The sequence below is a fragment of the Electrophorus electricus genome, chromosome 1, assembly GCF_013358815.1.
Source record: "Electrophorus electricus isolate fEleEle1 chromosome 1, fEleEle1.pri, whole genome shotgun sequence".
NCBI lineage: Eukaryota > Metazoa > Chordata > Actinopteri > Gymnotiformes > Gymnotidae > Electrophorus > Electrophorus electricus.
Window position 1 is genome coordinate 25416553 of NC_049535.1, and position 71918 is coordinate 25488470.

The following is a 71918-nucleotide window of genomic DNA, read 5'->3' on the forward strand; positions in this document are numbered from 1 at the left end:
CATTATTGTGACTCAAAACAAAATACTATAGAAACCTTGAAGTTTTTCAGGTTCAAATGTAGAATGCCCCTCTTTTGGCCAAATCCCAATCTGGGCCCCATTGAGAAAGCTTTTCCCAAGAAAAGAGTAAAGACCAAAATCCCCCCTGACAAGTAGGAGTTAGGAATGGCCTCACAGAGACCAGTGAAGAGGTGCAGTGGCTCATGATATATATACGTGTTGCAGAATTGAGGCAGTAATCAATAACAAAGGATTTGCTCCCAAGTAATTTAGGATTGTGTTCATTCATGCAATTTATAAAACAAGCTGCAAGTCCTATTTGTTTCACATAATACAGATCTAAATATACTAACATTCTGCACATAGCCTCTTATGATGGTTTTCTGTGCTGTTTTTGTATTCACTGTTTAAAGCACCTTTTCATGGCTACTCCACCAGTATATTCAATGCAATATTCACTGCAGTCTTTCTGTAACTGTGCCATCCTGAGTGAGGGTGAAGTGAAGTCTTCCATAAATTAGTGCACAATGTGAATTTCCACTCTGTTAGGTAATTGTGCAGGCTGTGGACATATGGATCATTGTCTTGGTGCTCTAGTTATTCTGGGACATAGAGGCACTTCTTCTCTTTCTCTCTCTCTCTCTCTCTCTCTCTCTCTCTCTCTCTCTCTCTCTATTTTTTTAGTGTGGATGAGGAGGATATACAGCTCTACATAGTTAAGCATATTGTGTTTAAATTCTCTGGATGTAGTTGTAATGTGTATCAGCCAAAGGCTACAGAAACTTACAGAAAGGTTGAACCCCCCCCCCCCACCCCACCCCTCAACACCACCACCAGCAACACCACTTTCTCCCCCATCCAGAAACAAATACAATACTTATTCATCACCTCATATCCCTTCTGAATAACTCTGTTGTCATTAGTCAGACTGGACTAGGAACAAGTTCTGAAGCAGTATCAGTGTTCCTTGTGTTTTTACATGCAGTCCAACATTCAGAAATATGGAGGCCTATAGTATCACAACAGAACAGCAAATGTGAAGCAGACTAAAGAAGAGAACATTGTCATATGAAGAGACAGTACACTGAATAAACACCACAGCCTTATCAGAAATGAAACCATCAAATGGTGAATTTGTGGGAATAATCACACATTAAGGGATAATACATTAACATCAAGCCAAAGCACAAATGACTACAAATTATTTCATTATACAAATTGAAACATTTTCTAAAATGCTGCATTTGAGGTCACTCAAAACAGAAATGCTCAAGGCCACTAGCAGCAGATGTTTTCAGCACAGAGAAATGTGAAGGTCTCCTCTACACTGGCTTCTATAATTACTACTGTTCAACTCAGCAAATCAAAAGAGAGCAAGAACAAATAACAGTGTAAGTGTAGGCAGTCACTACATAAGAGACATCATATACCTCAAAAACATTTAAATACTTTTATGCTGGCTTTGTCATTAAACATATAAATGTAAATAATGTTCATCTGATTTCATAACCCAAAATACATATAAGTGTAAATAATGCTCAATTTTCAATTCCAGTCATGTTTACAGATTTGGGTGTTACTGTTTTAAATTTAGAGCTCTCATTCTCCTATTCCGTGTCCACCTGTATCCTGGAATAGTTATTCTTTCCTGTTAGGTTATGAAGCAAGATCCTCATTTTAGAAATGACAGAATGCTTTTGTTTACATGTTTGCACATAATTCAAGACATAACATTAAAGGGTAATGGATGGGTGAAATTAGTGCCATTCTCTTTTAACAAATTCAGCCTAACCACAGAGTGAGTTGCAAACATGTTGATCTAGGAAATGAATTAATGAATGTTTATTTATTTGCCTTGGCAATTTCAGGCTCAGGGTCTAGAATAGTTTGGTGTGTGTGTGTGTGTGTGTGGAGGCCATGTTCAGAAGGTGCTGATCTAGTCTCCAAGATCTATGACAGGAACAGTAGAAGCTGGAGTAAGCTGAGACAGACACGGGCCTTGCAGCCATAACAGATGTAATGAAGAAGAGATCGAGATGACAATGGTGCAAATGCCTGTAAGGTGATACACCCCTATTTGTTGTAATCCCTACTGTTCCTTTAAAAAAGTCTTAAGCACGACCTCCCCACCACACACATACACACACACTCACAAACACAAACAACATAGCAGTCTCAAAATAAGATGACAGTCACCCAGGGTTTTGTTACAGTTCACCTTCATGGAGCCATAAAACATGCAAGGTAGACATTAACAAGAAGCTGCGTCCAAAAGGAAACACTGAACACAATGGAAGTGAATGCAAGTGAGATCTCTGTAGAACTCAGAGAATTAATAAATATGTTTAAAAAGTGGGAAGATGTGATCTGTTTGATTAGCTCAACATATAAAGGGATGGTTTTGTAGATGACAGGTATTCCAGATGATGTCACAAGCTCGTAGTCAGCATATTCTGATTTGTGCTTGTCCATATCAACAAATGTATTCTAAATTTCATCAGTATCATACATGCTACAGTGAACATGAAAAAAAAATGGTACTCATCATAAGTCACCATGTATGACTACAGTGCTATGAATTATTACACAACTAAGAGTCATCGCTGCTATAAATACAGCCTGCATGTGGGGGAAACCCTGCCTGCCATGCTTTGATTTTGCACTTCAAATTCCACTGCTAAATATGATGAGACAGTGAGGACAGTGCAGTAGAAAGCATTTCCACATTCCTCTTGGTATTAGACTCACTGTCTCTCTGTTCTGTGTGCAAAGACAGGAGTGAACTTTGACAATGAAGGATCAAAGGACTGAGGCATTACTGCAGCTCTAATGCAGGGTACCATATGGTGAAGGACACTAAATGAGCATGTTCTCTCACACAGTGCTGGGGCTACTTAACTGCAGTATGCTAATGCTAATTATACAGGGACAGAGTGTGACATGTAAGTAGGTTATGTATGATTTTATTTATGATTATGTATGATTTTATGTATGATTCATTTATTGATGTACTGATGTGTTGATTGATTGACTGACTGAATGAATGACTGACTGACTCACTGACTGACTGACTGACTGACAGACAGACAGACAGACAGACAGACAGACAGACAGATAGATAGATAGATAGATAGATAGATAGATAGATAGATAGATAGATAGATAGATAGATAGATAGATAGATAGATAGATAGATAGATAGATAGATAGATAGATAGATAGATAGATAGATTGGTCACCAATCAATATTGAAAGAGCTACACTTGTGATAATCCCACCCTGTAAAACCATATTCTAAATGTCCTCCCTTCCAACCAGTCATCCCCCAGTCAGCTTGTGTCTGGCTGGGGATCAAACCTCCCCTACTCCCCAAATCCCCTACAAAGCCCCGCACTGTCACTCTCTCAACATCATTTGGTAGGGGGAGGGGCGGGTAGCTGGCAAAGATTTAAAAAAAATTTAATGTCACATTGTGTATAGTATTGTCAAGAATGCCTTTCAACTTTCCACAATCTTTTACAGATGGAGCCATCATTTTTAAAACACCGATATTGCAACAAAGAAAATGTAGATCAAATCTAAATCCAGAGGAGCAGTTTAGAGGGGGTCTTACAAACTAATTTGGGGGTTCACTAAAATGGGCTAGTTTTCTGTTAAAACCTCTATAAAACAACAATAATAACAAATTGTAGATTTGTAGATAATAGTAGAGGTGATCATAGAAATGCCACTGTAATTAAAGCCTATATATAATTTGTTACATTATTTACTAAATTAACCCTAATCTTAGCAAATCCTAATATTTAATAAGAGGTTCCATACGGGCTTAGCACACTGATTCATACAAAGTAATGAAAACATTCACAAAACACAAGTATAGAATTCAGACACACTAAACTGTGGAGGGGCGTAACCACTGTCACTGCACGCGTCTCAAGACTGATCGAAACCAACAGCTGAGGACGCGCGTGTTGAACTAAAAGGGGAAAGCAGGAGAGTAACAACAAACCGTTACTTTTTAACAGTCTCGTCGACACCGTAGCTACGATATAAGTGGTGTTACAGGACAGTGCCACAAGAGATATAACTGACGTAGTCCTGTTGCTAATGTGAAAGACATAGATGTTTAGTAAGCGTCTCTTCTCGTCAATAGAACAATAGGCAGAACTGAGTATCCTACGGCGTCTTTGGAAACGTTGTGCCCCAGTCAACGAGTGTTTATCCAGAAAAAGGAAGGAAATGAGATTTCTTTGCTGTTTGTTTAAATCCATGAAAGTCAGATAACACGGAGCACCTTTTTATCATACACGGATAATGCAGTCTGTCGGGGATTGCTGAGGCATATCAGACTCAACTAGCGGTCTTTGCTGTGCGCCACAGTTCCAGTGATCCAAACGGATTAAATAACCGATTTTCCTCGTATTTGGGATTCGGATCTTTCATTTATTAATATCCCTATTGATTTATGTCAAGTGAATGCATCACTGAACAAAGGATTTTGGAAAAACATCGACTACAACACTGTTCTGCCACCACGAATAGGAATCTCACTGGACTCCTGAGCTGTACGCTAGAAAACGGTAAATCTCGTTAGAGGTTCGAAGAAAAATATAAACCTCGAATACTTAGTATAATTTAGTAGTAGCTCATATTGTTCAAGCTGCCTGCTGCGACGTGTAGCTAGAGATCCCAGTCGCCAAACTCATCAGAAGAAATCATCCGAAATGTGACATTTTCACATCTACCCTCAAAAACGTGTGAGACGTGAATACCGCAGTCGTTTGCATTTATTCATCAAGGTATGCTCATTTTCATGTATATTAGTTTGTCATGCTGATTTTATTGTAAACATTTATTTTTCTTTGACACAATCCGGAAAATTACGGTTTATTGTATTGAATAATCACACTGAATTATGTTCCTTGTTAACCTATTTGTTAGTAGAATATAATCTAGCTAACAGAAAGGTCTTGTAGTTTCCATAAAAGCCAATTACCAAATGTAAAATGTCGGACTGCTGAGATCTTTGGGATAAATTACATTTAAAGCATATCCAGGCAAAACGTGCAAGCAACGTGCATACATTTACCTTTATTAGTCGACAATATACATATATCGAATACAGTTATCCAGATGAATCGTGACTGGGTATAGTGGCCACTTTAATAACCCCTAAACGGAGAACATCACACCCCCCAAAGGAAGACATACAGGGAACGGGGATATGACACTACAACACCCAAAATTAAAACCATAACCTATCTAGCTATCTAACAGAACTGACCAATTTGATCTAGAAATCTGTAATATATAATTGGTGTTTTACTCACCAAACTTGTCACCTACTTGTAATATTTAAGTCGCCTATGGCGACTTAGTGTACAGAAGGCATGAAATTCATCATGCATCTTTCTTTGAAAGGAAAGGATGTGCTGACCATTCAGAACTGGACTTTTTTTCCCTTTTAGGTGTTTTCACCGTTACAAAAATCATATCTGACTAACACGGACTTTCTGCGTTTAACCGGTAGGTTAGGTACGAAGCGATCTGTTATACCAGCAAAATGCAGTGTTTGCTTTGGCATGCTAACTATAGGACCCAGCGGCACGCTAAAATAAATGAAAAGCAAGTACCAGTTCACTCCTGAAAGAGGACAAATAGGTTTCGGTTCAGGCGTTCCGCTGGACGAAGGGCAAGGACCTGAAAATCCAGGTTGTCCAGTCTAAAACCGTTTAGCCACCCTATGACAATTTTTATTGAATTTTATTTGTGATTTTAAATGTAGGATTATGCTATTAAATATGTACTAAAAGCCTCTCAGGCCGTGGAAACTGAGAACAGGTTTACGGCATTTATCTGACGCTTTTATCCAACGCGAGTTACAATTATGACTGTACAATTTTAGCAATTGAGAGTTAAGGGCCTTGTTCAGGGGCTCAACAGTGGCAACTTGGCAGTACATGCCAAGATATTGGCATGTACCAAACCTGTACTATATTAAGGTATAGTACCACATTGACTATTACAATCCAATGCATAATCAGTTGTCAAGACTCCATGTTAATACAATTGCCCATGCTGAATAAATCATTTGTCAATGAACTATTTAGCCATTTTTTGTGGTAACTTAACTGAAGTTTATTTTTGTAGCAATTTTATAGAAAAACATAATTCCAGGTAAATCTATGGTAAAAACACATATTTTTGGTTAAGATAGAGCTACATTAATTTTATCATATTGGTGTGTTCAGACATTACAAAAAGAAGAAGAGAGAAATAACATGTATGAATATGAATCTCAATTAATCCTAATTCATAACAGGCATGTACATTTTCCATCCCTGAGCTCCCTAGTTTCGCCTCTCTGACATCATTACTGGATTTAGGTGGATTTTATCAGTGTAGTTTAGATGTTAAACAGTAATGCAAGTGGTTTATGAATAATTCCATGAAACTGGAGCACAATAATATATACTATTTGGGATCATTTTGAAGACCTTCCTCTGCTAAGCATAATATAAATCATTCAGGCTGCTAATTGCCAAGTTGGTTAGCATATAATCGCAGTTTGAGTCCAGTCACATGTTAATGAATTCTAGACGCAAAGATTTCATGAGAGAGAATAGCTGCACTACCAAACCACAGTATAACGGCTTCATGGGGGCCATTATTTGTCCAGCTCAGTCTCACTGTCTCTGCGCCCCATTTCTTGGCAAAGCTGGGGAGAAAGATAGTAAGTGGCAGTCTTATATATTTGTAAAATAAATGTGTCTTACTGTGAGGATGGACAAAGTTGGTTAAAAAAAGTACATGACTGAATAACTCTGTTGTTTGGTAGATCATAATGCCTTTCTTGATAATTTTTTTCCCCCAGAATGCTAGTTTCGCTTGTTTCTATATACCACCCTTCATACAGATTTCTGCAACACAGCAGAATATAACAAGGTGGTACAATTTGCAATGTGCAGTGTAGTGTAGCATATTTACTGGCATTGCAAGTTTATAAAATAACAGGCAGACGTTGGGTTAGCCATTTATTATGCCTTTTCACCATGACCTTCTAGAGAAATCAAGAGGGTGATCAGACATATTGCATTAAAAATTTTATGAGAGATGATAAAGAATTTTATTAGCCTATACAAATTTACCTGTACTATCACGTAAAGAGACCTTGTTTATTATAGTGAAAAACAGTTTGTTTTTACAAGAAATTTATTTAAATTTATTTTATGAATTAATTAACTGAGTTTTATAATTAATGTAACTGAGTTTAGCATAGAAGCATACACATACTGTTCAGTATGCAGATGATTTTGCCTGTAGCAATAGTTTGTATAACATAATAGCACTTATGCATAATGTTACATAATATACAACTTAAAGGAACTGTAACGCTTTCTTGCTTACATAATTTACGCTATAAAATAGGCCATCATAGCCTTTGTAAGATGACTGTGCAGGGTGGAAAAAGAGACAAGTGTAAATAAGGCTTCCCCAGAGAATGGAGGAGGTGAGAGACCTCTCTGGCCAACTTTAACCCTCACTGGCTTAAAGGAGCATGTCTCTGCTCTAGCCATGCAGGAAAACTGGCAAGAACTGGATCCTTTGGCTGTTAGATAAGAGAGATTGACAGAAGGAGGGGAGAAACAAGTGAGAAACAGTGAGGTAGTGGGGGTGGAAATGGAGCGGAAGGTGCATGTGTGATTGGGCAAGGACTGACTTGGGAGAGAGCAGAGTGGGAGAAGCACATCTTTCACAAGCACATGTTTAATGTGGCAGGATGACGAGTGTTCCAGCAAGGCAAGGAGAAATACAGATAGAAAACGGGACGAAAGAATTCATACTAAAAAGGAATGCTGAAATAATAGAGGGGGTGAGAGAAGTTGGAAAATAATCTTGCACCGTCACCCCTCATCAAGCAAAATGGAGCCTTCCTCTTATTACTCTGGTAGATATCATGTTTCCAAAATCACCAATTTTCCAAAATCCAAAAACCCACACTAATGAGACTCTACTGCAGTCCTTTCTTCCACTTTGAGTGAAAGCATTTAAGAGGTAAATGAATAAGAGTGGCAGGCAGTGAAGGAGAGGTAGGGCTTATTGATCTCCTGCAGTGCTTCTGAGTGTATTTAATTTGGCATGGCACAGTTTAAGCTTGCATGATAGTTCTTTTGCATCATTTCTTTGTGCTCAGAAGCCCCAATTTAAGAGGGAAAGGGGGTATGGGAGAGATCTGTTGATGTACACAACATGAGCAAGCCCCCAGCCCCCCTAACCCCCTTAGGCCCCATCCCTTTTGCTCTTTTCTGATGTTACCATGGCAATCGAGGCCTCTGCCAGAGCACAACATTATGGGAGCATGGCACTAGTGCAGTCTGTGAAAGTAATGCCCCCAGTCTCCCCCTCTTTGGGTGACTCACACAGTAAAATTACTGACTGGGGTTTTTAATGTAGCCTTGTGACATGTAGCTAAGAATACCGTTGCCATAGAAGGTGTACAAAAATGCAACACAAAGTGTGAACAAGTTGGATTTATAGTGAGCAGGAATAGTGGTAATCATTTAGTGCACAGGAATAGTGGTAATAATTTAGTAAAAGAACCTTTAGTTGTTGTTCTGCAATCTGTTGTTCTGAAAGGCTCTGTGGAGTGGCAAGGGGGGCTACATTTCATGAAGTGTCACTTTATGTATATTTCCAGCCCAGATAATTCTTATTCCCTACATGTTATAAGTGCTACAAAATTTTGGAAAAGTTTCTGGCTATAAATGAAATCTACCAATATGTCTGCTTTTGTCTTATTAATAAAGCAGCAACAGATCTTTTCCATTTAAGTTTGAAATATTGAACTTTTGGTATTCAGGGAGTCAGATAACATACATTTAAAGTTCTTCTGAAATAAATTTAAAATATTTTGTAGAACACACTAAATGAAAACTGATACAATGATTAAGTCTTCCCATTTCATTATTATAGGGTGCAAAAATGTTATCAAAATGATGGTGCTTACAAAAATGTTATATTTGTTTCAGATAATCCCAATTTTCTTGTTTGAGAAAGGCATATATTGAAAGACATAATGGGGGGGCTATGCCTACCAAATATTGGTCCACAAATACATGAAAGTTAAACTACTTTATTACTATATTTTCAGATAAAGATGGCCTCACCCGGTCAGTCACGGAGCTTAAGTTTAGTGTTCCGAACTCTCCCATATCAATGCTATCATGTTCACTGCCCCTAAGTTTGCAAGCACCTGCCCGCACTGACCTCTATAGTGAAGAGCTCCCTTACAGTTAAGGCACAATTTAGGAAACAATATGTTCACAACAGATACCTTTATAAATGTAGCACTTAAGATATAGCATTATACTATATGTCATTATAACATTATAGGATTTGCCTATATATTACAGGCAAATCATTAGAGAAAGGAGTCTGATGATGATATGACTTCATTCACACTGCAGGTAAAAATGGCCTGAATCTTTTCCATATGTGACAGATTTGTTATTTGAATGGCAATGGGAACAACAAAAAACCCATTAAATCCAGCATTTCTATTCGAATTTGGGCCATTTTTATATGTGGTACTGTAATCCAATACAAAACTAATTCATGGCCTGTGACCGCTGTCACATCAAATTTCATGTGACTTTTACATCAATCCGTCTTGACAATTTCACACTGGCAGGAAGGCAAGATGGATGACAACAGACACATACAAATATTTTCTTCCATTAAGGTGAAGAAGCTGCCATCACTCCACAGAGAATCATGATTAAAATCTTCACCCTTTCACCTCTTCATCCTTATTATAATTTGTCAGATTCACAGCCAGCCTCATTAATATGAGCATTAGATTAGTGGTTGCTTTGGTTGTCTGATTGTTTAAGATACATCTGGCTGGGCATGTCCTGTGGAGCATTGTTCCTTTGCGCATTTGCAGATCAGTTCAGATATATAATCAGTTCAGACTAATTTCAGATATAGGCTGAATTTAAAATATATTGTGAACAAGCCAACAAACAAATTGGGTTTGGGCAGCAAATTAGATTTAGGACACTTTTACCTGTAGTGTGAATGTAGCATTTGAGTATTTCCTTCTTTTATTATGTCCCTTATCTGTGATTAATGTGTCAGGGCAGTTGAAACAGTGAAATTTCTGGTGAGATTAGCATCTTCACTCAAGATAGTTGAATGTTTATTTTTGCCTGTCTGGATTTATATTAACACTAGTTATTAACAGAACACTGTTTTTGTTAGATTTTTTGTTTGTTGTCTAACAATTACCTCACAAAAGAAAAGGGTTCATTAATGTTGTTGCCTGAAGCTTTGTTTTAATGACTGAAGGGCCTTACAGCATTATGACCCTTGCTTCTCACCATGTTGTAGTTCTAAACCAAGAGACCAGGCCCACCTATCAGTCATCCACTGACTGATGAAATTCTGTCCCCATCACCTCTTGAGTCTATATGATGCCCTGTGTATATTTGGCATGTCGCCAGTATTGCATATAGAATGGCCTGTGTTTGAAATTGGATCACAGAGTAAAGTCAAAACCAGTGTGGATCAGCTTTAGCTTAAAGGCCATGTCTAATTTTGAACCCCTACCCATGATCCCACAGCACTGTTAGAAATAACGCCATTCCTTTTTGAGGAAGTAAAGGTGTCAGGTGTCATTCGTGAACTACATAAATATACACTCGCCTGTGACTTTATTAGAAACACCACTAATTATAAACCCATTGTAGGAGTACAGTTCTTGAGTGTATAGCACATTTGTTGCCATGTATAAATACATTGGTGAAGAGTTATCCTCTATCCTTTCAAAGATCTGTTTCTGACCATGGGGCTCCAGTTTTACTGGATATATTGGGTGGTGTCCCACTCTCAATCCTGTTGCAACAACCTCTGCAACATTGCTCTGTCTGATAAACTTTCCAGTTCAACACCCTCTTCTGTGCCACTGTCATGTCAGTTTCAATACTGTGCTGGGAATGGCCCGGTACTCAAATATCTGCTCAATAGTGTTCCAATGGTCAGAAGCAGAGCAGTGTTAAAGGCTGGAAGGTGAGCATAAACAGACCAGTGATGGCCTAGAGGGGGCCTGATGAATTGTGCATGCACACAGATTGGCCACAAAGTGTAATTGTTTACTTCTAAAATGCACCTAAAAGATAGGTATGACAAAATGAACACTTGAAAAATTGTAATTGAACAGTGAGAAAATGGTTTCTAATCTTAGTAAACCTGTATCTGTTTTTGCAGTCTTTGACTGGGTTTGAAAATATTCCATATTCACATATTCCTTGTGTTTTGTAACTGTAAAATATTAAACTGTTCTTTGTTTTTTATAATATTTTGTGGTACAAACTCTTCATACTATATATGGCATGAACCTAAGCAGTGGTGCTTGCAAACATTGTTGCTTTTTCATTGACCATTGTAATGTAGGGCAATCAGAGTTGTGATCTGTAGACATGTATTTTAGGAAAACTTTTTAGAAGTCATGTTCAGATGAATGGGATTAGATTTTCTATTTTCATGTCAACTAAATTGATCTATGAGCTACAAGATGTATTGTTTGTTTGTTTCAGTAAAGCCTGGATATTAATCAGCCAACCACACAGTGATATTTTAGTGTTAGCCATTACATAAACACACACATACATACACACACATTGACAGTAAAGACTATGGAAAGACTATTGTTATGGTGGAAGCACTGACAGAAATAAGGTTTGGTAATTGTAATTTTACACAGGATGTCAAATATCCCATGCCATTAGAGCTTCACATAAGGCCCAACCCAGTCACTTCATATCAGAAACCACAGCATTGCAAGCTCTTCAAAAGGCACCTCGCTCCATGGGTGTTTTGCTGAATTAAGCCAATGACACCTCCAGATGGCTCAACAGTGAGGTCTGGCGTTCTAGCCCAAATCCCCTTCTGTACTGAAACACTTTTAAATCACTTTTACACCTCTTTAAACATAAACCCAAACTGGCCTCACTGTTGACTAAGGCCATACCCAGCTCTACTGGCTCTGTTAGTTCATGCTCAGTGCCACAAGTTCCATCTAGATCTACCACATGACATGACACAACTCACACAACTACCCAGTCCTCAACATACCTAGAACACCGAACTCCACACCTTTATAGTGCATTTCCCCAGTCCCTAGTCTGTGCTCTCTTCATTTACAACCCCTGACTAGCCCTTTCAGCTACTTTCAGTAAATCCTTCACAGCTACCCTAAGTGTATGGTCTCTAAAACCAAACTGCCCAAGCAAAGATACAAATCACCTCCCACCAATATTCTCTCACTCTCAGCTTCCAAACCTGCATGCTTCAATTTCTTCCTTTCAAAAGCTTCATCATCTGCATCCTTAGATGGAATTGTTCACTCCAAGTATAACACCATGTCCAGCTTCAGCATAGTTAATGCAATACACTGTAATTTTTAATCTACATCCGTTAACAATTTCCAATATCGTGCTTTACCTAATTTACTGATTTTTATACTTTTTTACACTGCCCATCACGCACAAAACAAACTGCTTTATTCGTATTTCTGATGGACCAGATGTCTTTAAGCACTTATCAAATAAACATGCTAATTCACTAAGCACCTGATCAAGTTTCCATGTAGACTGTCCCTGTGACAAATCTTACATGCCAACCCGTGCACTTAATTTATAACTAGAAGCATCAATTGCCCACAGTTCTCATCAGCATCCTTAGACCCTAATCAAATCCTCTTTCTATTTGCCTTAGCACATTTAAAATCCTTAAATAAATTTGTCAGCAGTTGCTGATAAAAAAACCTTCCTGCACAAATGTTTCGTTCACAATTGACAAACTTCTAGACTTGCTAGGTTTAACCTTTGTCCTTGCCTACCTAATACTATCAAATAATACACCAGCCATTATACCTATTTCCAGTCACTGCCATGATATGACATACTCTCCTGTCTTAAGACAAAACTGAAATATAAATAAGTGTAACGAGCGGTGGGCTGAGTGCCACAGGGCGCGAGGCAGGACGCACAGACTCCTCCAACTGGGACGAACATTAGTTAACATTTAAAGACATAAAGGCACTCACACTTATCACAAACAAGAAACATGAAATGGTTAACGCTAAACAAACATACACAAGAATACATCTAACAGAAACGCGTTACATCTAGACATTATGCCGACAATAACCAACACCCTGCACACTTTAACACGGGTTTATATACATAAAGACGAATGAGGTGCAGGTGTGGTTACAAACAAGACAGTCCTCCCACTGCACGTGGCGGGCTGAACCACATGACTTGCGGGAGGTGAGCGTTCCGTGACAATAAGCGTTAACCAGCATTTTAATCTTATCTGGTACCTGGAGGGAACCAAATGCTTTCCATAAGAGGTTGTATAGCACCAAACCAAACGCATTAGCCAAATCTAGGAAAACCACATATATGTCCTTCTTTCTTTCTTGTCTGAGTCTGATGCCATATCATACTGCTATGCTTCAAACAACCTGCAAAGCCTGCAAAAATCCCTGCCTTTTGTACTGATGTATCAATTAAGTTCATTAATTTATCAATTAATTTTGCAATATGCATCCAGTCTCCTCGTGATCACACTAAAGAAAGTCTTACCCACCACATTAAGAAGACAAAGGCCAAAACTGTTCTACACCCTTAGAATACCCCGAGAATCCTTCTCTTTTGGAATAAGTATACACTCTGCTCTTCTCCACTCCTTTAGGATAATACCTTTATTCCAGACTATGACATTCATTTGCCACTCTATGTCACCTACTGGTGGAATATGTGGGGGCAGAATGCTCCTCTTATTCTTTTTTCCCCACTGTTAATCTCCCAGAGTTCTCCTTACTAAATAAGGTCTTCACAAAATGAAAAGGATTCCTAAAGAATGCCACCTTAGCATGTGCCTTCCTTTTTCTCCTCTTCCTCAAGATCTTTGCTCTCTTCAGTACCACCAAGCTACCCTTCAGTTCTTTCTGCAGTATACTGATACTCTCTTTCCTCCTCCTTTACTCACCCTCATTGCTTTCTAAGTGACCTTAACTCCTGAATGAGTCTATTTCTTGACTTTATTATGCCTTGTCCCATTTCCTTTTTCAGCAAACCGCCAAACTTTGCCATCACATATTCATAAATAACCTTACCAATCTGTCAAGTTTATTCTCTGCTGATGCCTTCAACCCAGCAACTATACCTTTCAGATCATCATTAACTCTCTTCCAACATACCATGTCTGATGCACCTGGCCATCTTACCTTTACTTTCTGCCCAAATCCTTTTTCATTCACCAGTTGATGCTCTCCACCATTCCTCTAGCTAACTTCAGTTTCACCTTTCTGTATACCCGTACTGGGGTTCTTCTCAGTAGTAACAGATATATTGATGTCCTGTGAACTGTGGTATGTAACTTGCTGCTGGATTTCAGCCAACTGATTTGAACATATCTGTAACATGTATAGTTCAATGCATTGCTCCCTTATCTAAGCACCTCCTCTTCGCTTGATGAATCCTCAGTCCTCTCACTGTTGTCTAATTCCTCCATATGCACATGCACAACCGCAATGTCTTTCCTTCTCTTGTCACCCTAGTTGCCTCTGTGTTTATTTCCCTTCTCATAGTCAAAACCAATCCAAAGTCAGTAGCCATGTAATTCTCCTGTGAGTCATCTTCCACCCCTGCTCTTGCATGGGGGTATTGCATTTATCTGCTTCATCATAGCTCTAATAGGTCACAAGCACAAGGTTGCACAAACCATGGATGCTGCTTCATGAGGTGCTCGTCCATGACAGAACCGCTAGGTTCTAGTTCCCCTTGTCAGCTGTCCCTCCAAGATGCCACAAGGTCTTTCCCCTGTTGTCAGCTACCCTATTCACAGCAGTCACTAGGCCCACTAGTTAGGTAATTGTAATCATTCACAGGATAAAATGTCAAATATCCTATGCCAAACCAATAAAGCTTGAAATAGGGTACAACCCTCTCATTTCACACCACCACGGAAACCACAACTTCTCTTCACAGCTCTTCACAGGGGTCATAAGGTAGGCACCTCCCTTCGGAGGAATGAATCCCACAACACCCCCAGAAAGCTCAACAGATTGCGACTTGTGTCCCAGACCCAAATTGCACAAACAAAGATGTGGAAGACTTAGCTACAAATCCCCTAACACTTATCTCTACTGGTCACCTGCCACCTACATTCTCTCACCTCAGCTTCCAAAACTGCATACTTCAACTTCTTCTGTTCACAAGATTCATCAACTACATACTTAAATAGAATTATCTCTATAATATCACTATGAATTTCCTATCTCACCCACCAATATTTATAGCATACCCTTGCTCTCCCAATATGCTGCCTCTCACTCACCAATCTAACTGCTTTATTTGTATCACTGACAAAACGTTAACCTCTAAACACATATTATTGTATATTCATTCCAATATGCTAAGCACCTGAGGTATATGTAGAACTGATTTGTTTTTCTTTGTCCAGCATCAATATTTTAGTCATATCTGTGTGTGTGTGTGTTATGATTTGAGGAAGGACCTGTTTTAAAATATAAATTACAGATTTCCTATCTCCAACTGCATGCAATTAAAAACTCACCAATGATATTGCATTTGTTTTAAGTGTGCATTGCTTTTGTTTTAAGTGTGTTTTAACTGTATGGATGTGAGAATTAATCTTTTTGACCATTGTAATTTTATTAAAATGTGCATGAGGTGCATTCCATCTATAGTCGGTTGGCTCATTAAAGCAAAACACCACCAGGGAGTCAGTAGCACTGTCATAGTGTTGGCTTTATTTGCTTTGAAGATATTTAGATTTCCTTGCCTGACAACACACACATTATATGTGATAGATATGTTGCTTTACTTCCAGTTACTCAGACCACAAATCTATGAGATGTATATCAGTGATGATAAAGAACCCATGCATGCCATGCCTGGTACACAATCAAATGTATATGTCATGGGTTAGCTGCAGTACATAATTTCCTGTCATGTTCACTTTTGCCTTAATATTTTATCAAATGGATTTTTAGTTAGGATATTATGGCGTGTCCCGTTTGTTGGCTTGGAGCTTGTTTTTGTTTTTGCAAACATTTATTTTGTGCCTCTTCTTTCCTCTCTTTCTATCAGATGGCATTCTTCCCTGTGCTGGTCTTCCTCCTCCCTATCTTGGACTTGGGTTTTGCTCAGGACAAAGAGCCCAAGGTACCCTGGGGCTGTGGATTTGGCTTGACCCGCCCCTACACCCTGCTGTGTGACCTGGAGGCTGTGTGGGGTGTGGTGGTGGAGGGCTTTGCAGCTGCTGGCATCCTGACTGCCCTTCTTCTAGCTCTGGTGCTGCTGTGTCGCCTTCGTTCAGTGACTGAGGCTGAGAAGCGAAGTGGTGTGGGCCCTATCCTCCTGCTGCTCCTCGGAATCGTGGGTCTTTTTGGTCTGAGTTTTGCCTACCTGATTGAGCGCAACCAAAGCCTATGTGTGGTTCACCGCGCCCTCTGGGGGGTGCTGTTCTCTCTATGCTTCTCCTGCATGCTGGTGCAGGGTGTGCGTCTGCGGCGGCTAGGGCGGGAGCGTCGTAGCCCGTGCGGATGTGCCCTCACTGGGCTCGCACTGGGGCTGGCGGCAGTCCAGGGTATCGTGGCAGCTGAGTGGTTGCTCTTAACAGTGCTACGTCATGGTCAGCAGGCCTGCCAGTACGAGCCACTGGACTTTGCCTTGGCTTGCTCCTATGTGTTGGTGCTCTTGATCGCTGCCCTGGTGGCAGCAGTGTTGGCAGTGTGTAGCAAAGCCCAGCCATGGCGCTGTAACGCTGTGTGGCTGCTGGTCTCCTGTCTGCTGTCTGTTCTGCTGTGGGCCACGTGGATTGGCTTCTATGTCTATGGTAACAAGGCTCTGGAAAAAGCTCCAGAATGGGACGACCCTGTGCTGGCTGTGGCATTGGTGGCACAGGGTTGGTTGTTGCTGCTCTGTCACGCTGCACCTGAGGCCCATGTCTGTCTACGACCTCCAGCTCAGCCCTCTGCACCAGACTACTTTGACACATCACAAAACTCAACGCGCATGAGGGAGACCAGCTTCGATGAAGACATCCCACTCTCACACAGGCAGTTTGTTGAGAATCAGGGATATGGATTTGATGAAAATACTGCAGGTATATGTCAAAAAATATATAACTGCATATGCTGTATTATACATTAAAGAATTGTAATCATTTGTACTTGTTCTTTGGAGACCACAAACACTAACACATCTTCTTACCTTTAGGGCTGAGGAGTGGAGGCCAACATAATGGTAACACAGGAACCAGACCTAGTGCCCCTTTCCGCAGTAATGTCTATCAGCCAACTGAGATGACCATGATACTGAATGGTGGAGCGGTAAATATATCACCTTGAATTTAACTATGATTACACTCAAATCCTGCAGATTTCACTGCTAGAATATCAGTAACCACCTTCCTTAACATTGATCCTTATCTAATCTGCTCAAAACAAGTCTGTAAGAACAGAAGCTAAAAAATAGCCTCCATTACAATGAAAAACTATGTCAGACTCAAAATACGGATGTGGGTATTTTTGTTTACTTCATTGTTTAGCTGTATGTGGTTAGAGCTGTTATGTGTGGTATGTACGCTGTCACAATCTCTGTACTATACTTTAAATTCCTCAGCTCACTATAGTGACTTCTTCCCTCTCATTGCCACTATAAATATAACTAAAACTTGCCGACAGTGCAGAACAGCATTCAGAGACACTCAGATTGCATTCACCCAAAGCAGCATTTCAGCTCAAAGAGACACTGAGCTACCTGGTGAAGACTGCTTGTATCTGCAGTGTGTGCTGGTTGAACAGATTAGAATAGAATCATCCCCAACAGTTCAAAGTTGCATTGTGATTAGATCTCTGTATTTAAGGTTTATGTACTGAAACTGAAACCAGATTACAATCTAGTACTTATTTCTTCCCATCTGACAACATAATTGAAGGAAACTCCTTCAGGTTCAGAATTTCCTCTGAAGCACCATAGCTAAATATCAGATGAGAATGCAATAGAACACTGTTCTTGGTATGACAAGTACTGTTATATAAAATCCAGGGTAAGAAATCCCTCAGTAAGAAATGACAAAGGGAAGTGAGAAAGTTAATTTTATCAGTCTGAAATGAGGCATGTACCTCCCTGTCGGAGCACTGCATGGTTCCAGGCAAGTTCTGTCACTAGTGACTGATCTGTTTACTAAAGGCTTTGAATTTACAATGAATTTCTGCCAGTGTTTTTTTTTTTTTCTGAGCCGCACTGCAGAGAGCAAGATGATCCATTGGCTTGAATTGAGAAACAGTGCTTTGTTGTCTAATGGTGAATACAATGTCTTACATCTCATTTCTCTTTTTAACTGTATAGGTCCCATCCGCACCCCCAACATACACTGGAAGGCAATTGTGGTAAAGGGAGACTGAGGAAGACAACGAGGGGACTGAAATGAGGATGAAGGACAAGAGATCCTGATGTGAAGGCTCTGATGGGACTAATGATTCTACCTTTTGTGGCAATGATCCCAAGCACTGCAGTGTGACTGAAACGAGTGAGGACTCTTGACATGTCTGTATGTGTGAGTGTCTGACCTTGTGAGTTGCTGTAATCGAAAGAGGTGCATTGCAAAAAAATACATTGATCAATGGTTACAGTGATGAGGTAGTGTTAGAGAAAATACTATTTATTTCAGTGATTCCGTTATCAAGGAATCCAGAGCAAACAAATGATTTGATTTGATTTTCTGGAATTTTATCATCCCTGGCCTAAATAGATAGATATTTAGACTATCTTGTTCTGTGGTTGTACATTTGGAAAAGTGTTGTTTGGATGAGCTTTTGGATAGTCCTATATATCATTATCTCATTGAAAATACAGGTTAGTAGTTCAGGTTGGACTGACCTCAGTTGCTTCAGGTGGCCTGTGAGTGTATGTGTGTGTTTGTCTTCTACTTACACTGCAGTGCAAGGCTCTGTAATCTGCCACGACTCAGCAAAGCCTTCCTTTTGTGGGATCCTGGATTTTAAAAGTTTTCAGTTTTTACTAACACCCTGCTACTTATAGGCTTTCCTTGTCTATTGCTGATGGACATAGATTTGAAACCACTTAACCAAAGTCCTTTATTTAGTGAAATGCTCTCTTCCCAATAATCAAACAGTCAATTCTGGCTATGCTCTGCCACCCAACCTACCTAGCTAACCTTGAAGGACTAGCTGTTAACTAGTGTGCAAACCAAAATGGCAACTGAGAATAGTGGGAAGGTTTTTTTTTAAACTAGGTCAGATGCTTGCCATCACACACAGCTCTCCCTACCCACCCCACTACTGTCTGAATAAAACAAATGCTGTGCAGTATATCAGAGAAGTGCACTGAGACGGTGACTATTATGTGTGAGAGCATGACATAAAGATGAAGTGTGGTTATTGCCATGCTGACACCAAAAGGGGCTCCACTGCTCAATGGGCTCCTAATAAAGATTCCTGGGGAGACGAATAACATACTGTGATTTGCCATGTGCAATGGGCTTGGTGTCCCATATGTCTAGATGCTGCAGCAGATAAGGTGATCTGATAAGGGAGTATATATAGATCAGTTTAGGAGGAGGGTGAATGATTCAAACTGTTTATAGCTAGTCTGTTCAGTATTAGTCGCAGCACTGATACACCCTGTCTGCTGTCTGTGTGAGAAACAAACAACTGGAGAACCATGATCCTGTGTGCATGTGTGTGTTTGTGTGTGTGCGTATGTGTGTGTGTAAGGGAGCGAGAGAGAGAAAGAGAGACAGTGATGATGGGGAGTGCATGGTAGTGTGTTTTTGGGGAAACACTTTTCTTCCCTTTCTCTGTCTGTGATGTGACATTCAGTGCCATGACTTGGTGTTATGCAGGGTCTCTGTGTAAGTTTATTCCCTTCTATTCGTCTCCTAGGTAAATGAAATGTACATATTACATATTGATTTTTTTTTTTGTATTTTGACTTTTTACTATAGATAAATAATGGCACAGCCTTCATATTAAAAACAGCTTTTTACTTTTTCAACAGTTTGTTTTTCCTGCTGTGAAATAGCTGGATGGATTTTGAAGGGGGGGTGTGGATTTTTAAAAAAAAAAAAAAAAAAAAAGGATTTAAAATTAATTGTTTTCATTATCTTAACTAATTTTATTTGATTATGTAGACAAACCCTGTTCTGATTAAGGGATCAAAACGTTCCAATGTTCAAACCTTTTGACTTGGCCAGATAATACAGTCCTATCAACTGTAACACTTCATTATAATTTTATTTCTATTATTATTTTGTTAAATAATCTAATTGTTTTGTATTTCATGACTGACTACTCTCAAGACCCATGACCTCTCTCTAAGGATCTATATAATTATAACTTGCTGTGTGGTAAATACCGCACCATACAATCATTGCTATCTCTGTGTTGTCAATCTACTGTGGGTTCATTTGTAACACTCTACAGCAAGTTATATAGAAGTACATCAGGGAAGACCCCCCACATTAAACAAATCTCAGTTCTACATGATAAAGTACTGCTGTTGCCCTGTGCTACATATGTTAATGCAACTCTGGAAGGTTAAGTTACAAGGCTCAAAGGGCCTGTGCAATTAAGAAACCTGCTTATGACGGACACACAGTTCACATAACCATAGTATATACACTCTCCCAACATACATTCTACAGAGATTATTGTGATATGCGTACTTGTGGGGTTAAGAACTCTAATATATATATATATATATATATATATATATATATATATATATATATATATATATATATATATATATATACACACTTTGTAAAATTTGCATTTGTCAGTTACCTATATGTGCATGCTCATCGCCATGTCTACATGTTAAAAACCTTCTCAGAGATACTGTTAACTAGTTCTATCCATGTGACAGAATCATATTAAGCTCAGTGTATTTTCAGATGACACAAAATGTTTTTGACTTTATTAATTATAATCCGATGGACCTTTAAGAGCTGAAGGGTATATCAAAGAAGATGGTCAAAAACAGCCTTCACGCTTCCTGCATCATCATCAATTCCCTTACACAGCCCTGATGTTCTGGGACTGAACATGGGAAAAGAGAAAGACAAAGCTGCTACATATATCTTCTCTGTGTTCAGTAATTAAGTAGTAAACCAGTGATGAGACGTGCGCAACACACTGTATGTTAAGTTTGTATTCCTTGACCCACTCAGTTGTCTCACCTTCAGACTGTATCATTTCGGATAGCTGACAGGGTTGGTGTCAGTGTGACTGTGCAGTGGAACTTTTTTCCCCAATGAAGACATTTTACTGTTTCTGTGAAAGACTTCTGACAAAAATTAAATAAAGTGTCATCTTTGTATTTAATATTTGGATTTTGAAGAATTTGTCCAAAGATTTGATTCTGGCACCTGGACACATAACAATATCTCCAAAAAGGACATGACTTTATTTACCATTGCTGATATATTTAATGATTAGCAAAGATTCTCATATCCTCATACTTAGAACAAGCTCGACATTTCCATAGACCAGCCCAAAGTTTATACAGTGCACTCTTTGTTGTTCTACTGATCAAAGCATATTGGTTATAGGACAAAATGTGCATTTCAGCAATGCAACAATTCATTGTCTGGGAGGTGCAACTATGACATTTTCCAATTCATGGATTATTTAGGGAACCTGGAGCTATGGTCATACAGCATTTCTTAATGTTAAAGTATAACAGCCCCAATTCTAGACAACTTTAACTGCTGGGCAGTGAAAAATAATGGATAAACATGTATTTTTCCAAGTGAAAAATAAAGTGTATACTTAATACAGCAATATATCAGTTCTATTTTTGTGTGCCTATTAACAAAACCAGCCAAAAGGGAAAAAAAAGTAAAACATGGTAGGGTGTAATGTGTAGGGAGTAGGAACACCATGAGAGCAATGAAACAGCATCATAAATGTAAAGCACAATTTCCATTTTCCATTATCACGCCTTGTTTCTCATAACCCACAGCCTAGTTTAAGGCTGTGAGGTAGTCGGGTTGTGGATGGAATAGTTTTACAGTACTTTATTTAACACTTTAATTCAATTTTAATTATTTAATGTATATAAATAAACATGTAGAAGGTTATAAGTTTTAACAGCAGTGTTCTAACATTTTTGTGGGTTACTTCATTTACTTTTCCTTGGTCGTGAAGTAACCTGCCTTGCCTTGTCTGGCAATTGATAAAGAATAAATGAAGTGAGGAGAAAGGTAGAAGTTGTTCTAATAGCTTGTGCTAATAGCAATGTGGTAGCTCTCTAAAGGACTAATATGTAATATTGACATAAAATGTTTAAAATGGCCACTGCAATTCAGATTCAAAATATTGGCGAGTTGTCTGTTCCAGTCCCCTGAGACAAAATTATTGTCTAATGACACTATGACTGAATTTATTGAGGATGCTAGCTAGCTACCTAGCAAATTTGAGTTACTGCCTAAAGGAGAAAAAAGTATCAAGCACATTAGCTAGCAGTGGTTTAAAAATACAACTCCTGCACTCTTTGTTTACCAATATTCACACATTTAAAGTGTCTTTGTCAATATATAGTTAATTAACATTACAGTTCATGTATTTAATATCATAGAAAGATGATATCATATGATATCTAATGGCAGTGGCAAGCAAAAAAGCAGCAGCTATCAAGAACAGGTGATGGTGCTCAGCTTGAACAAAACCTGCCATCAGGAGGTCCTAATATGCATAACATTAATACAAGGTTGAAAACCCTTAGAATTCTATGAGGCTCTCACAGAGAAATTAAATGAGTCATCTGAAGAAGCAACGGTTGGGGCACTTGGGCTAGCATAGCAGGGAGAGCACTGCCAGCACTGCTTGATGTTCACCCTGAAATATGGAGCTGCACATCAGTGCTGAAGATATTACTTCAGCAGCGTTTCAGATGGGTTCCAGGCCCTGAATCCCAGCGCCTACTCCTGAGTCATCGCTGAGAGAGAAACTGGAGAATACAAGTATGTTTTCTGCCAGGCTGCACTTTTTGGTGAGTCAGACATAGCCCATAGTTTTCCCAAGGGGATGCAGCAAGAATGAACAATGTCACATGGGCTCATTTGTGCCGACATCCCTTGAACAAGCCCTGACAGAAGCCAAAGGACCTGAGGCAGTTCTCTGTCCGATCTCTTCACCACTTCAGGCATTGGTGGTTACTCCGGCTTCTGTAAACTGGGTTACGGCCAGTAGACCTAGACATACCTTTTAGTTATTACACACAATTAATGTTACTGTTACTTTATTATTACTGTTACATTACTGTTTGCACTCTTTGCGTCACTAGGTTATATGACATATAGAAGGGCCATGGCAGTGCACGTGTACATGAGTGTGCATCACTAGCTCTGCAGAATTCTGGTCTGCAGGTTAAGGGACATGGAGCTACTTGCACCTGTGCCTAAGTTTAGTTGGAGTAGTGCAGGATGCAAGAGTCTGGCAGCACAGGCTGTATGTGCTGTGTTATCTGTGTGCTTGTTTGCTAATAAAAGCAAAAATAATGGAATCACCTCTCTTAAGCTGTGTGTGCTTCTTCCATGGGTACAGCCTACTGAAGTCAAAATGGTTGCTGTATTCTCAAGCTATCTTAGTTAAAGATGAGAGAAGACATATTTCAAATCTGGAAAAATTAAGAAATGGCAATTATGTGGCAGAATGGCAGAATGTCAGACATAATTGTTTTTACACTAACACCACTACTTCTTAGTCTCCCATTTCATCTGAGCATAGGTACTGGGACTGATGAACAGAACTACAGTATATTAAAGTATGAAAATATATGTGGATGCACATTTGAATATATATTTTTATTTTCAAATTCTACGTCATGTCTTTTTAGTAGGTGACATAATGTAAAGCTGAGCAACTTCTGCACGTCAGCATTTCCTTTTCCACAAAAAGAAGGTCATCCAGCATCCTGTTATACAGGATATGGAAACTCAATGCTAAATGTGACTGCTTGAGGGATCTCATTCTCATTGTCTCGGCCTCCTGTTTAGGATGGAGGTGTAAATTCTAAAACAATGCATTTGGATAATAATTTTGAAATCATTTGGATTATTTGGATGAAAACGCATAACGCTTTATACATTTAGACATTGTATGGCTCCATTATACTGTTTTATACTCTGAATGTTATTACAGAAATTAAGTTGGCGAGGGGGGGCAATTTAAAGAAATCAGTCAGTGAGATTTGCAATCAATGTCCAAGGTGTGGCTGGATGTTTGTGAGCATATACATATGTGACTTTTTACCAGATCTTAATACTCTTAACAAAATAATAGCTATTATATAATCTAATGTGATATGAATTAATATCACACTAAGGTGACAGAATTACATCACTCTCCGTGACTCTTGACACTATTTATGCTCTATGTATTACTCATTGCTAGTTGTAGCACCCTTAGGGGTCTGTTGCATTGCAGGAGGCTGTTTGTATGGTGTGGGGGGCTCTAAGCATAGTAGGCCAGGGTTTACGTGGTCTGTGCCATCCATTCTGCTCTGTGGTGCAGGTGTGTTGTAGGGGGTTGGAGACACAACCTGGATGGACACCCCAGATTGACCATGCTGATCAGCTTCTTCAACAAAGTCAGCCAGTTCTGATCCAACTGCAAAACAACACAGATACACAAAGTTAAGAGTCATGCAAACCTAAAAATAAAAGTTATTTAAGGTGGAAGATACTCAGTCCTTGTTCCCTGAAGGCCAGTTTCTGCGGATTTTCCACCCTGCCTTTGTCTAGGGTTCAAGGACATAGTAGCAGGACACTGTATTCAGTATATAACGTCACAGTAATCATTCCAGCGCAACCATTTAGCCTTGAGGAGCCATAAACAGAAAGTTGCTCCACCAGCTACTCTGAGCAACATGGACGTAAACCAGAAAGTATCAATAAGAAGCAGGCAAGAAGGAAAAGTGACAGGCAGCAAAAGAGCAGAAGTGAGTTTGAGAGTGAAGAGAGTGAAGATCTGTGATGCTGCGAGAAAATTCCACAAAAGAATAAGAAATTAAATACTTGTCAAAGAGGTGCATTATAAAGTGGGAGAAGTATGTCTATTACTAAGCCTCAAAGCTGCCTTTGTCTCAGCTACAGTAACCAATGAGGAGGCTGATAAATGAGGAGAGGTTAGTTGTGCTGGTGGTATTGGATGGCACAAAACACTGCACCTGCATCTGCCATCTTCAATCTAGACTGTCATGTACGTTTTGTCTACTAAAAGATTTCAAATGCCGGTCATCTATTTTGTCTATAATGACTATCTGTAATAGTCTTAAAATGTTATAATTAAAATGATCAGTTGGTATGTATGAAAAATTATATTAAAGCTTAGTACTGTAGTATATCACATTATGGTATTAGTATAAGATAATACTATGTCTCTCGACTCAGTCAGGTCATTTGTCATCTGATTATTGAGAATATGTAGTCACAGTGGTCAATCTAGTACAAGCACATAGATTGTGGAGACAAGAACAGAGAATTGTTCGACAAGATGCTGTGTTTTCACCAGCTACTCAGCAACAGTGAAGTAAACAAAACAAAACAAAACAAAAAAAAACTGGTAACAGTCACAGAGGTGGAAAAAGGAACAGACAGCGAAAAGAGCAGAAATGCAGTTGAGAGAGAAGAGCCATGATGCCAGGAGAAAGAGATGGAGAAAAATCACGCCAAAGAATAGGAAATGAAATAAATGTCAAAGAGGTGCATTATATAGAGGGGAGAAGTGTGCCTATTACTAAGTCTCAGAGCTGCCTTTGTTTTGGCCTCTGATCTGACAGCGGTGATACAGCAATATGGCTATTTGTTTACTGTGGCCTTCGTCCTTTCTGCTAGTTTCAGCCCATTAGGCCAAAAGAACACCACCAGGCAGAAAACACAAACTGCTACTGTAGCAGCTTTTGCTCCAGCAAGGTTGGCCCCTCTGTAAAGCATGCATTCTCTCACTAACACCCTTCATAGTAAGAGAGTTATACCATTTTGTCAATGCTTGAATCAGACAGGTGTGAAAAGATAAACAAGTTGCCCATACCAGACCTACGGCAGAATGTTAGTTCAGTAGTCTTGACCCCACATGCACTGTGCATGTGTTGGGATGGGTGGGGGTTATGGTGGACTGGTCTTTGCATAGAAGCTCCACATTATTGGTCAGTGCTTTTCAGTATGTGGAAAAGGTTTTGTGCATATGTGCTCATGTGACCTGTGACTTGGGTAGAATTATCATTAGTCTGAGTGTGTGTTTACGCCCATGCTGGAAAAATGCCAGTGCCCTGGAGCAGTTTGTATCTGGCCCTCACTACCCAGCTGTCTTCCCATCACAGGGCAAATTTCTCTGCCATTTTATGTTAGTGGATGCTGTTGTTGTTGTTTTGCCCTTAGAGGAAACTTTGGAGAAAAGTAGTAGTATTTGGGGCATTTGGCTAGATATAAGAAAGTTGTGCTGATTATCTTTACTTCAGAATATTTCTTCTGCAGTCACATCATCAATAAACACCAGTAACAGCCATATCTGCCCATGGCCCCAGTTTCACAGATGAACACGTATGTCTATGAGCGATTCCTTGTTTTCACTCCAAAATGTCCTCTTTCCATCACTCTGATACACATTCATCTCCATCTCAACTATCACAAGATTTTGATCATTTTAAAGGCTCTTAAATGTACTTTTGAGGTCTTTCTGTTTTTAAGACTTATGTTGATCTAAATTTATATTTATGTAGAAAACAGTTGAATTTGACACAACTGACATGCTGGCATGATTTAATCTGGCTTTTCAGCCTTATCATGAACTGCTTTTCTGTGAAATGGGAAACCCCATAACAATCAGGGAGAACCTTGAACTGCTGACCGTGCAGATGGGAGAGGGGGGCTCTTCCAGCAGGCTCTGTCCTTATATCCCTCAGTGTCATCAGTACCAGTTATTCATTATCTCTGGCCGGAGGCCCACTAATGTCAGCCTGATGCCCCTTAAACATTTCCACCTTGTCGTCTTTGTAGCCTGCATGTTTTTGTTCTTTTGTAAAGACCAATATGATATTGAACTTTCATAATATCTAAGTTGCTTTTGTAGCAATAATTCACCTTGCATTGTTGCATAATACTTCATGAAATTGGTTGTGATTGCCATTCTATTGGCATAGAATTGATCTTACGTTACAATACATCTACTATACATGACTGTAAGGTGTTGGCCTTATATACTATGAGCATCAGCATCCCTTTGCATGCTGGATTTTTATGCATTTAAAAAACAGTCAAATGTGTTAGATATGTGTGGTCATCTAGCTATTAGTCAAAAAGCCTTGCATGTCACATTTATTTCTTTTGATAAAGGGCTGCTTAAAAAGAATAGTCACCAGTGGGCAGATTGCTGCCTGCACAGAATATCTTTTATACTTTATAGTGTGGTGCAAAATGAGTTGGCTTACAGCCTGTTGTCTTAGACCTTCTCAGACATCATGATGCTATGTTTGTTCACCTTTCCTCTTTGTTGTTCTGTTGAAAAGAGAACAACCACCTCGTTAACAAGAATGTGATGTTGGACTTTTTAAGCTGACCACAAAACTAGTTTTAACACGGCAAACTGATATTGGGTTAGGTCAACATACATATGGGAAAGTCCACTTTCTCTTGCCTGGTGGTGAGATGTGACTATAATGTAAGTTTGACTCTTTGCTCTTTTCAGTAAAGCTTCTTCTTGCTTTATAGTTGACTCGTGTTATTGAATTTACCATGACAGAAGCAGTGTAATTTCAAAGTTTCAGTTTCCCATCAACTAGAACATTAACACTGCCATGATTCAAATATAAAATGGGAAGTGGGAATCTTCTAACCCACCATACACCCCACTGTCACAATGCCCACCACTTCCCACTGCCCCGCCTGCCCATTTTTTTTATCTTGTTTTGACAACAAGGAAAACTGCATCTAGATTAAACTGAACTCAGTTCTGGAATCCATAGTGCTGCAATGCAGTGACATGTAGCTGGCATACAACTGTCCAATTACATTTGGTCTTCTAATTTGGAAAGCATTTGTATTTGTAACATAGTTCTCATGATAAGGACGTGCACACCCTCACATTAAAACTCCTGGTCATTGTTCCATAGAGAGTGCACTGTGCTGGAGAACAGTGGAGCAGCAAAACAGACTGCAGGTATATACACACACACACACACACACTTACACACCACTCACTCTCTCTCTCTCTCTCTCTCTCTCTCTCTCTCTCTCTCTCTCTCTCTCTCTCTCTTTCTCTGCCTCTAATAACTGTGTTGTCTATCCTTGTCCTCCTGTATGCCTCTATGGCTCTCACATCAACTCTTTCAATGCTTTTTACCACATCTGATTTATCTATAAGTGTTTCCACATTAAAACAGTCAGCTCTCTGTGAGTGTGTAGGCATGCAATGGTGAATGTGGGAAGACAGAGAGAAACGGGGCAGAGAGAGTCTGCCCATGTGATTTCTGCCATTTTCTTGGCTTATTTGTCTCATACACAAGATCAATGCCATTCATTGTGTGCGTGTGCATGTGTGTGTGTGTGTGTGTGTGTGTGTGTGTGTGTGTGTGTGTGTGTGTGTGTGTGTGTGTGTGTGTGTGTGTGTGTGTGTATGTGTGTGTGTGGACACAAAAGCCAATTCACTGAATAACTGTGGTAGGAATGAGTACATATGTGCGTGTCTCTAACCTCTGCTCTCTTGCTGTGCCCAAAACTCTTGAACTGTTTTGGTTATGTCTTGATTTTCCTCTCGAAGCTCTCTTTGCCACTGTCTCAACTCCTGTACATCTGGATGCACTCGAACCTACACACACACACACACACACACACACACACATGCACATATACATTATTTAAATAAATGTGAACATACAAAGAAAAACAGTTTGTTTATTTCTTGTACTATAGACGACCTTTCAGATAAAAGCCTTTAGTGATATATTGAGCTAGAACAAACATTTGCAAAGTTAGAAGCCAATAAAGGTACTTTGTACAGCTGATATGATTTAGACAACAATTATTTTGTGCATTATTACCATGAGCTACTTTGCAAACAGCTGACCAACACTAACTCCCTGCCTGTTCACTGGTACCACTAATGAATAGATGCTACTGCTGGTCAGGTGGAAGAGAAATCTAATATGATCCACAGAACCAATACAGAGACAATTTTTTTTCTCTCTCTCTCTCTCTCTCTCTCTCTCTCTCTCGCTCTCTCTATTCTACAAGACATTACAGAGAGCTGCAGAGACTGAATGACATATAATCTCCAACCCCTCCTCCCTTCTTCGTCACCTACAGCCCCATGATTCTCTGACCGCACTCTCTCTCATCTCTCTCTCCTGTTCTGAATCTGGGTCTGTTATATAAGGAGTGTTCTGGTGGTAGTGTCAGAAAGCAGCCTCAATTCCAACAGTAACCATGGCAGATACCATACACATGGAAATTAGGGGTAGGAAGGTCAGACAGAGTGAAAAGGAGAGATGCGTGATGTTGGGGGTCGTCTTAGTGTTGGTGCATCGATTGTGTGTGAGTGGCAGAGAGAATGAGAGTGAAATGTGTGCCCATGACTGGATGTGTTCAGAATGACATTAGTGTGTGTTTGTGTGCTCGCATGCGTATTTGTGTGTATCTAATCTAAAAAAGATTGAAAAAGACAAACTGAAAGGAAAATAGAAAGCATCAGAGTGAAATATATAGGGCCAAGAAAGGTTGCGGATTTCTATTTATGCAATTCAGCATCTCTATTTTGGCCATTTAGCATTCATTCTTGTGGATCAAAATATATGATTTATTCATAGTGTATGGTTTCTTTAATGTCTGAGCATCATTTGTGAATATCTGATGAGGGATATGAATTGTCAGGGAGTGCTGTGAGTTCTGCTTGTCATGGAGAAGAGCAAACGAAATGCAATAACAAACAACTGAAGCATAGTTAGTGTACATATATGAACCCTATGTATCTAAATCCTACTGCTATATTCTCTCAAAACAAGTGAGACCTTATACCAGCAGAACAAGCACACAGGGAACGCACACGTGCACTTATGCATGAACACCTGCACAGAGGTGTGCAGGTGAGTGCGATAACAGCCAGGGGCCACAATGTGAGCCCTGTCCAAAGGGAAAGAGATGGGGAGACACAGGAGGTTCAGAGGATGTATACACACAGTTTCCCACATCCCATAGCAGAAGTGATGACTTGTCTTTCTGTTTGTAACATGCAGCTTCCTTTCTTTTCCATATTCTTTGACCTTTCCAAATTCGTCCACCTTAACCAACCTTTTCTCACCAATCCCCCCTACGTGATTTTACATGACTTTCAAAACCACTTTGAGACTGCCACTCATTCTCTTTAGCCTTTGACTCCCTGGGGGAAGGAAGCTGCAGTCAGTTCACTCAGAGAGCAGGAGAGAGAGAGACACTCAGATAGGGAGAGACAGAGGGAGACACAAGCAGAGAGACAGCGAACCGCTGCTGCCACCTTGCTGTTAATCATATTGTACCACACATAAATGCAGCATACAGTGATTGTTTTTTATGCTATTCCAAACATACATTAGGGTCTTGCACTAATTTATGAAAAGAAAAGGCAAACAAGATCTGTTTTTGTGTGTGTGTGATTAATGCCTCATCTGTTTTGCTGTGATTAAGCCAGGCTCTTTACAGCTAAAGCCAGCCACCCCTGCTGCCTCTGGGGTAGGAGTCTAAATTTATCCAAGAACAGAACTCTGCATATCACACACACAGGAAGACAGGAATTAACACAGCATTACTGATGACATAACCACTACAAATGATAAGCACAACTGTAAAAATACCTACTCACAGAAAGGAGAGAGAGAGAGAGAGAGAGAGAGAGAGAGAGAGAGAGAGAGAGTAAAACAGTAATTGTTATATTGTTATTCTGATGGTGGTTTGGCAACACCTGTTAAAATAGATTGTTGAACCTGAAAAACCCCCAGGTGCTTTTCATACTTCTTTTTTTCCCTAAAATGTTAAGTCTTGTCATATTGCTTTGTGTACATTTACGAAACCCATCATTAATTTAACTGGGCTAAATTACTTTAGTCTAAATTACTTTAGTAGTTTATACAATAATGCATATGACCAGCTGTACTCTTTTGCTGCAAATTGCTGCAAGCATTACAGACCAAGACCATTACAAAGTCTTGGTTCAGAACACCATCAACACTTCTAGTAGTAGTGTAGTGTTTTTTCCGTTGCTTAGGCAGTGTATTAAAAAGATAATTACTCACACAGAGGTGACAGTATTGCTTACAAACTTTACAACATAAAACATAATGAGTAAACTGAATAGTAACAAAATGCAGGGTCTCCTGAGACTGAGCTTCACCTTGTAGCCCCTCCAGAAGGCTTGGATGAGAAGTGCAGCCTGATCAGCTGTCAGCAACAGTGAGAGAGGGATGGGTGGCCTTGGACTGAAAGGGAAAGAAAAAGAAAGAAACATGATGCTCCTTTATTTGAAGGACAACAAAGGTCAGCTTACATCAGGGTTGAGGTAAATTCACAGGGTTCATGGTTAAATCAGTTCAGAAGATTAGTTAAATAAGTATTTTTTAAAAATGCTTAATGATACTTAAAGTTTGAAGAGATATTAAAACTTGAAAATATTGAACCTAATTTAACGAACTAAAATGGAAATTAAACTTTCACTGGCACCATGCATCTAGTGAACACACCCATTCTCCAGGTGTAAAATGGAAAGACAAGTTCAAATATGTGTGTTGTCTCACACTCACTGTGTGCTGAGCCAATCTTGGACAAAGGGAATCTTATAAAAGTCCAGATGAGTAAGGCCAGTCCTTCGTGGATTCTTACTGACAGTGAGAAAAAAAATTAAAGAGAAATGGCAAAGTAATGATGTTGAAAATAATGTGCGAGGTTAAAAGATTGCAAAACGCATTCCACAAACTCACTTATACAGCCATTCGGTTAGGAAGTCGCAGCCATTAAATGCACTTCTTTTCCTCTGTTAAGATATTGCATAGGACATAGTAGTTACACCATTAAGTCTGAGATCAATCCAATAAGTTGTATTGTGCAATCCGGAGGCCTTGAGAGATCTGACCTCCATGCAGTGGTGTTTCTGAGCTTCTCTCAGCATGGCCTCTAAACCAGGTAGCAGCACAGGGAACACAGTCCTTTCCAGATAGTGAGTACTGGCGCCTATGAAGTAATTATACATTTAAACATATATAGTAAATAATTACAGTTACTAATTGGTTTACTATATAGTTACTAATTAGTATTGTATATAGTTATAATATAGTATATAGTTAAGTCTGAGAGACTCGCAAGCGCCTTTAAATAATAATAATAATAATAATAATAATAATAATAATAATAATAATAATAATAATAATAATAATAATACGTTTAACTTATATAGCGCCTTTCACAGATACAAGGTTCCTTTACAATAACAACAAAGACAGAGAGAGGAAAAAAACATTAACTAACACTTTCAACACATTAATTAACAACTATGAATAGGAAGAAATGGTATGAGAAACGTTGAGAAAAGAGGTATGTTTTCATTTGTGATTTGAAAGAAGGAAGTTAAGAGCAGAGAAGGAGAGATTGAGGTAGGGTGTTCTACCTCAATGGAGCCATAACATTAAAGGATCTGCTTCCTACAGAGACCAATCTAAACTTGGGGATGGAAAGGAGACCTGCATCAGAAGACCAAAGTGTACAGGTGGGGCAGTATGAGTGTAGGAGTTCAGCTAGGTAGGGAGGTGCAAGATTGTGCAGAGCTTTGAATGTACGGAGGAGGACTTTATACTGAATCCATTCGGGGACAGGGAGCCAGTGTAGCTGATATAGAATACGGGTGATGTGAGTTGATTTTCTAACATGTAGGAGAAATCTTGCAGCTGAATTTTGAACATATTTAAGTGAACAGATGGTTTGTTTGGGATGCCAATGAAGAGAGAGTTGCAGTAATCAAGATAGGAGGTGATGAAATTGTGAACCAGAGTCTCAGCGTCTGGTTTGGAGAGCATGGGCCTAAGTCTAATGATATTACAGAGATGAAAAATGCATTTTTAACCAATTACTTAATGTGGGGTTCAAAGAGAGTGAGAAGTCAAAAAGTACACCAACTTGTGCTTCCAGGCGTCACTTTCTGTCATTTATTCTATTATTAAATTCCTTGTTTCTCCTTGATTCCCATACCTTGCTCCTGCTTCAAACATGTCACAGTATTAAAAAATAACTGCTCACACATTAGAGTGTTCTATGGTTTCTAAATTGTTGGGCCAAACCATGTAGGGGGAAATTTTTTATTGTAATTTTTATAACCAATATTGCGATTGCGATTAAAGTTATGATAGGTATCTATCTTAAGGGTCCACATAGTAACAGACATACCATAAGCATAATTACAAGCTTATGTTGTTCATAGATGAACAGAATTAAATGAAATAATTAATTTGCTATTGCTGTTTATTTAAATAGATCAATTAGAACTACTGTGATGATAGACTAAAAAAGTAGTGAAAGAAAAAAGAAAAGCATAGAAAGATGACTCCTGTGAGACTTGTTTAGCAGTGCAGTGAGTAAATGCATAGCTACCAAGTTCCTGAAGAACCTTTAAACCTTAGTAAGCAAGTATACAGTGTAATCGGTAACATAAATGTTTTAAATGATAAACATTTTCCCCTGTCATATTCCAAATACATAACAAAAAATAACTGATTTTGAAAATAAGATTTGGTCATAAATACTATGTACAGGTAAAATTCACCTTATGTCCTTTCTTAGGTGTACTGTAGACACCTGGCAATCAGTGACCCGGGAAATCTTAAGGATTTGATTAATATGTGTATGGACATTAGGAATGAGCAAATTAGTTTGGCCTACTGTTTGGTAAAATAATAATATTATAGTTGTGGAAATCAGAGGAAACTCACAAAAAATGACAGGGCAGCGGTAGCTCTGTGGTTACAGTACTTGATGTGTAATTAGAAGGTTGCTTGTTCAAGCCACACTGCTGCCAAGTTGACGCTGTTGGGCACCTGAGCAAGACCCTTAACCCTCAAGTTGTACTCAGTCATAATTATAAAAGGATAAAAGCACCAGATAAATATAAACTGACACATGATCACAGATGCTGTACATACAGCATTTCAAGCACACCTCAACAAAAGGAAGGATAGAGAATAGCAGGCCTTTGACTTCCTATTTTGTTTTATTGTTATTCTGCATGCATAAAGCTAAAAAGTGAAAATATTCCTTACATCTTATATTTTAATAAAGGGATATTCATTTGAAGGGATTTTAGGAAAATGGGCTGTATAAGAAGTGTAATGTTTATAGGAAATGTGAGCCACACTTACACTGCTGCAGCTCTAGAAGAGGGCTAGGACATATGGCTTCAGGATGCTGCTCATCACAGAGAGGATGTTCCTGTAAAACGCAGGGAGATAGGAGGTGACAGGGTCAAAAAGCAGGCTACTTGCAAATGCCCACAAAGTTATCAAAAAGAAAGGTAAATATTGCATGTAACCTATAGACTATAGAACTTTCTGTTCAAGTAATAATGTACTATTAATTTACTGAGTTTAATTTACAGTAAGTGACGAATGATTTTAAGAATATATTTAACCTAACCTAGGTAGTGAAGGTAAATGCAATAGTCCTATAGCTAAATGTTTTTTTTTCCAAATTAAAGTAACAGTGAGAATCGTTTTAAAGTGAGAACCAATCGTTTAAAGCACCACAAAAAGAACTTAGAAATCGTCACACGCAGAGATTAGCTCGCTAGTTATGGGCTTCTCACCGTCTGCATAAAAACTGGAGTTTCCTTGCTCCCGTCGATTTTGAGGAATGTTGACCCGACTTCACTAACGCTACAGTTCTCGCCGGAGGGTGCAGGTAACCGGGCGCCGTATGAATTCATGAGTAACAGTGATTGACCGGTTTCTCTTATGGAATAAAGTGCAAAGCGAAATATTGTGTTGTCACTGTATGCCCGTATTTCTATTCATCCTCGAACATTTGTTCCCATAAAATCGTCTTAGAGCTGATCAACTTAGCCATGACAGCGGTAACGTTACTATGGTCACGAGGAGTTTACTCTTGTATCCAAGGAAGTTCATTTTAAGCGTTTCCGGTGTTTCATGCCAAATGGGTCGTATAAAATCTGACACGACAAACGCAAATTAACCGCAAGGCTGCTACCAGGTTATGTAAATATTTTCCTTTTCACGCCACTGTATACACTAAATACTCAGCATTGGGCTGGGATACACGTGCTAAAAATGTTTGCGATGTACAGCACTAAGCATGAAACAAACTGTCCAGATGCTATTTTTTTCACTGCAGTGCCACCCAGTTTTTCAGCATCGCAGATTTACTATGGACCTGGTTTTCTGTCCAGCTTATAGTCTACACACAAAACTGAAGAGTGCCAAAAAGCAAAGAAATTTAGGCTTAACACATATCCAATTTTTTTATTAGAGCTTTTTTCCCCCCAAAGCAGTGTATCCATTGTAAGACAGCAGCAACAAAATAAAAATCTACACGGTTTTAAAACAAAAATTACTGTCTAAATATGTAGTTACAAAAATACATTGCACAGTCCTACTTCATAACTAAAATAAATAGTCTTGAACAAACTTAGTAATGTACACAAGAAAATTTTCAACATAGCATCAACTTAACCACTAATTTTTTGCTTTACATTTAAGAGAATAGGACTTGTGCAATGTACATTTTTTACAAGTTATAATTCTGCATTCTCAGGCAAAATATTCAAACAAAAATAAAATATGCAAAAGTAGTAGATAATAATAATAATAATAATAATAATAATAATAATAATAACAACAGTGATGATGATGATGATGATCATGATGATGATGGGATTAACCAATAGTGAATAAAAAGCAGACTATTAACAAAATATACATTACATTCCTCCAGGTATGGACCAGGTGGCTTAATTAAGATTATCCTTAATAAAGGGACTCTGTGAAACTGATGGTAACAGACTGTCATGAGATCCATTTTTCTTACTTCTGTCTAGTACTGGTGTAGCTTTATACACTACTCCAGTATTAATGTGCAGTTAAATCCATAGGGGGAAAAAAACAAACTGTTTGAAAGATTCTACTTAAAATGTCATGTAAATGTTTGCTACAGTGCTTAAAAGGGGACTCTTCTGTCCTGCTATAACATCTTAAATACACATTCAGTGCTTGTCAGAGCGTTTCTCTGTCTCTCAGTCCTGGTCATAGAGTAGCAGTACCATGTGTATTTTAGTATTTTTCCTGCTTATGCACACCTGACTCATTACCAAGTTCAATTTGCAGGGAGACCACTATATGCATGGCAGGGGTATTTCAGGACCACGACTGAGAAACATTCCTCTATTCCATCACCTAGTGTATAGGTTATGGTTATCAATGTTTATTCTTATGTCTAAAAATATATTTAAAAATGTAAAAAAGAACACACATGAAAAGATTAAACAGATTCATAGAAGTGGTCCAGTCCAGTTAATGACTATGCAGATGAGTCAGAGCAGCAGCAGACTCTAGCTTTAGATACACAGAGCATGGGATTGAGGGCAAATTGCTGTAGCTTTTTCACCAATCCAGTTACGCTGAGACTGAACCTTAGAGAATGAAGTCTCCTGAATGATGAATTCTGAAGAAAAAAAAGGATACAAAGAGAGACGAAAAAGAGGAAAATGTATTGACTTTTTTAAGGTACAGATACCTGCCCAAGTGAGTGGTACCCAGGAAAAGAGAAAGATACTTTAGTGATCCAGGGCCTCAGGCTGATTCAGTGCAAGAGTGAGTTAAGGAGAGGGACTGAAAGGAGTCCAGTCCCAGTTCTCTTTAACTGTTCATTTTACTCTTTCCATGGTCATTCATGTGTACTTTCTATGCTTGGTATAAAAACATCCTTCTTGTTTGCTTCTTTAAACTCCTATTTAAACTCAACATCTCCAACAGCGTAAAAATGTCTTTTCTAACCCAGTTCTCTCTATGTTGAAAAAAGGGCCCTCCTTTATATACATACAGGCAGATGCATTAGTATACAGCGAGGGATTTTTTTTTTTATTTAATGGAAGGGTCTCCATGAACTCTGAAACGATAGATACAAGTGTACTCAGGGTGACCCCAGTTGGACAGTACTCTCAGCTCAATGATCTGGAACGCTCTGTCATTGTTCTCCTGTGAGGAAACAAAAACAGCACAGGAAGCCAGTCAATAGCAGAAAACTGAAACAGACCTAAATGAGGTGAGGTTCTGTTATATATGGATACTGTGCGTGTCTCTGCAATCATAAGTTTAGCCTGTGTGGTAGGAACTGGCAGAGAGGAGGAACACTGGAATGTCCGGAGAGACCACCCAGTAACCACAACACCAAGAGGTCAAAGACACAACTACGTGCCAAGATGGCAAGATAATTAATGTCAAAACAAGCAGGCTTACTGTTGAACTAATCCTACATATCTACTAACCACTGGTGTGATATTACTGAGGAGTCTCTTTAGTCAAAGCCTTACCTGATAATTGGTATGCACTTTTTTTCCTGTTGTATGTAAACAGTCTATGTAGTGTATGTAGTGATTTAGTAATGAAGTATGTACCACAACAGGGAAGGTCTGCAGAGATTCTCCATCTTCTTGGTAGGCGTAGTCACCTAGAAGCTTTCCCTCCTCCTGATATTCATCTTCCAGCCCCTGCAAACACAGAAAATAAAAGCTCATATGTCAAGCTCAGAAATGACTAGACACTTGAACTTTAAAAAGTCAATTTATTAAAAACATTCAAATAAATATTGTTATTGTTTGAAAAAAATTAACTTCCAAAATTGTTCATCTGCATCTATGTGGTTTATAGAAATGTGTGTGTATGTAGGTAGTCTTACATATACTCTAAAGTGGTGTGGAGCACTGCTGATGTTGCCAGTGGGAGACAGGGCTTTGGGGATGTGTTCCAGGCAGAAGGATGTAGGCAGAACACTCAGAGACAGCCTAATAACCAGGTAACCCTGGGAACCTTTAAATGCCCAGCAGTTACCTGGGTACACATCTGGCTACAAATAAAAAAAAACCTCCATGTTACATTCTTGTGTCAAAGACAATAATCTGTATGCCTTATACATATCATGTGGAATGAGTAACAGAATGAGGACCTTGAATAACTGAACATGACTGAAGAGTTCAGTCCTGCTTTACCTGGATGACGACGCGAGGAGATTGGGAGAAATACCACAGCGGGACACCGAATAAGCTCATCAGTGCTGTTTTTGTCTCATACGTCTCTGAACAACGTGTACTCAGGATGCTTCCCCCTAAACACACATACACAGACACACACACATCAACCAACCCTGAATCCTTCTGCAAGCAGCAAACTGTCTTTCATTTCTGTTCATATATTTTACATAGAGTAAGGCCCTGGGCCTCGTACCTCCGGACTCCAGGGCGTAGTCTACCAGGCCCGTGCGGTCCTGCGAGTACAGTGTCAGTGCATTATGCACTATTATCTGCACTTGCTAAACGAACAAAAGACAGGAAATTAACATACAAAGAAAGCAAGATCAAACAGTAGTGATGTTGCTGATAACTGACATGGCATCAAAATGGAGGTGGGCTGTGCTTGGTGCCAAATGCTTCCCTGCCCTGCAGAACATAAGAGGCTGATCAACTGGTTATCAAAATTGTAAAGGGAGATGGCTCTGTCTCAGCTAAAAGGGTATCTTATTTTTAAGAGCTGACATTTAAATTCACTTTATCATCTTATTAAAGCATCCAATAAACATCCAATATATATGTATTGTTGTATACCCAACTCAGAAAAGTATACAAATGATCCTGTAGAATATATACAACACTCTGCCGGTGTATGTATAATCGCTTTTCAAGCCTTCAGTGAGTGTCACTGTGATGTCTTTACTTCAAAACCCTAGTGTAGATAAAATTACATCTTTGACATTTTTCTTTTTTAGGCTAAATAGGGTGTTTTGGTATTTGTGCTGTCTTAGTTGTTTATGTTTAAATGACATTTATTTATTCTTTTGTTTTTTAGTATTACCCTCCTGAATACTCTTAACTCAGTGTTGTCAGAAATGAAATACCCCTAGATCAAATAATCTGTAGGAAAAGTACTAATTTGAATTGTCTATTTGGGGGGGTGGTGTCAGTGAAGTGGTGAGGGTACAACTGATTTGGGTGAAGAAATGAGAGTTCTTTCACAGACACATGTGCACATACACACCCTAATAAGCCAAGAAACAAACTTCACCTCCTCTGTCATTCCAGCAGCACCAGCAGTGTGAGTGACTGTCCGAGTGACTGTTTCAGCAGAGCTCTGAGATTTGCTCTGCTCAAGCTGAACAGATATGTTTCCCAGAATGCTGCGCTCCAGGGTGGCAAGGGTAGCATGAAGGTCAGATGAGCTGGTGTACTGAGAAGACAGCCACTGTAATAGATTCTCAGGAAGCGTTACGTCCTTGCTATGTCTCATTTCACTTCCGTAGAACAAGGTGTACAGCTCTTCTCTCACCTGAGTGGACACCTGAAGTGTAAAAACATCATGGTGGGAAATACAGCAGATCAGAAAAGACAACACTCAAAGAAAAACCACAATGTAACGAAAATAACAAAAGAAAACCCATAAAAGGCCGAATGTAGATTTGGCTTCCAGAACAGTTTAGCTTCTGAGGAATCATGAAGGACACTTCATGAGGTATCTTGGAGGACACTTCTGTAAATCTGTTAAACAATATGCTTTTCTAAATTGTCTCACTCACTGTTTCTTGCAATGTGTCAAATTGGCCACATTTCCCTTGACATCCCATCACCCCTTGCAGGTCGTTTCTGATATGTCCTAGTTCTGCTTCCAACCTCTGCACCTCTGCAAGCAATGTATCACGGTCCTCTTGGCTCCCTCCCACACTTAGGAAAGAACAAATGTTCAGGATTATTTTTTAGGCATTATCGAAAAGTCACCCACATCAACCATAAGATGCTTAGCTGGGAGTTCAGTTGTTATGGTTTCATATCTACTGCAGAAATGACGGGAAAAAGTCCTTACTCCACAGCAGCTGGAGCAGATGGGTCTGTTTGTCTCCGATACACCTCCTATGGTAAGCGACATGGGTGGTCTTACTCTACCATCATACCAAGCCATATGTTATGGAAATGTATCCTGTGTAAAAATATCTTGTACACTCTACCTCGGTTTTGGAAGTCAGGGCCTGGAGGAGGAGCTCAAGCTGAGCCAAGCGATCTGCATGGACCTTCTGACGCGCCACATTCTGCTCCTGAGTCTGACAGTGAGGAATGCAGTATATAGTGACTGACTGTATTTAAAAGTACACAAAAGGAGGCTGACAAACAGAACAGAAGAAATATATATTGTAGAAAAGGTACCATTTATACACATAAGCCTATTTATTCAATATCACCTGTGCTCTGTCTGAAGCCTCCCTCTCAATCTCTCCTCTGAGCTTGTCAAATTTTGGCTCCAGTAGTTGTGAGACCCAAAGTCCCAGAGTCTCTTTGTCTGTCTGTGTGTTTATCTGCTCTTGTAGGGCGCGGACGAGCTCAACAGCCTCACCATGCTGCTGTGATGCCTGCTGCTCCCTCTGATGGACAGACTCCCACAGTGCAGCCACGCTCTGCTCTAACCGGGCCATTCTCTCACTGTCTACTGACGCTGCTACAGGCTGAGAAGAAAGAGAGTGGTTGAAAGAGAGTGGCGTGTGTGTGTTGAGCTGTGAAAATCCTGTAAGCAAAGAATGTAACGTTGGTCTCTGTGTATTCTTACCTGGGAGGTGACAGGGAGTGGGCTGCGCTCCATTTGCGAGGAAGGTTCAGAGTTGTAGGAGGGTGTAGGTAGTAGAGAAGGGAGGGAGAAGAATGGCACTGATGGCAAAATAGAGATCTTTGCTCTCCACTCAGTCATATTTAGAACTGGGAGATAGTAGATTACTCTGGTCAGCCCCAAATACCATAAACCTGGAGATAAAAGTGAAGGAATATAAACACTGGCCATGAGACTTCCATAAATTGTCTTCAAAATGTTTACATTTTATTTTGTATCTTTTTTTTTGGGGGGGGGGGGGGGGGGGGGGGGAGGCTTGTTACATAAAATAAATATTGCAAACTGGGAATACTGTTGCCTGTGTAAACTGTACAGGACAATCACCCTATCAGCATGTTTTTGGGAGATACAATTCTGTATGCATTATAGTTGTGCACTAGAGGAGAAGTGTTTAACAGAAGTGGCTAACTTTATGAGCTCAGGGGAGCTGTCCTGTTTAGCAAATCAATTTCACTACTGCTAATTGTGTGTGTGTGTGTGTGTGTGTGTGTGTGAGTGAGAGTGTGTGTATTTACAAAACACAGACTATTTCTAAATTTTAGAAGACTATTCTAGAAATTCCTTGATGCTATCAGAGGCATCGGAGAAAACACACTAGTTCATCTCAAATATCATATGCATGGGGCAGGGGTAGCTTGGTGGTTAAGGTGCTTGAGTAGTAATCAGAGGGTTGATAGTTCAAGCACCACCACCACCAATTTGGGCCCCTAAGCAAGGCCCTTAACTCTCAATTTCTCAAAATGTGTTAGGGCATAACTGTAAATTGCTTTGGATGAAAGCATCAACTAAATGCCATGAATCAATATTATATACAGATGTCTGCAGGCATCCCTAAGTCACATTTTTGAGGGCAGTGGTAACTCAGTGGTTAAGGCACTTGACTAGTAATTGGGAGGGTGCCAGTTCAAGCCCCGACACCACCAGATTGCCACTGTTGGGCCCCTGAGTGAGGCCCTTAAATCTCAGTTGCTCAAGTTGTATTCAGTCAGAATTGTAAGTTGCTTTGGGTAAATGCATCAAATAATTGCTGTAAATCTACCCCAAAATTAACATTAGGTGTCACTAAAAATGTCTTCTATCCACAGACTTAAAATGCTTTGTTTCCATCTCAAACCTGACTGAGCTTCTCTTAGCATTTTTTTAATTTGAAATGAATCCTATCCCAAACTCACCCAACAGCAGCAGGAATGGTAGCAGAAATATTATCAGCCTTAGCAGTTTAGGGAAGCACCTGAGAGAAATGAGTCACGCTTAGTAAACCGCACTGAAATCCATTTTATATGCATATAGTTAGTTGAAATATGAATATTTTGTCCAAATGATTAAATACCAATAATGTCAAATAATCCAAATGCAAATCAACTTAATTAAATTTGTATATTTACAATTAACTTTTACTCAACATCTATTTTCAAGCATGTATGCTATTCCAAGTATGCGGCTAATCTCATGAAAAACAGTGAATTACTAAAGTCTTACCTGGTCAGGATAAAGACATTGACCAGAGACATCAAGGTCACCATCTGGTACCAAGCTGTTCCGAGCCACCAGAAGGCTCCAGTCAGAGCATGCCCTATACAGAACAAGGATGGAAGGAAAGATCTAGTGTGTTAAGAATGGATATATGCAGAAGATCCACCAAGAGTGTCAGAAATAGAACACATTACTGAAATTAGCAGCTAAAAGCCAAATGCATACAGAAGAATTATCTTGTAAAAAAATAACCCAGGTGAAAGAAAACAAATTGATATACTGATAAAAGAGTCGAAAGTTGGAAAAACATACAACACACTAAAGATTTTTAAGAGTTAGAATTAGCACACAAGTTCAGGCTTTGAAGAGGTACTTCTCATGAAGATGAGAGATTATAATGAGATGGAAGAAAGAGAGAGAGTGAGTTAAAAATAGTCCAGAAATACACTACACGATTTTTCAATATTGTGTTTATGAGAAAGTTTAAAAACCTTAATCTTGCTCATAAGGTCTAAATAATTTGATTTTGTAAGGTGATTTATTGCCTGCTGAATCGTGCAGTGTCCATTCTGAGAGAGATGCATGCATGATAGCAGTAAATAAGCGTAATGACCTGGAGACAGTATGGCCAACCACAGAACAGACAGCAGCTTCCGAACCACAAATGTTCCTGCTGAACCCAACCCTCTGCCAACCTGCTGCAAACCATAACCTGGTGTGTACCACCAGGTTACCAAGGTCAAAACAAACAAAAAAACAGACAAACAAACAAACAAACCTAGTTAAACAGCAATGCATTGGGAGTTGGTTTGGAATGTGCATAATTAAATGGGAAAATCTTAAATGGGAAGATCTCAAGGGACATGCACGAAAACATCTGAATAGAACACATTTGACTTTTCACCACTGTGTGTGTGTGTGTTTTTAAAAGAGACAGATAGAGAAAGAATTTGTGTAAAAATATAACCTGTGTAAGCCACCAGGCCCCACAGAGCCGTAAGCAGACAACAGGAGCTGGAGGAGTATGTGTGAGTCGTGTGTGTTTCCAAGTACTGCTTCCCTTTACAATCATCACCTATAGATCAGTGCAAGTGGCAGATAGCAACAAAACACAAACAAAAGTGTAAATGAAATTCTCAAAGTCAGCAAGCAAACTGACAGCAATCATAAGTAAATAAAAATAATGCTAAATAATAAGAGAAATAACTAGAAAGCACATCAAATTACATAATTTCAAAACAAAATAACTACACACACAAACAATTAATATGAAAAGATCCAAAATGTCCTCTGCACAACTCAGGAACGCAGAGGACAAATAAAAGGTAAACTCAGACAATCAGAGCTGTGTGTGTGAGTCTGTGCTGACTAATTGTGCTGTCCTGTGTCATAGACTCCCATTGTTCTCAGGTTGCTGTCTGTCGGTGTGTTTGGCGTCACTGTCATCTAAGTTGTCCATTATTCCTTAGCCTAGTTGCTTAAGAGTAATACCTACTCAGCTGAATAAAAGAGATGAGGCCCAATAATAAACCAGCCACATAGCCAGTTAATCTACCTTAATCAAACGGAAGTGTTATTAAACAAACAGTTCAGCCAAAATTCTACCTTCTTTCCATACAGACAATCTTCCAGTGCATAGTCATTGTCCATTGTTTTTGTTGTTGTTGCTACTGTTTTTATTTATTTATTTATTTTTTGTTTTTTTTTTTGCTAGACCTGCTAACATATATTGCAAGTGTGTTGTCACAGAGAAGCAATGTGCTGAATGTATGGCCAAAACTGCAGTGCTGTAGCAGAAGCCATCCTGGACAACTACAATTACATTTTCCTGCCCATGTAGGTGGAAATCACTACCAGTTTGAAAGTGGGATTCTATAAAATGCCAGCTGTTAAGGGATGACACCTAAATTTTGAATTTGGGTTCAAATTGTGAACATACAACTGAAATTGTGAATACAGAATATTCTTGCTATTTTACAAAATGAATTTTAAAATATATGTGTGAAAATATGGGCATATATTTAGTGTAATGCAACATTAGCATGTAAAAAAGAAGTAGCAATATCTAGACAGCAGGCACATACTGAAAGATTAATTGTAAAGAGTAAGCAGGTCTATCAGCATAAATGTCAGTTTGGCTGAACTGGTCAATTAACGTACACGCTTACAGTGACTCAATAGCACCCAGCGCAAAGGTTCCTAAAAACAAACTAGCAGCCTCTCACGTTGACTATTCTGTAATTTAATACGGCATCTATTACAATGTTAAAATGTACAGATCTACAGCCTATAAAACATATATAAATGCATTTGTGTAAGCTTACTCTCTAACACCAGAGTTGGAATTGTTTGCTGAACTGGTGTAAGTAAAATGTAAGTAAAACTGCTGGACTCCCCAACAATAAAACACTACATCACACTAGGGCTTATAAATTCTCCTCTAGAGAATCTGAATAATAAACTAGCTGGTATTTTATTTATTTTTAACTGTAGAAAAGCAAAGTTACAACCATGCCCCTTTGTGTACATGCATCCGCTGATGATTTCTTGTCTGACTACTTACATAACGAGCTGGTGAGATCCATTTGGTCATCCCTTGTCTCTAGGTCTTTCACGTTCACACTGCCACAGTAACTTGAGTGAGCTGAAGCACACATGACACACAAAAACATACCTTATGGGTGCGTTTTCGAGCCATACTAGACCGTAGCCCACCTGTTACCATGCACAGTCACCAACCACTCTACCTTCATTATTGTTTTTTGGGGGGGGGTTTGGTATAACCAAATTGTAAGAGAAACCACATGCTGAGTGGTAGCTCAGTGGTTAAGGTACTTGACTAGTATTCAGAAGGTTGCCAGTTCAAGCCCTGTTGCTGTGAAGTTTTTACTGTTGGGCCCCTGAGCAAGGCCCTTAACCCTCAATTGCTCAAATTGTACTCAATCATAATTGTAAATTGCTTTGAATAAAAGCATCAGCTAAATGCCATAAATATAATGGACAGAACTGGGGGTCAGGAGAGGTGTTCAGGGCTCTTGATGTCCTGTTCTGTATATTACAAGAAGAAAGACCACACAGAAATGCTAGGGTAGGAATATCTCTACTGTTGATACAATTCCAAAGGTGATTAATAGAACTATTTCTGGCACCACTGTGAGCAATTAACCATTTTTATGTGTTGAGACATTGAGCACTGGGTGAAAAATGGGGACTTGCAAAATAATAACTTCAGTTAGATCCATAAGAAGAAATTGCACGAAAAAAATAAAGTTTCAGTTTGTGAGAAGAGAAGATAGAGAAGCCACATTGGCATTCGTGAAAGACACATGCCTCCGTCCACATGTTCGCAGGACTGCCGGTACCTGAGCTATGGTAGTCATTTGCCCTGTAACGGGTCCTCCGGAAAGCAGTCTGTTTTAACATGGTCCCTCTGGCCACAAGCCAGGAGCACACAACTCTCACTGAGTTTGAGACTGACAGGAATACACCTATAGCACCCATACAGCACGCACGCGCACACACATGTACACACACACACACACACACACAATCAAGACACATTTTTAAACACACAGACACACATCAGAAAACTACAAGACACAGTCTTCAGTAAAAGAGATATTAGCCACATCCGCAGGTTCTGGGTTGACATAAGTGCAGAACACATCTAAGCCACAGAGGCTCAACCAGCGTTAACATTAAAACAAACCATCCCCTAATTCCATGGGGGTAAAATCATGCTGTTTAAAGCTATGATGGTGAAAAGCCAAAGCCAGTACATGGGACAGTGTCACAGATCAGGTTGTAAGGAATTTATTGAGGAATGACCATGACTGGAATTTGATTAGAGTTATGTAAGAGCAAACACCACGAATGGTGAAGGAGGAATAAGAAAAATATGGAGGGAAGCATCCTCATTGTGAATACCTTTTCTTTCATGACCTTTGGCCTGGTGGCCTACATGGAAAACATTTTGAAATAGGAGTGTCATTACTGACACTATGGAGGTGAAGACCCGTCTGCTGTAGTGGACACAAGTAGTGGAGACTGATGCCAGGAACCCTGGTGAAATATCGAATGATGGGTCAGACTGTTTTAACAGCAGTTAACACTAGAGTTACTGTCAATGAAACCCAAATGAACATTCATACATTTATAGAAAGAGGAGTACTCCATCCTGGAACCACAAAATACACACTTCCTTTTTTGGAAACCACAAAGTGTTCAGATGTGGGTGAGCAAACAGTCTATGTGATTTATTTCTGAGTAGGACAGAGATGTGTGGATAGACATGTGTGCTACTGTAGACTCTCACCGGTCTGGTGCTTGCGGAGCTTGTCTAAACTGTACACAGTTGAGATGGATGAGGTGGCATCCACACAGTCTTCTGACTGAGACACTGAGGCGGTAGACAGTGAAGAAGGGCCTGTAAGGTCCTCCTCCCTCTCTGCGTGAACAGAGCAGCGTTGACAGATGTAGCCGTTCTCCACCCTGCTGTTGGTCTCTGTTATGCTAGCGGAACCATTCAAAGGTGTGGAGCTTAGCATTGACATTTTACTCCATCCTGGAACAACAGAATACAAAGAACATTTAATTGCATGACATAGGCAATGAAGGGAAGAAATGAAAGAACATTATTCATGACTAACAAAAGATATATTTGCTTCGGTGTCATCAAATGTATGAAATGACTACTAAAACTAATATTTTCTGCACAATTCACTCTTTGTTTTAATGGCCTTAACACTACATACGGCAGTATATATCAGATGATGATGTTTATAGCAAGGAAAGTTGCTCACTGCCCATTTCATTACAAACAACGACCCTGTACCTCTACTCTGGCTGCTTCATTATGTACATCTTCTGTATCTGTTGCTCAGTTAATTTAGCCATCCTCTAGCCCTTCATCAATTATCAGATTCATCACAGGATTGCTGTTGGCTGTATTTTTATGGGTAACGGATCACTTTCCAACTCAGCAGTATCGACATGTGTAAAAACCAGTCACACTGCTGTGCCTGATATATTTTTACCAGCTGAACACCCACAATCACGCATGTGTTCATGTTAAGAATAGTCCACCACCAAAATTCTACTCAGTCAGCAGTCCTGTGTTCAAAAACTGACCCATGATGATGAACTATCCATTTCAAAAGATTGGCTACAGTCTGCATATCTTTAAAACACATATGTATTTCAGTGATATAAGTATACCAAAGAAAGTAGTCAATTGGGGTAGATACAAGGTACATGTTTCTAATAATGGGTGGTAAGTGTATTTGGAAATACTCAAAATTTCAGCATGTCATACATGTTAAACATACACGTAAACATGACTTACTCTTAATCTCAGCATTTTGCTCTGAGCCTGTAGAAGATAAAGGACATCACTCAGTAACCCAGTTTCATTGCAGTTCCCACATGCCTGTTCACAGCACATGTTCTAATTCAGTCACCCTATCTCACTGATTTCTTTCTAAATAGCTCTAAATGCTTCATTTGGTTCTGCTCAAACTCACAAAGACACTGTCAAACGGCACATAAATAAACAAGCACAGCTATTAGTCTCCTATTAAATATTCCGAATGGAATGGCCATTGATCCTCAGGTGATCTGACTGACCTGTGTAGCTGTGTTCTGCAGGGCTGTGTCTGACAGTGGACTGCTCCAGCCGGCTAGACAACAGCACAGTATCAGAGTTGGGATTTCCCTCAGGGCAGCTCAGGCCAACGCTGCACTGGCCCGTCTGAGCCCCAGACAGAGACTGGGAGCTGGACAAAGCTTGCAGCTTTCTGCTTCTCACAGACCTGTGGAAGGTGCGGACAGTCAGACATTAAAATGAGGTGTTCAGAAGGGTCAGCGAGGAAAAGATTCAGTTTTGTAGCTACTATGTTTTTGTACTGCTTCTGTAGAACTATAAAAACTAACACACAATTAACTCCATTTAGAACCTTTAATCCCCCTTACTTATAGAATAAGTAGCTCAGCCATCAATAACTACAATATTATTTAACTGTCCTGTTCCATTATTAGTAGTTCTTAGTGTTACTGATGTACATGTGCCTTATTATTATTATTATTATTATTATTATTATTATTATTACTGTTGTTGTTTCAGTATCTAACAATATGTGTTAAGTATGTTAAGCCCATATGGCACTGAGCATGTTTTATGAGAATTAATGCATTAACGGTTTCAGTGGACCTGGGCATGGCCTTAGTCACCAGTGAGGCCAGTTTGGGTTTATGTTTAAAGAGTTGTATGTGGCTGAATTAAAAGTGAGCTTGGAAGGGCGGGGTGGAACTGGGATGCCAGACCTCACTGCTGAGCCTTCTGGAGGTATTGGTCTTAATTCAGCGAAACACAATCGAAGGAAGGTGCCTACCTGATGATCCTTGAGAAGAGCTTGCCATGTTGTGGTTTCTGGTATGAAGTGAGTGGGCTGGGCCCCTATGTGAAGCTCTAATGGTACAGGATGTCTAACATTTTATCCTTTGTAGAATTACAGTGTTTACAATGATAGAAAGTCCTGACATTCTCAACTGATGCATATTGCCCTGCAAATTCTGCATATTTACACTTCATATTTCAGTCAGCTCTTACTGTTATTCTGCTTGACGAAATGCTTCCGATATCAAAAATTGGCTGGTAATGATATAAATTCCAGTCTGAATGTGAACCAGAAACTCAGAATATTGAGTACAATGGCAGCAGACTGAGTGGTTATGTGGATATACGCATGCTTTGGCAGTATTATCGTTGCTTTCTTTTGAAGAATCTGATGTGGTATCCTTTAATCAACATAAAGCCCTTTTGCATACAATGCTATGGCATGTGGTTCAAGTCAAAACTGACATATTCTCTTAAAGGAGTAGTGGGTCCAATGCCAAGCTGCAATCATTTTTGGATTTTGCAAAAATTATGACTCAGCCCATTATGAGTTTGTGTGTATGTGCATGTGTCTGTGTGTGTGTGAATAAAATGACTGACCTCCTACTGGAGCCAGTGCTGCTGCTGTAACTGACACTCTGATTTTGGGAGTTCTCCGTTAGGCTTCTGTTGCCATAGAGACCTCCCATGGTGTGTAATCGCAGGCTTCGGCGGGACATTCTGGGCGAGTCATATACTGGTCCAATCTTATGCTCCTTTTCAAACTCCAGAGCAGCTGTTGAGTAACTGGAACTAAAGAAGAAAGAGGTCAATGGTGATGGCTCTACAGATTTTATAACATGAATAACAAAGGTCATGGAATTTAGCCTAACACAAAATCACTCATTAGCAAATAATTTATTAGACAGATTTATTAATATTTCATGACTTTACCAGGCATCAAACCAATCAAGCAGCATTAGTATAATGCATGTTGTGGTAAAGAAGGATCAGATTTAACCCAACCATATATATTGCTCAATGAAAAATACAGCCTAGTTTTTTGTTATGTTATTTGTTTTTATTTTTATTAATAAAATATTAATTTAGCATGCCTCAGATGTCGGGTTATAATTATCAGAACTGTTAAATAAACTGTCATGTTTAACATGATTTTTTAAATCTATTTTAAGTGTCTGGAATGATACCAAATTACAAGCTAAGGGAACGTGATTCCGGCTGTCCAAAATGCAGCCAGCATAACATTTTCACCTCTACATTTAATTTAATACACCACAGCAGGTCTTACTGCATCCCAAACCACACCAGCAAATCTGCATAAAATTACTTTAGGACAGAATGCTGTTTGAGGCACATGTGTAAAGATTTTGGTGTGTTTTACTAGGGGTGTTACAATACATCGTGACACGATTCATCACAATGCATAAATGTGATGATGTGCATTGTGGCGATGGATGAGATCATGTTCCGTTTATTATGCTATCTAATGCAGTTACATTGTTTGAACATCAGAGGTTGCACTTGACCAATGGCGAAACTGTTACAATTAGCATGTTATAAACCAATGTCCCTTGAACATTCATGCTATTTTTTTTAATTGCAGGGGAATAAAAATTCTTGTTTAATATTTGCACAGAATTTTGTATTGTTTATGCTTCTGAAATAAAAAAGGAATACTTTTATTTGGTTATTTAAAATATGGTCAAGCTGCATTTTGTTTACAGTACATTTTGCCTACAATTGTAAACATCTGTTCCTAATTTCTTTTAATTGCAAGGGAATAAAGATAATTTTTGTTACAAAATGTATGCAATAAAAATGTGCATTTTTGCATTGTTTCTACACTTAAGAAATCTTTGTTTTCCAAAGATTTTGTTTCAAACGTCGCGAGAAATCAAATTGTGAATTGACTATCATGAATCATATTGAATCATGAGTAGAGTGCATCATTACACCCCTAGTTTTTACACAGGATATAATTTGGTGTACTAAATTCCAATACTTACTATCTTAATTTAGCTAAATACTTCTGATGCCAAACTAATAAAGGAAACATTTCTTACCAAATATATTTTGGCTGATTGACTACATTCTTAGCAAATAATTTATTACATGCAAGATGCAGTAAAGCTAGCTATCTAGTTTCACTGAACAAAAGCTAACTGATGATTATAGAGGTTCCACAGTTCTGAATCTCTTCCAGGGTCACAGCTGGCTGGAGTTGTTGTTATAAATGTTAGCTTCAGAGGGGTTAGAGGGGAAACACTAAATAATAGCTGCATCTCTTCCTGTTTTTATTTTTCCTGAAGTTTCATTCCCCTGAGTATATAAAGGCCTGTCTCCAGGCCTTTTCATTCTCCTTCCCACAGTTGTTCTATAATAGCTGCCTCATCCTCTCTTCCACAGTCTTTAAAACTCAGTCTTTCACTCTCTCCCTCATTATTTACCCATCACTGTATTTTTCCTCAAAACTTTAAGGAGTTCTTCTTTAATTAGCTGTCACTGTTACTACAGAAATTCAGATTGATAACTTAGCCATTTATCAAATGCCTTTGGATTACAAAAGCAAGATTTTCCTTTCCTTTTTTACAGATACAGATAGTGGCTCCCAGGTCCCATGGATACCTGTCCATCAAGCAGTAGAAGAGGAAACCAGAATTCTGCAGCTACCAAAGCTCCAAAACACTGTTAAAATCTAATTGCAGAATAATTCATTGCAGCACAATCCCAGTAGGCCGTCCAGCTGAAGACTTGATTTATAACATCTGCGAACCCAGTTTGTACAGATTTTGCATGCAGGCAGATGTAACTTATAAATTGTTCCTCTAAGATGGGTGTACCTGTCAGTGGCCAGTGATTCTGGATACAAGGATACCCCCACCCGTTAAGACACTCTTTACTATTGAAACACTTGTCAGACCTCTTTGAGCCCTAACGACAGATGGCTTGATGGTAAGTCACTTGACCTTGTCTCTCTTTACAATGGCCCTCTAACAGACTGAAAGCCACACAAACAACCCCACTGCCTGCATTTGCTCCAATGTGTCTTCACTGACAACAAATAAAACTGCCAACTCCAATGGGATGGACTTATTGCTCACCAACAGCAGCCAGCCAATGAGAGCAAACTATTCACATATTGATTTGAAAAATCGACCAACATAACCAACTGAAGTTTAAATAAACAAACTTCAGATCAATATCACTAAAGTATGTGAAGAAACAGCATCCAAATTTTAATTTAATTGTCAATTGTGCAAAAATGTAATATGTTTTTGTTACTTTACTTTTATTTTTACTCTGCAACCAACTGGTCACAAAATGTCTCCCAGTCCCAATGCAGCCCTAGAGTAAAGTGCTAGCGGGCATTTGCAGTTTAAAGACAAGGACACCATGCTCATTGGGTAAATCTCTTAAAACAGGCTTGTGAGATGATGTAGCTTTTCTTAGTTTAGGTTTGGGCTTTGGAAGTCTGAAGACTAAAGAGAATTTTGTGGTGAATGTTCTATATAACAGCAGGAGAGACGGTAATAGACAGTGTCTCCCTGGCACTGTCCTGTGTGGTCTATCCAGTCCAAGCAGTGATCTGGGGGCTGAAGTCTAGTCAATGTTCTTGCTCTGTAAGACACCTGCCCAAACAACTGGCATGCTTTTCCTACCCCTATCACAAAGAAACAGCTTGTGTCAGTGCATTGCTGTTACATGTTGGTTGACATTTCTACAGGCCTTCAGACTGTTCCACAGCTAAATCTGATTGCACCAAATAAGAAGTCAACTTTATGTACATTATTACCACTGGAGCATCCATGTTGAAATGTTTGCTCTGTAATGGCATTATAAGCTGTTAAATACTGTTATCGTGACTAGATATTTCTAAGTTCTGGCTAGTATTTTAGACTATGTATTGAATTACACCACAATTACATGCAGGGTTCAACAATAAAGATTCCAAAATGCCTGGGGCAAGTAAAACGTGACGTTGGGACAGCAGCACAAAAATTACTTGCCCAGTTAAGCCAGTTCATGTTAGGGGTGGGAGGCTTCTGTGTCTTACTACAAGAATAACAATGGTTTTTACACCATTAACTGTAACTGATCTTTAATTTTACATAGCTGGCAAACTGATGTTTTTGAATCATGCCTCTATGCATCACCATAGCATACGCTGGCTACGGTGTCACACAAACCACTGTAATAGTGATATTTAGTCAATGGCGAGAGTTAGTCAAAAAATGAGAAATGGAATTATAAATACTCAAAACTCCATAATATCCTTTTAATTAAATAATCAGAGTTTCCAATGATGAAACTTTACCAACATTTTTAGCAAAGACAGAAATGGCTTAAGTACCAAAAATAACACACACAAAACACACATCATGGAAGAATTCAGAGAAGGCCACACCTGGATGCTCTGTCCTGTCCAACTCTGACTCTTTACTGAAGTGCCCCAGACTAGGGCAAAAATATAGCATCGTGGTGACATACTGTGACTGTGGGATACCTTGTAGCATGTTAAAAAATGCAATGGTGAATGTGTTTTTATGACATTGTAAAGATGATGCCTGGCCAAAGTTTTGAGTATAATTATTTATGATTGATGGCTCATTTAAAAAACCTAAAACACAGAACACTTATCTGGAATGTTAAAGATTGGTATTAATGTTATTGAGTGTTAATTCTGATATATCCAGGATTCTGACATCAGTATTTCAAAGACTTATACTTGTAGATTTTCATGCAAGACTGAAATCCTATTTCAGTCAAAAATTGAGACAAGAGTTGTCTCAAACCAGTCCAAACAAAACACATCATTAATACCAGTATTCAGTATTAACTTGGTTTTGTACACATTACCAGACTGGAATACGACAGCACTGCATGTACAGAAAATTGACGACCATGTTTTCATTACAAAGCTCGACATCTTATGTCTATTGCTGCTATATGGCCCAAGGTCATGAGGGTGTGTCTAAAAAAATACATGCTATTTTCTTGCCAGCACAACCGGCATAGCCATAATCAGTATGCAGGAAGGAATAAGCAAAATGAAAAATAATCAGAAGCATGTGATGATTAATTCTTATTTTCTTAGCTAATTGTATTATCCACTTGTCTCACTCCTTTTAAACAGAATAGCAGTTAATAGCAGTGCCAAGAGCCTTCCAAAAAGCAACAAAGATGTGTGGGCATAAAGTGCATAACTGACATTAACACATATCAGAAATCACAAAAACTCCTTTACTCTGTTAAACCACATGCGTAGCAGAAAGACCATTCACAAGATATTAGCAACTGCTGAGGATTTCCAGGGTACGTTTTGTTCACACCTGATATGTAGTGCCTACATCATAAAAGCAGATTTCTGCATGACATTCTCCATATGCTACCTCGTTTATATTAACTAATTTCAGGGTATTTCTTTGTACCCTCACACACACACACACACACACACACACACACACACACAGACACTTTGCATTGTGTATGGCGTGTAAGCAAATTTCCAAAACCCATTTTGCTTGATTATGAGAGTCAAAGCATGAATCAATGATCACCTATGAAAATAAGCCAGTATATCCCGTACAGAGTTTAACTGCAACTGACATCAGTGTGCAACAGTTTTAGTTCAGACTGACAGCAAAATCCAAAACACAACCTGAAAACTGATTATAAATAAATAACTAAATATTACCAGGGAGATACCAATGTGCACGCACACACGCAAACACGCACATGCTCCCCCACCCCCAACACACCTGGTCAACATCTGGTTGTTCATCTTTTTGGCAGAGTAACAAATCATTAAGAAACATGTGGAAACCACAGAAGAATGACAAGGTCACAGTATTGTGCAATAGCTGCAACTTTCTGTCCTTTCAGCACCAGCACTCTCCAATTTGGGGGCTTCACCAACCTTGCAAATTACAGTATTTGGGGTTTTAATATTATACTAAATATAAATATAATATATATATATAATATAATAACAAGTCTACATTATGCATCTCCATTTAAAAAAACATGCCTGTTTTCATCATGTGCTTACACCACAGGGTCCTAAAAGGGTGCCTACATTCTCTTCCATTAGAGTAAGACAGTGCAATTAGCCATGCAGAGCTGACGTCTGTGAAACTACTTAACCTTAAGTAACAATGGGAATCCAATCTGAATAAGTTGAGTTTTCTTCATGGTATACCCCACTGATTTAACTGAAGTCCGAGCAAGCGAGCAATACACATGCATTAAGACCTCGTTCAATGCTGGTTCTACAACCAGTATCTGAACCTGTGTCTTTCTGTGTAGGCTCACCTGAGGGAATAGGTATAGCCTGTGTTTTCCGGAGCACACTGTGGAGGAGTATATGTGTGCAGGCGAGAAAAATCCATGGTCATTCTTCGTTTAGACTGCAGAGATCAAGATGGGTGAGAAAGAAGGCTCTTTAGGCCACGGCAGAATGGATGTGTAATGGACGCACATGCTTCAAACAGCAGACACACCCTTATATGTACACATAACCAACTCTTCAGCCTGTCCCTTCAGAATTGACTATTTAAAAACAATGTTTTTGTTTTTTTTTAACTTTCCCACTTGCAAGACTATGGAGATAAATATTGTGAATAAAACGAGATAAAACTAGTAATACTTTAACTCTTGCATTTTGATTTGAGCTAGTTAATAAGGAGTGGCTGGAAGAGAATTTATCTTTTTTATCGTTTCCTTGCCGAACTGTTTAAATTAGTGCAAAATGGCATTACACAGGGTAAAGGACTCTTTCCATGGTAACAAATTAAAACACCTTTTGTGGCTTTAGCATAATTAAAAATCATTAAAGGAAGTGTCATACTACCTCAAACCCTTAAGATAACTATAGAATGGCTATATTTATATTCAGGCATAATTAAGTTAAATGTAAAGCAATATTAATGATATTTAAATAACCAAAGATCATTAACTACTTTTGGAATGCAACAGCCAAATCTGATTAAATCTGAAATGCCTATGTAAATCCACCCTCTTCATTTGGCATGTCTTACCTTTACCTTACGTTAGCAGGGCATTGATGTGTGCAATCTCTGTGTTCAATATAAAGGATTAGAGATACTCTGCTGACTGGAAGAAAGAACTCTCCAATTTGGGGTATTCACCAACAACCTTGCAAATTACAGTATTTGGGGTTTTAATTAATCCTGCCCAACAAATGAAGTTACATAAAAAATACTGTGTCATCTAGAACAACTGACTTTAAGCTACTAATACTTATATATACTTTATTTATATATTATATATATATATATATATATATATGCACACACACACACACACACACACTTACTTATTTATATATATATATATATTTATATATATATATATAAATAAGTGTGTGTGTGTGTGCATATATATATATATATATATATATATATATATATATATATATATCTCACTAAATGGTTTAGGGCCATTGACTGACAAGCTCATGCAAAAAACAAGTTGGGTGGGTCTCTTAGATCATTTAGGAACTATCCCATGCACCTTTCAGTTTGGTTTAAGGGACTATCGCATTGCTATTCTAGGTTGTCTTTTATTGCCTAGCCTTTACTTATCTTTTATTGCATGTAATGCTTATATATTCATTTCTTATTTATTTCCATTTAACATTTTTTTTAAACTTTGTTCTCTTTAAATCAATTGTCATTTACAATTTTTTATTTGAAAAGCACCTTGCATTACTTTGTGTATAAACTGTGTTATATGTCTTGCTTAAGCAAGGTCTATAGAAGATCATTGTCAGGTGATTGTCTCTGTTTAGAGTACATTATGCCTTTTGGAAGTTTGGCCTAACAAATAATCCTCATGACTTTAGCTAAAAAGAATGGTATTTATAAATGATGAACTGTGATATCACTGCCCTTTGTACAGCAATCAGTTATACACACTGATATTACAAACAAGAGGGAAAGTTGTTTGATGCCATGTTATAATGCATCTATAAATGTCAAAATATTATTATGATATACATAAAGTTTAGTAAGCCAATTAAAACCAGTAAAGCTTCATTTGTTTTGATTGTTTCCCTTAAGAGAGGCTTAGTAGGCCATGATCGGCGCCCTAAATCCCATAAAGGGGGTTCAATCATATTCTTAACAAGACAGGCTGAACTGCACGTTTTCAAGCGCTTTCAGTCCCTCACTCACACAAGCTATCCGAATCTCATGCTGAGACAAGCGATGATGCAGTTCTGACTGCAAGAATTAGACTAGCCTATATGAACACATCGTAAGCTCCTTTGTACAAACCAAGATAGGCAGTATATTCTGTGATATTATGCCTTAGGTGTGACTGTTAACTTTGATTCGAATGTAAAATATTTTGATACTAAAGAACATTTACTGCTGTGTCTACATAATACCAAATCTAAAAGACTAGGATTTTTATAGTACAAATTCGACGCATACTCCTACCCCTGTAACGTGAGTTAACAACGTTACCTCATGTTATATTTTAATTGCAACACCGTAATAACGCAATCACTCTTTACGAACTCCAGCAGTGCCCTTTGATACCCGCTGGTGCAGTCACTCTCGCAAATTCACATTTAATGTCCACAATCTCAAGGTATCGGATAGCAAAGAATTACATAGCTAAGGTGCACTGCGATTTCATGCTGACTTTATCGCTACAAACTGGGCCCGCACCGCTGACTATCAACGCTACTCTAAAACACTCTTAACTGTATTAACCGCAGGTAAACAGATATTCTGTGTTACGCATGTTAACAGCTATTACGCTTTCGTGAAATCATGCATAACAAACAAGAAATGCCTCAACCTCAACGTCAATGTCCGTAGCGATATATGTTGGGGTTTTATGGCGTAATCCAGTTGATCAAAAACCATTCGGCCTTGGAAGATGTGCAAATTATATGACACATATCTGCGTCCATATCAGAGAAAAATAACGATCGTTTTTTTCATAATTATTCCCAAATTCCATAAAAAGTTTCCAAGTTGACAGTACAATTCAGGACTACTTGAGCACAATTCCAAAATGGCTTCCCAGCCGTAACAAAGCCAGGATAACTCAACATGTTCCTCCCATCTCCAGGATTACCGCCGTCAATCAAGAGACATACTTTGAATCTATTGGTCGAACACCCGTGCCTACTTAACCTAAAATATTCCTAAAAACTGAATTATGTCTTGTGTTCATGATCGTTAGATGATATATACATAACGGTCTCAGTACCACTGAATACTTAGAGGAGATTATAAAACGAATTATGCACTTTTATTCATAGGGCTGTGAACCACAATTTATCTTGGGATTTTAGCTAATATGCAAAACGTACATCACAAACTAATCTTGCAGTCTAAAACAGCAAAGTATAATAAAGATGCAATTATAATTTATATTTCTAAATCTTATTCTTGTATTACCTGGCCTCAGTAACTTTACAGCAGTTAGCCTATGTAAAATAGGTTATCGTTTAGATAGGGAATTCTGTCAAATTTCATGGCATGTGATTTGATCAACTTTGAAAACAGGATGCGTCAGTGAATTCAACCTCACACTGACGTCAGGATGCTGAAATTGGACTAAATAGATCGTTTTATTTCTAAACAGATTAAATAACGATTCGATAGATTTGGAGGGTTGCTGTACGAATAAATGCATGAAGGGCTACAAAATGTAACGCCTTGTATGCAAGTTTGTTAGCATATGATATTATAGACTGTGACAGACACAAAGTTATATATAAATAAATACGTTAGAATAGTAGGCTCGTAGGAGTTTGGGAAAGTTGTCGTTAGCGTTCTTTTATTACACAGAATTGTTAGCAGCAAAAGTGAAAGTTTAGATATCTGGTTCAAAAGAGTCCGTTGTTTCCGACACAGCTCCCCAGTGACGCTGTGATAGGGTGGGATTCGGAGTAATAACCGAAGGGTAATTCCAACCACGCTTCGAATTTCCAAACTAACGGTTTAGTTTGTGCCAGTGTGCTGTGGTGCTGGGGGTATTATACAAGTACACCAATACTTTATGGTTTAATATTTACTCAGTCACGCAAACACATTCGAGTCGAAGTACAAATCCACCATTTGTAGGGTGCGAAACCAGCACAACAGTTCAGGATTTCTGAATATTGGCCCAGTGCCTTCTGCGAGGGGTTAGCTAACGTTGGCTAGCTAACTAAATTCAAAATGTGATGTTATACGTAACACAAGAGCAGTTAGCTAGCTAGCTAGTTATCTATATTCTTTTAGCAAAAAACATATCTTAAGTAGCGTAGGTTAGCTAACCTACCTAAGCTAGCTAACGATTATAATTACAGATAATAAACCCAAAACTACTAGCTAACGATAGCCATGCTTAAAACGTTGAGACAACATTGTAGCATAGCTAGCTAACTAGCTATATTGCAGCTTTTTGCGGAAGTTATTAGCTAGCTAGCTATAGTCTAGAGGAGCATGGAAACCTATTCCAACACAAATTATAGTCAAACAAGTTTGGCTAGCTACCTCGGAATGATCCAGTTAGGTTAACTAGTTAGAGTTATCTAACTGGCTATCTAACAAGAACAGTTAAAAATGAACTACAATGGGTGGAAATCAACTTACAGCGTTTTAGTCCCAAATCTTGATTCGCCAAGTCCACATGTTGAATTTTAGCCAGGTAACGTTAGCATATGTTGCAGGATTGCATGAAATGATATCTACCCCGATAACTACCTAAGATAGCTAGCTAGTTAGCCGTGAATCAAATCGAAAGTTCTGTTTACTGTCAGATATCAAAATAAAAAAAATATTATGTTTGTTACGAAAACATGAAGGCTCTGCACTTATTCTGTGTGTTAGACACTGGAGATCAAGGGTTGGCATTATGCAAAGTCGGTTAAAATGAGTCACAGCAGATGATTCGAAAAACGTAATGTGGTAACAACCCCACTAGCCAGCTAGCTACCAGTTTTCCTTTTTATTCACAAAGGAAAAAGGGGAAATGGTAATGAGCGGGGTCCAAGAAATTTTCCCACGTAGCCTGCTTTAAATTACTTTTAGCAATCATATGTCCACCAATCGCCGCAGACTGTTTTTTCAAATATCATCCAGCAAATGTATGTGTGGTCAGGATTGGGGCGAGCTTGTTCTTACGTTTTTGCTGATGTTATTGAAAAAAGATTTAAATCAAAACGCCTAATTAGCATCTATTGGAAAAAGTGCATTATTTCTGGAAAAGATATGAAGTAATATCAATCTATAAAAAAATCAGACTATAAAAATGTGTGTATTGTGTAAAGGACCTTTGTCCAGTCATCATATTAAAATACCATATATAAATATAATTAATCCGACTTTTTCATTAACCCAACTGTTTCATTACATTTTAATGTACTCAAATGTGTTATGTTGGATGGTGTGAGCACCGTAATTAAGAGCGGGGGGGGGGGGGGTTTCTCCTCCATGGCTTGTATGGCAGAGTGTAGCAAGAACAGTCAACAAATCTAGCATATGTATGTTAAATTTAAAATTGAAACATTTCACATTATTCTAGACATATTGCACCTATTATGGAAGACACTAGTTGAACTTTATGATATGCGGGCTATTTTATCATTTGCCAGAGAGCATCAACCTGTGATTTTCAGATTCTAAATGGTGTATATCTGTGTAATAGTTCTTCAAAATATTGTTGTCAAAGTTGAAAACTAACATCTTTAAATGTTGTATGTGGTATTCATCTAAGGCATTTTCTGGTTTTAGAGAATACAACTACAATTAAGCTTTATGTTGAAAGACAATTATGCTCTTCCTTAACTCGAAAGTTGTGTCTGCTATATCAAGCAAATAACAATTTTAATAACCAACTAGTTTACAATACCTGGAGTCTAACTGGGCTATGAAATATAGAACACAGGGTTAAGTGCTTTCTCTCTTATTTTCCAACAGGCTATAGGCTATTCTGAAACACATTCCTGAGTTACATTTCATGAGGGCAAATCTAAACAACAAAGAAACATTTATCAGGCCTTCCCATGCCATGGACAATTATTACAAATAAAAAGGGTTTAGTTGAGCTATAATAAAGTATATTTAATATATAGTATTAAGTAGTATATAACTTTTACCAATTGCTAGTGTACTATACACATAACATAGAAATATTATTATTTGAAACACATTATTGTTATTATAATTATTTACAATGAGCCTGAAAAAAACAAGAATACAAATGTCATCAATTTTAATATTTGTTTGCCACATGTCTATATATGAATGTCAAAAACAATCATTTAAGATGAAGTAATAAAAATTAAAATTGAACTTTTTTTCCTTATTTTTTCAAATAAAGAGCTTTAGCATGCATTTCAAGGACTGAACATTTAATTTAAACCAGTATAAATGTGACTTGTCTGAAAAGTACATGTAAATAAAATTTTAAACATATTAAAGAGGACAGCACTGAAGCATATGTCTATATTGTAATAAACTCAGATTTCTTCACATTCTGCATAAAATTGTGCCGTTTGTTTTTATTTTTTAAATTACAATAATTACCTATGGCAATTATATACTGTCATGTAGATTGATTCAAATGATATAACCTTCCATATCTCATCAAGAATGAAATGAAACTATTGCTTCAACTTTATCTCCCTCTTATATAATTTTATATTTTGCCAGCCAGGAGAAGCAAGTATTCTGAAAGGATGATTATCTTTATGCAAGTACTCTTTAAATGAGATGACGTTCTAGGTTAAGGAGTTAGAATGCCTCAGTATTTTGCTGGAGTAAACTTTGTTTCCTAACTGGCACAATCTTTCAGCCGTTAGATGGGACCTGAGAATTAAAACAGCTAACTAAAACCTGTAATTACATCACATTTATGATTCTGAATTTGTCTACCTTAATCACCTTAAAAGTAACTGTGTTGGTGATTATCAGCTGGTCATTCACAAACACAGTATGATCAGATTGGTAATGAGGTAGTCTTTTCAGATGTGCATTGCACTGAGATTACTTAAGGTAGTTCTAGTATCTCCCATCTGCACCGTTTGGTTCAGATGTGAAGAGACAAGAAAGCCATTTCAAAACATGTAAGCTTTATTCATTATGCTTAGTAAAATTCATTAGTCAATCACAAATCTAAAGATGTGAGAAAGAATTCATATAGCAATGGGATGTTTGTGATGAATAACAGAAAGTGAAATGGATGGTGGTGAAGTGTACTAATACTACATTCTATTGCAATTGTTTTGTTAATATGTTAGAACTAATATGATGGATTTCTTGACACAAGCAAAATACTTTACTGGTTTGTATTAGGAGATAAATTAATGTTGCTTGGTCTAACACTATAACAATACAGTATCCTATAATAAACTTTCTCTTTTGAGTGTCAATCAGCAATAATGACAACTATTATGACAAGTATTAGTTGTCCAGAACATTGTGAAACAACCAAAAGATTATCTTATTAGCAATTAACTGTCTGCTACTACTATACAGCTAATAATACTATGACATAGAAGTTGATAAGATCAATATTGTTCTAGCTAATGTTAACACAGCATTTGGCTCAAAGCATTTAAGATTTATTTATTATACTATAAATATTAAACTGTATAAACAATATAAAACTGCAAATAAAGATATGATGCTTGAAATCAAATATAAAATTGTTTTAATATACTATAAATATTATAGTATAATATTTTAAATAAACATATAGGGTTTTTGGTGACGTGGGCAATGTCTCAACACCAACACCTTTTTTACTTAAACCAACAAAGCAGTAACACTGACTGCAGCGTGCGTAGGACTTTGTTTTAAATGGTAGACCATTTTAGTACACACGTATACACTTATCGGATGCCGTACCAATTAGAGTCAAATTATAATTTGAATGGTTACAGAGACCAACCTAAGAGTCAAAGGTTTCACATGCAGTGGATGTATAGCCTGTGCTCAAGTATTCCGTTATTCTCGCACGTCATGGTTTGAGGAGGCGCTGTAGCCAGCGGACAATATAGACGAGTCAGGCTGAAGATAGGTAATGTATCTTTGACCGAAAGTATCATTAAAGCAGTCATAGGTTTGATGTGAGCGGTGTCGTACACCGATATTATCTTATACGCCTGTTTTTAGCAACGTGGAATACACCTGATCGCATCAGCGAACAAAACGGACAAAAAGGTAAGGCGAAACAGGCCGTTATGCCACAAAACATCACCTAAAAGCTGGTCTATTATTCAATTCGCTTCACAAAATAGTCTGATAAAAAATAATTACTTGTTTTTTGTGCAAGCGCTGCTGTTTTTAAGTTGGGTATCGAGCCTGGATTGTATGCTAGATAAGAAAGCTGTCAAACCAATACCTAAAAGATAATGTCCCATAAAGCCTGTAGCCAATAAGAATTTTAGTGAAAGTATTTCTTGCTAGTTTCACAAAATAAGCAGTTGTCAATATTAAGTAATAGTTCTTCGAATTCTAGCATTTTGTCTCAACATGATGCCTTACATTTTGTCACGGCTGTTCAATAGAATGACAGCACGACTGAGATTTTACGACATTTACGCATCATGAACGTCACACAATGAAAGACAATACTAAACTGATATGTAACTCATCCACGAGTGTTTGCAGATGAAAGCCGCTGTCTCAGCGCAAAAAAAAGAAAAAAAAATACATCTTCTGATCGTCTTGAAGGTGATGCCACGGCAAAGTTGGCTTTGTTTTGGTGATTATTCTCATTATATCTCATTATCTTAAATGTCCAAAAGATTAACAAGAGGTAATTATCCTTTAGGGGAATGCAGGAATACAAAATATAGGCGAATATTTTTAAAGGTTATTTCAGAAAATCTGACTGAGGAGAAAATGCAATTGTTCAGAAATGGAGATGAACGGTGCTTTAGTCGCTAGGCGAATCATTAAGGGACCATCTAAAAAGTACGCAGACTGGACGCTTTGTTATTTTTTAGGTATTTTTTTAACGGAAGCCTGAAACACATTACTATAGTAAAGAAGGTAACATCCTTTTGCGTAAGTTCCAGTTTCCAAAAATCCTCCATTGTTAAGTGTTTATTTGTTTGTTTATTATTTCATTGCTGATAGACTTCATCAGTTGTATAAGTGACACCTACTAATGAGGAGTTTTCTTTTACCTCTCAAACTCCTTGTGGTTCACAGACAACAAATATTGTGATATATTTAATGGTATTCCGTTTTATCTCTAGTCAATTTGCTTTTAGCATTAGGCGCTTTTTGGCTGTTGTCCACATTTTATTTGGCACATTTCTAACTTTATCTGGCATCGACTATCTGAATGATTTAGTGGTGTGTGTTTTAATCCCGTAAAGTATTTTTCAGCCATCTGAAGCACCTAGCCTAATTGTTTCATACCTAAGTGGTATTATTCTATTGCCTGATGGCAGTACAAGAGCAAAACGTAAATGGTTTTATGTTCTAGTAATTTTGAGATTTGTGGCATGGAGATTTACTTGGAAATCTGTTTTATTCTCTGCACAAAGGTTTCTGTGGTCTTTTTCATGAATAAACAGTGATAACTGTATATTTTGTCTGTGCATATACAAATTCATATCAGTCTATGCTGTATACATAAGTATAAACTCACAAGTACAATTATAGTATAAATGTAAATTAAAAGCATCCAGCTAATGCCCATCCTTTGGTTGAAAAAGGGGGCAGTCATAAAAGGCCATTAAAAGTTGACAATGTATATAACAGGGTTTCAGTATAGTCAGCCAATGGACTTCAGTGTGCAGTAGTACTACTAGCAGTAGTGGGTTACAACATAAAATTGTCTGTAAAATGCAAGGTATACCTTATTAGGTAAGCTATAGGGTAGGTGTACAGTTGTGACGAAACGTTTATGAGACTAGCACAAATTTTGGTTATCACAAAGTTTGCTGCTTCAGTTTTATGGTGGCAATTTGAATTAACTCTAGATTGTGAAGAGTGATCAGATGAATTGCAATGAATTGCAAACTCATTCCTTGCCATGAAAATTAACTTAATTACAAAAATGACTGCATTCCAGCAACTGCATTTCAGCCTTGCCACAAAATCACTTGCTAACATCAATTCAGTGATCTTCTCGTTAGCTCAGGAGAAAGTGTTAACGAGGACAAGGCAGATGATATCACTCTGTCATGCTTAGAAGAGCAGACTGGATACTTTAAAAGGATGGTGGTACTTGATGTTTTCTTCTGTTAACCATGGTTACCCCCAAGGAAACATGTGCAGTCATCAGTGCTTTGCATCAACAGGGCTTCACAAGCAAGGACATGGCTGCATGTAAGATATCGCATAAATGAACCATTTATTGAATCAAGAACTTCAAGGAGAGTGATTCATTCACAGTGAAGAAGGCTTCAGGGTGCCCATGAAAGTCAAGTAAGTGCCAGGCCTGTCTCCTACAGAGGATGCAGCTATAGGATTGGGTCACTACCAGCACAGAGATTGCTCAGGAACGGAAGAAGTGTATCTGCATGTACAGTGAAGTGACGGCTTTTGGAGGATGGCTTGGTGTGAAGGGCAGCAAAGAAGCTACTTCTCTCCAAGAAAAAAATCAAGGACATTCTGCAGGAAGTATAGGGATTGGACTGTCAAGGACTGGGATAGTTATTTTCTCTGATGAAGCCCCCTTCAGACTGTTTGGGACATCTGGACAAATGACTGGAGAAGAAAAGGTGAGTGCTACCATGAGTCCTGTCATGCCAACAGTGAGGTGTCCTGAGATTCATGTGTGGGGTTGCTTCTCCTCCAAGGGAGTGGGTTTGCTCAATTTTGCCTAAGAACACTGCCATGAATAAGGAATGGTATCAAAACGTCCTCTAAGAGCAACTTCTTCCAATGATCCAGGAGCAATTTTGTGATGAACAATGCTTTTTCCAGCATGATGGTGAACCATGTCACAACGCAAAAATGACAACCAGGTTCCTCAGTGAACAAAACATTGACATTTTGGGTCCATGGCCATGAAATTCCCCAGATCTAAATCCCATTGAGAACCTGTGGTCAGTTCTCAAAAAGAGGGTGGACAAACACAGAAACTGTGATCAACTGTGACCAGAAGCTGATATCCAGCATGCCAAGGTGAATTACAGAAGTCTTAACAAAGGGCCAACACTAAATGTTTCTGCTTAAACTGTATGTATTTGTCAATAAAAGGTTAAACTTATAAAATGATTATAATTGTACTTCACAATACCATATAAACATCTGGCACAGGATCTAAAAAAAAAACTGAGGCAGTAAACCTTTGTAAAAACCAAAATTAGTCAGTCTCAACTTTTTAGCCATGACTGGACTGTACAGTACAAGCATAGCAGTCCAGAAGTTGATTTTGCAAACAGTCATGGCAAGTTTTCACTAACTCCGCAGGTGCAAAAGAAGCATAGTGGCAGGAAGTGCTAGTGCTACATATTGCATGACTTACAAATTTATCAGATAAGTGCAATATAATTGTAAGGTGTCCTTTTTGAATAAAAAGCTTTAATGCCAGCATAAGGTGGCATTATAAATAAGATGCGCTGCACTACTCAAACATAAAGAGGAATGAGTGTTAGGAGAACATGAGGTACATGTGTAAGGAAGCACTGCTGGTTGAGCAGGTCCTTTGATCAAAGATTGAGTGAGTTGTGTGTGGGTTTTTTTTTTGTTTGTTTTTGTTTTTTGTTTTTTTTTAAGGTTGTGAGGAACCTCCCATGACTGGAAGGACCTGGATAACTTGTTTTTAGGATGGCTGACAATCAGATTGGCTCCTGTCTTCTGCAGTGGTTTGATGGAATGTCACAGTAGCCCAGTCAGTAGGCAGTTTGGATAAGGGTGGGAATTGCGGTGCAAAGAATGCACTCATAACTTTAATATTTATAATTTCAATGTATTGGTATATTCACAATAAACAGATGTCATCATCTAAAACTGAATACCAAGTCAATAATTTTGTGTTTTTGTTTAAAAACAACTATATTGCCAAATGACAATTTCTCACCCTCTTTTTAGTACTGTAATGCCTGTAGTGATGTGTGTATGATTCTAGGGTAATAACATTTTCTTCCTGAACAGACAGAAATGCATCAGTTTATTAGGAAGCTTGTGTCTTGTCATTTTGAGGAAAAAAAATAGAAAATTCACTCAACCTTTCATCAACTGAACAATACAATTTAACAACATAGTTCAATTGCTCACCCTTTAGTCTGTATATCTCCTTTGTGAGCATAATTTCCCAAAGCCTTGCATAGGACTTATACTGGGAGTTGTTCAGGATCCTTGTTAAATTTTACCCAAATCTGCAGGATGAAAGATGGCAGATTCATTATAAATATCAGGATAAAAACATTCACTTTACAAATGTCAAGTTGCATTAATGTAGATTTGCTTACTTCTTCAGAGGTTCCTTAAATTGCCACACCAATCTGTCAATACCAAAACTCAGCCACCTCCTTATATTATTTGAACTGAAAATGTGGGAAGTTCACCATCCATATCTGCAAAATAATCTGCCATCTGTACCTCTAATAAACCACACAGGTACATGCACAGGTAAACATTCTTCATATCTGAATATCTTCATATCTTAATCTGTCTTACATTCAAACATACTTTCAGACTGGACATTCTCATCCTCCTACAGCTCTGCAAAGCAAAGTTGGAGCTTCTCAAGTAAGCCAACTGTTTTGGTCCAGGTCTTCAGTACCTTATGTTTGGTCCCCATCTTCAGCAACTAAGGGAACCTGATGGAGGTTGTCTCAAGAGTGAGGTTCAGAATCCTGCTTCCTGGTTCAGAATCCAGCTTCAGTATACACTTCCACACTAAAATGAGCTGCTTGATAGTGTAAACCAGTATATGTATGAGTCAAATCTTGTTGCATTTTGTGAGACTAATATATTCCATTAATATACTGTTATGGAATCTAGTGAATATTTCTGTTTATATTTCTTGTAAGATTTATATTTCTATATTAATATTTTCTTAATTTCATTTCCTTTAGGTTTGCATATTTAAACCTGTTTCCTTCTTTCACTCAATGCCATTGTTCAAAATTCTAAGATGGTGATCTGATTTTCTAGGTTTTTTTTAGCTTTGCTTTCCCTAGTTCCTCATTTCCCACATTTCCCTGAGTTCCCCTAGTTCTTGTCATCTTTGTCTTGATATCAAACTCTCCGAGTTGATGATCCTGCTTTTTTTTTTTTTTTTTTGATGATCCACCCATTTTCAAGTATGAATTTTCCTGTCATAATGAAGTCTGCTTGCTTTCAGGCACCAGCCTGCTTCTGTAGTGATGACCTCTGCAGAAATTAGATGTTAAAAAGAAATTGCCCATCATTCTTGGCCTCAAACATTTCACTTCATGTTCTCTTATGATTTTCTTGTCACATGCCACCTAAGTGAAAATCTGGTGCTTTGATCATTTATGGATGTTTAATCCAAAGATAAAATCTGAGTGAAACCAGGTTTCATATGTGCGCTCAGGAGGACTGGCTGAGAAATGGCACTTCCTCTTATCTCTTGTTAATTGTTAATTGTGACTCTCGTTAATTGTTCATTTCTTGAATCCATTTAAAGGAAACATGGAAACCTATGAGCAATTCTATCTGCGTACACTGACTAAACTGGAGTCTGAAAGGAAGTATGAAAAGAACATCCCTAGACAATGTACACCACCCGCTTTCATTTATTTCCATGGGAGGACAGTTCTGTCACCTCTGGTGAGTACACATCTAATGGACATATGTCATAAACTGTACAGACTAAGTAATTAAATGATTGAATACATTTACAATGAAATGTGTGTGTGTGTGTGTGTGTGTGTGTATGTAGCTGAGTGAGAAGGAGCTTGAGGAGATGGCTCAGTACAGGCAAAGAGCTGCAAGGATGGAGGCCAAAAGACAGACATGCTGTAAGAATAACCTGATAAATCAGGTTCAAAAGATCTTGGACAACAGAGCGAATGCCTTTACAGTGACTGACCCTGTAGGGCATATAAACATAGGAGAAGAAATACTGACTAATAACCAGTCTGTGAGCTCACTAGCAGAACATCCAGATGCCCTAAGCAGAAAACATGGAGAAAAGATAGAGAGGGATGATGAGATTGGGAATAAAGGAATTCCAAATCTCTGCCTGCTGCAGAGGTCACGAGAGTACATTGACAAGGAGTCATGTCAGCGAGGGTTAAAAGTTCACAGCAGGTCACCTGTATCCTCAGAGAATAAAGAGAATGACAAGGCCAGTCCTATGGGTGAGACTAATAGTGAACCATCATGCTCTGTCCAGTACCATAGCTCCTTCAGTTCAGGTCAAGCTAAGACTTTTAAGAAGCCAAAACCCATAAATGAGGCTACGCTTGGCCTCGACTCTTTATCTGGCTGTTCTTCCCACAGTTTGCTGAACACAGACTCTGCCCTAAGCCCTAGACCTCATCGTGGCCGCCCACTCTCTGCCGGCAACATTCTTCTCTCATATCCTCTTAGCCCCAGTGAAGCAGGGATCGTAGCTAGGGGGAGTTCTCAAGGCTGTGGGCCTCTGTCAGGCTTTGAGAAGAGGCTGCTAGAAGGCGAAGGACTTAGTGGAAGTCGACGAGCCAGTCATTCTGGTTCCAGCCCTCTAAATGAATTAGGTGGCATTAACAGTACACCAGACCCAGGACAGGACCTCATAGAAGCCGGGTTCCGGAGGAGGTGTCACACCCTGGACAGTAACTTGGGTCCATCTCATCAGAGCCCTCCTATAAACCGAAGCCAAGAGAGAGTTCCCCGCTTTATGGCAGGTGTGCTGCAGAGGACGCCCACTCGCCGCTCCCCACCTGCCCAGCTCAGCCCACCATTTATGCTAGAGATCCCCACTTCACCCCACCTGAGGGCCAGCCTAAGCCAAGACCTTCAAACCTCTTCATGCAATAACAAACAACAGCTAATCACAGAGGGAAACAGTGTTATTGGTACATTGATGGACATGAAACAGACAGGTAAGGAAAGCTGAAGATGATAATTATTACATGAAAGAAATTGAAATGGATGAAAAGAGCTTTGGCAGTTATACTGTAAAGAAACTTTTATGTATGTCTGTAGTGTGTTTATGGAGCATAATGTGCAATGTGCTGTGTGTCTCTTAGAGGAGGTACAGTGGCAAGTACAGGCTCTAGAGGAGATTCATAGAACTATGAAGGAAGAACATGCTCTACAGATATCTCTACTTATGGCTGAGCAGGAGAGAGAGCAACAGCACCTCAGACAGGTTAGAATGTAGAGCTCCCCTACTGTCCTACTGTTAAGACTGCATATTTGCTCTTCTTTCCTTCTTTATTTATTTTTCAGACTAGTTAATACTTGATCATAAATATACTTTTACATGTAAAATGTTACTAAATAAATAAATAAATTTATATATATATATATATATATATATATATATATATATATATATATATATATATGTATATATGTATGAGAGAGAGAAAGAGATGTTCAAAATTGTTGTATTACATTATGGTATTTATTGCTAAATTTTAGAAACATTTTAGATTTTTCTTCACAATTGGAAGTCTTCCATATTCTTGTTTTGTAGGTTGTTTCCTATTACTAAAAAGAAGGTTAAAAAAAACTGAAAAGATGAATATGACCACTTAGTCCTTTGAGGAGTACGGTCACACTGATGTGATCAGTTCTGGCTAATCTCTTGTGGAGTATTATCACACTGATTAAAATGTTAGGAATCAAGGTTCCTGTGTTCTTCTACTAGACTAGAAATGAATGTTTTGTTGTTGTTTATCAATTTGATATGCATGTGCCTCTGACAGGAGCTGGAAGAGAAGGGAAGGCAGATAAGGGATCAAGATGGTGTGTGTGCTGTTGTGGGTGATGGGGGAGGTGAGTGGAAGGCAGTTGATGAGCATGCTCCATAAGATCAGCTGAGAGGTCATCATAATGCTTCACAACTAGCATATGGATTTTGTCACTAGTGTTATAATAGCAACATAACGCATAAAGCATGCTAAATAATTTCTGATAAAGTATAAGTAACAGTAATTTTCATTACATTAAAGTAATTCTCATTACATTTATCAGATGCTGTTGTGCAGAGAGGCATAATATAGTGTTTTGTTACAAAAGCACTTACAATAGCGCATTTTCAGTAGTGTTCCAAGATATCTCTCATAGTGGTATTTATATCAGCACTGGTTACAGTTACAATAAAATTGAAATGATCATGATTTTTGTATTCCTGTGTATTGATGGTCTTACACAGGTCTCCAGTCTCCTGTTACTTTAGGTGTTATTGCACCTGCCATTCCATCTGCAGCTTTCTTATGGGGACCAAACTGGGCACTGAGTAAACCCAGGAATAGACTAAGCCAGGTGTGTGAGATGTTTGACTGAGATTCAGACGTGTTCATATGTAGGTTCTGGTTTTACTGAGATTCAGATATGTTCATATGTAGGTTCTGGTTTTACTGAGATTCATATGTTTTAGGACATATAAAACCTTTAGCACAGGCCAAGCTAGAACTGGTTGGACACAACTGTAAACTTACACATTATCTATTTAGGAAGAATAGTTTTGCTGTATGAAAGCTTCTGTTAATGTAGACAAGAAATATGTCTTTCACTTTCAGCCTTTCTTGTTTGGCCACACAACTGTAATGTTAATGTTGGTTTATAAACCTCTTGTGATTTCAGTGTGCTACCAAATGTGCTTGCAGGTGTTAAATGCAGAGCAACAGAAGGCACTGTGTCGTCTTAGTGCCATTGCTCGAGGATTCCTTACTCGCCGATTACTGAACACTGAAAAAGTCAAATATCTGCGTCAAACAGTAAAGGTGAAACTTTATAGTAGTATGGATTTAGACATACAGCATCCACAGACATAAGGAGTTTAAGATATTTTGCTATGTTTAGGTCAAATAGTCTATGTAAAAGACTGGTGCTTCACCTTTAGCACATGCTGCTAACAAGGTCAAACTAGGTGGATTTTCAAAGCAAAAAGCTGAATGTTCTTGTTTAGCCAAATCAGTTATCAGAAATGAA

The 71918-nt window shown here is 38.5% G+C and overlaps 4 protein-coding genes across 13 annotated transcripts in view; 2 read left to right on the plus strand and 2 right to left on the minus strand.

Moving 5' to 3' along the window:
- The first annotated feature begins 3927 nt into the window (after window positions 1-3927).
- On the plus strand, window positions 3928-18712 carry gprc5ba (G protein-coupled receptor, class C, group 5, member Ba). 3 transcript variants are annotated; one of them, XM_027006588.2, is made up of 5 exons: window positions 3928-4799; window positions 5469-5526; window positions 16185-17202; window positions 17316-17428; window positions 18450-18712. In XM_027006588.2, the coding sequence occupies exons 3-5, from the start codon at window positions 16185-16187 to the stop codon at window positions 18492-18494; spliced, it is 1176 nt and encodes a 391-aa protein (XP_026862389.1). In that variant the 5' UTR covers window positions 3928-4799; window positions 5469-5526; the 3' UTR covers window positions 18495-18712. The 3 variants fall into 3 exon arrangements, with proteins under 3 accessions (XP_026862389.1, XP_026862390.1, XP_026862388.1); XM_027006589.2 differs by lacking the exon at window positions 5469-5526 and having other exon boundaries at window positions 3928-4580; XM_027006587.2 differs by lacking the exon at window positions 5469-5526 and having other exon boundaries at window positions 3929-4799.
- Window positions 18713-20881: 2169 nt separating this feature from the next.
- Window positions 20882-35229, minus strand: iqck (IQ motif containing K). 3 transcript variants are annotated; one of them, XM_027006591.2, is made up of 9 exons: window positions 34934-35229; window positions 34491-34560; window positions 32219-32316; window positions 32067-32119; window positions 31890-31967; window positions 31484-31568; window positions 28816-28930; window positions 24669-24736; window positions 20882-23744 (listed from the first exon to the last, which is right to left on the minus strand). In XM_027006591.2, exons 1-9 carry the CDS (start codon window positions 35051-35053, stop codon window positions 23739-23741), a joined length of 693 nt encoding a protein of 230 aa, XP_026862392.2. In that variant the 5' UTR covers window positions 35054-35229; the 3' UTR covers window positions 20882-23738. The 3 variants fall into 3 exon arrangements, with proteins under 3 accessions (XP_026862392.2, XP_026862391.2, XP_026862393.2); XM_027006592.2 differs by lacking the exon at window positions 20882-23744 and adding an exon at window positions 27555-27621 and having other exon boundaries at window positions 24648-24736; XM_027006590.2 differs by lacking the exon at window positions 20882-23744 and having other exon boundaries at window positions 23754-24736.
- Window positions 35230-35579: 350 nt separating this feature from the next.
- On the minus strand, window positions 35580-59804 carry sun1 (Sad1 and UNC84 domain containing 1). 5 transcript variants are annotated; one of them, XM_027006583.2, is made up of 24 exons: window positions 59487-59804; window positions 55180-55274; window positions 49468-49659; window positions 48099-48283; window positions 47818-47844; window positions 46789-47037; window positions 46401-46535; window positions 45836-45961; window positions 45037-45117; window positions 43441-43548; window positions 43087-43185; window positions 42480-42573; window positions 42173-42231; window positions 40944-41134; window positions 40582-40842; window positions 40351-40443; window positions 40209-40255; window positions 39925-40069; window positions 39417-39689; window positions 38583-38667; window positions 38348-38463; window positions 38038-38205; window positions 37757-37849; window positions 35580-37337 (listed from the first exon to the last, which is right to left on the minus strand). In XM_027006583.2, exons 2-24 carry the CDS (start codon window positions 55260-55262, stop codon window positions 37221-37223), a joined length of 3027 nt encoding a protein of 1008 aa, XP_026862384.2. In that variant the 5' UTR covers window positions 55263-55274; window positions 59487-59804; the 3' UTR covers window positions 35580-37220. The 5 variants fall into 5 exon arrangements, with proteins under 5 accessions (XP_026862384.2, XP_026862382.2, XP_026862386.2 ...); XM_027006581.2 differs by lacking the exon at window positions 59487-59804 and adding an exon at window positions 57697-57920; XM_027006585.2 differs by lacking the exon at window positions 55180-55274 and having other exon boundaries at window positions 59487-59803.
- Window positions 59805-62855: 3051 nt separating this feature from the next.
- The window catches only part of LOC113575191 (centriolar coiled-coil protein of 110 kDa), a 15222-nt gene continuing 6159 nt past the window's right edge, over window positions 62856-71918 (plus strand). The window contains exons 1-8 of one of the 2 annotated variants that reach the window (XM_027006553.2): window positions 62856-62916; window positions 63012-63059; window positions 68458-68600; window positions 68713-69859; window positions 70007-70128; window positions 70691-70760; window positions 71140-71249; window positions 71594-71710. In XM_027006553.2, the coding sequence (XP_026862354.2) occupies window positions 68463-68600; window positions 68713-69859; window positions 70007-70128; window positions 70691-70760; window positions 71140-71249; window positions 71594-71710 (1704 nt within the window). In that variant the 5' untranslated portion in view covers window positions 62856-62916; window positions 63012-63059; window positions 68458-68462. Of the gene's footprint in view, window positions 63060-68457; window positions 68601-68712; window positions 69860-70006; window positions 70129-70690; window positions 70761-71139; window positions 71250-71593; window positions 71711-71918 lie in introns of both variants that reach the window. The other variant, XM_027006552.2, reaches the window with a different exon arrangement.

What these genes read in the sequence shown, in the direction of transcription:
- gprc5ba (XM_027006588.2), top strand. Translation starts at nt 16,185, where the DNA reads ATGGCATTCTTCCCTGTGCTGGTCTTCCTCCTCCCTATCTTGGACTTG. An exon ending in ATTTGATGAAAATACTGCAG is followed by an intron (nt 17,203 to 17,315) that starts GTATATGTCAAA and finishes TCTTACCTTTAG; the next exon opens with GGCTGAGGAGTGGAGGCCAA. An exon ending in TGATACTGAATGGTGGAGCG is followed by an intron (nt 17,429 to 18,449) that starts GTAAATATATCA and finishes TTAACTGTATAG; the next exon opens with GTCCCATCCGCACCCCCAAC.
- iqck (XM_027006590.2), bottom strand. Translation starts at nt 35,053, where the DNA reads ATGAATTCATACGGCGCCCGGTTACCTGCACCCTCCGGCGAGAACTGT. An exon ending in CTCCAGTTTTTATGCAGACG is followed by an intron (nt 34,561 to 34,933) that starts GTGAGAAGCCCA and finishes TGCGTTTTACAG; the next exon opens with GAACATCCTCTCTGTGATGA. An exon ending in GGCACAGCAAGAGAGCAGAG is followed by an intron (nt 24,737 to 28,815) that starts GTTAGAGACACG and finishes GTTGTTTTGCAG; the next exon opens with TTGGATCAGAACTGGCTGAC.
- sun1 (XM_027006583.2), bottom strand. Translation starts at nt 55,262, where the DNA reads ATGACCATGGATTTTTCTCGCCTGCACACATATACTCCTCCACAGTGT. An exon ending in AAATGACTACCATAGCTCAG is followed by an intron (nt 45,118 to 45,835) that starts GTACCGGCAGTC and finishes TGTGTGCTTCAG; the next exon opens with CTCACTCAAGTTACTGTGGC. An exon ending in TGCAGACCTTCCCTGTTGTG is followed by an intron (nt 37,338 to 37,756) that starts GTACATACTTCA and finishes GTTTCCTCACAG; the next exon opens with GAGAACAATGACAGAGCGTT.